This window comes from Marmota monax, unplaced genomic scaffold, assembly GCF_021218885.2.
Source record: "Marmota monax isolate L192 unplaced genomic scaffold, Marmota_monax_Labrador192_F-V1.1 WCK01_AAM20220418_F8-fsc00021, whole genome shotgun sequence".
NCBI lineage: Eukaryota > Metazoa > Chordata > Mammalia > Rodentia > Sciuridae > Marmota > Marmota monax.
In genome coordinates this window covers 22,370,369-22,441,890 of record NW_026695228.1, presented here as the reverse complement: position 1 = coordinate 22,441,890, position 71,522 = coordinate 22,370,369, and the positions used below count along the sequence as shown (strand labels likewise).

Below are 71,522 nucleotides of genomic sequence, written 5' to 3'. Positions count from 1 at the left end.
TGATGGTTTTATTTCTCTTATGTTTTGTTTTGCTTTTCAAAGAAGTCTTTTCTTATTCTTTGATCATAAAGATCATCCAGCATTTCTTTTAGTAACTATGTTTGCATCTTCCTTGGCTTGGCCATTAATTAATTTTTTAAAAAATATTTTTTAGTTGTCAATGGACCTTTATTTATTTATATGTGGCATTGAGAATAGAACCCAGTGTCTCATACATGCCAGGCGAGTGCTCCACCACTGAGCCACAGCCCTATTGAATTGGGTCTTTATTCGAATGTGTTATCATGGAGAGTCCAGGTCTGCTTTTGTCTCCATAGAAAGACAGTTTTATCAACAGCATCCTATAAACAATCCATCTTTTCCCTTTTGGAATGTGCTGTAACCTTAAGTGAAATGGATTTTATCCTGGAACATAAAAATTACATTATAGAAAAAATGAGAATAGAACTGAAAGCTCTCAACATACAGAAGAGATAAGGGTTTGAAGAGATGGAAATGCTTATTTTATCATCGTACATTTTATATCTACACAGTGCTCCATGCCCAACCCTAGTACAAAGTATTTCTTAATTCTGACCCACGGGTCTGTTTGTCCTTCACTAATCCCCCAGAGCTTTATTTCCATGGCTTTCTAGACCATCACGATATCTGGGAATGCGATTTCCTCCTCCCCTCTTCCCTCGTCATTCTCAAGGATGACTTAATTTTTTCATGATCTTTATTCTGTCATGAAAGTTTTGTAATAAACATATCATCTTTCTCAAAAAAAATTCATCTGGATTTTTTGATAGGTCTTCTTTGAATGTGTAGATTAACCTTGGGGAAGAATAGTAAAAATTTTTTTACTATTGTATTCAAAAGTCATCTAGTTTTTAAAAAACTCTTCTTCCATGTTTTCTATTCATGAGAGGTTTAATTGAGCTCCATGGAGGTCTTTTGTGTTCTGTTCTAAATTAATTCCTAGATATTTGTTGATTTTGCTGCTATTTGGAATGATACTTTTTCCACTTTTAATTTTTTTTTTTTAGAGAGAGAGAGAGAGAGAGAGAGAGAATTAATATTTATTTTTTAGTTTTCGGTGGACACAACATCTTTGTTTGTATGTGGTGCTGAGGATCAAACCCAGGCCGCACGCATGCCAGGCAAGCGCGCTACTGCTTGAGCCACATCCCCAGCCCTCCACTTTTAATTATTTGCTAAGTTTGAACTTACAAAGAAATTGCAAATAGAATACAGAAAATCCGTGTACTTCCCTCAAAACTTCTCTTCTTGGCAGCCTCATATGTAACCCTTGTAGAATCACCTGAAGGTCAACAGTGATACAATACTTTTGTGCAAACACGTCTTACTTAAATATTGCCAATTTTTCTATAATGTCAATTTTATGTTCCAGGATACAATCCATCTCACTCAGTTGTTAATCAACTTTTCATTGTCATTTAGTTCCTTTTTATTTTTTGTATTGTTTTTATCGTTTAGTTCTTAGAATTTCTTTTGATTCCTGTCATTGGGGTGAAACCCAGGCCGTCACACATGCAGGAACTATCCACCGCTGAGCTACAAACCTAACCCTAGTACAAAGTATTTGTTAATTCTCCTTCTAGGCCAAAGATGGTTGAAGAATATATTACTATGGCAACATCACACAACTCAAGTTGATATTTCTGTTCTAAACATGAGAAATTATTCATATACCTATTATTTAATTCCTTTACTGCAGAATAGTCAGAGACTCTGTCTTCCTGATACTGGTATTTGAGAGTTTATCTAGAGTTTCCTCATGTCCTAACACAAGACTTTTCATAGGGCAAAATTCCATGTTCTTAAGTAGCATCTGTTCTTTGGTGTGGTAAAAACAAATGTGTGCTTATTTGTGTGTTTATATGTACATATTATAGAATAAATATAAACATATAATTGTACATATATATTACTTATAATATCTGGAATATGAAGTAAGATACCAGTTTAATTCCAAATCAAGAGTAATTACCAAAAAGGCAAATGGATTAAACTCACCAATGAAAAGATATACCTGTAGGTTGCTATGGTTTAGAAGAATCTGCGTGTGGCCATCTAGGCCTATCCTCAGTTTCTTAAGTACTTACACCAAGCTTACACTCATAATATAGGTACATTATGAGCACAATCTTATTTAATCTTGATAACAACCCTATCCATTTGAGATTGTTATCTTCATTTTAGGGAAGAGAAGACTAAAGTCACAAACATTCAGGATCCATTTAAAGGGCCCTCATCTCTGAAGCGGGGACTCAAGCTGGTTGTGGCTGGATAGATATTCTGAGATCCTATCTTTAGGATTTAAAATAGCAGTAATAACTATTACCAGTATCACTATTCCCTGAGTTCCTGCTGGGTGTCGTGCACTTAGGATGCATTATCTTGTTTAAACTCAGCACCTTATTCCAGCCAGCTCCCTGTGTCCATCTGTTCCACATCCAGGGATCAAAAATGTAGAAGGGCCTTTGATTCTTGTATCGGTATTGAACATGCACAGATTTTCCTCTTGTCATTTTCTCTACGCAATCCAGTGTAACAATTATTTCCATAGCATGGGTGTTGTATTGAAGAGCGTGGGTGTTGTATTGCATATTCTAAGTCATCTAGAAATGATTTAAAGCTACGAGAGGAAATGCACAGGTTCACGCAGCCCTTTCATGTAAGGGACCTGGTTATTTGTGGATGTTGACATATCGGGCATCTCAGAACCAATCTTGTTAACACATGGGACAGTTGTATAACAGTCTTTTCACATCTGGACCGACAATGACTGGACAGGTGAAGGAGCACCTCAGGGGTCCTTCTAGGAAGAACTCCCAGGTGACCCAGTGCTCCAAACACTGAGGCTTCTTTTCTGTCTCCTCTGTCAAGTGTGACTGCCATGTTGCGACTTAACCATACCCTCGTGTCGGAGTTCATCCTCATCGGCTTCTCCGCCTTCCCCCACCTCCAGCTGATGTTCTTCCTGCTCTTCCTGCTCATGTACCTCTTCACGCTGCTGGGCAACCTGCTCATCATGGCCACCATCTGGAGCGAGCGCAGCCTCCACACCCCCATGTACCTCTTCCTGTGCGCCCTCTCCATCTCCGAGATCCTCTACACCTTGGCCATCATCCCCCGCATGCTGGCTGACCTGCTCTCCGCCCACCACTCCATCGCCTTTGTCGCCTGCAGCAACCAGATGTTCTTCTCCTTCACATTTGGCTTCACCCACTCCTTCCTGCTCACCATCATGGGCTATGACCGCTACGTGGCCATCTGCCACCCGCTGCGCTACAACGTGCTCATGAGTCCCCATGCCTGTGCCTGCCTGGTGGCCTGGTCCTGGGTGGGTGGCTCTGTCATGGGGCTGGTGGTGACAATGGCCATTTTCCATCTCACCTTCTGTGGACCCAACGAGGTCCAACATTTCTTCTGCCACGTCCCACCCCTGTTGAAGCTGGCCTGTGGGGAGGATGTCCCAGTGGTGGCCAAAGGTGTGGGCCTGGTGTGCATCACGGCCCTGCTGGGCTGCTTCCTCCTCATCCTCCTCTCCTACGCCTTCATCGTGGCCGCCATCTTGAGGATCTCATCAGCAGAGGGACGGCACAAGGCCTTCTCCACCTGTGCCTCCCACCTCACAGTGGTCATCGTGCACTATGGCTTTGCCTCTGTCATCTACCTCAAGCCCAAGGGACCGCAGTCCCTGGAAGGAGACACCTTGATGGGCATCACCTACACGGTCCTCACGCCCTTCCTCAGCCCCATCATCTTCAGCCTCAGGAACAAGGAGCTGAAGGTCACCATGAAGAAGACCTTGCTCAGCAAACTCCTTCCCCAGAACTCTTGAAGAGGCTGGCCCTCCACAGGGACTGCTTGTGAGCAGTTCACTCTTCCATCTCCCTCCTCTCCTCCCTTCTCCTCCTCCCCTCTCTCCTTCCTTCCTTGTTAATGGTTATGCCGGCCGTTGCTCCCAAGCTTTTCAGCATTGATCATCTAGGTTCCATCTTTTTGGCACCTTTAATGAGATATGACTCATGTACCATATAATTTATTGTTTGAAGTTTTGTGCAGTCATCAGCACAGCCAATTTTGGACATTTTCATCACCTGCAAAAGGAATCCCTGATCCCTCCAATCATTGCTCCTATTTCCCCCAGGCCCTGACAACCACTAATATAGTCTCTCTTTGGATCTCCCTCTTGTGGACATTTCATAGAGGTGGAATCATATGATGCATGTCTTCCAGTGTTTGCGTTCTTTCACTCAGCATCATGTTTTCAGGGTTCATCCATGTTGTATGATGGATCAGTGCTTCATTCCTTTTCGTGGTTGTATGCTATTCCACTGTTTGGCTAGACCACATTCTGGTTATCAGCTCAGCAATCAATAGTCATTTGCTTTCTCTCTCTCTTTTGTCTATTATGAATTATGCTGCTCTAAATAATAATGTACAAATTTTTGCATGAGCATATGTCTTCATATCTTTTGCTATATACCTAAGAGTGTAATTGATGGACCATACAGTAACTCCGTGTTTAGTCATTTGTGGAACTGCCACAGTATCTTCCAAAGAGACTGCTCGTTTTAGATCCCCACCAACAGTGTTCTGATTGCTTCACATTCTCACCAATAACTTTAATTCCTTTCTTTTTCACTGTAGTCATCCTAGTGGTATCTTATTGGTATTTAATTTGATTTTTCAGGATTGAACCCAGGACCTTTCACATACTAGGCAAGCGCTCTACCACTGAGAAACCCAACGAGTAATGAGTAATGATAGATCTTAAGAGTTTAACGTATGTGTTCTTTTACTTTAAGAGGAAAATAGAATCAGTAGTTCTATTTTGAAGATGAAGAAACTGAAGTACAAAGAGATTAAGTCAGTCGCTAAAGTCCCGGCTGTGAAGCAGAAAGGCCCGGAACTTATTCTTTGAGTTGAAGAACAGGGATCAGAAGCACCCACTTCTCAAGGGGTAGGAGGGGGAAGACCAGGGAGGAAGGAGAGTTGGATTGGAAACAAGAGATGAACTCCAGCTAACACCAAGGAAATGAGCCCAGGATGAAGAAATACGTTCTTATCACGAGGTTAGGAAGAAATACCTACTGGGTGAGAATTAGGGAGACCCCTTAAGAGTTTGGTCAAACTGAACATCATGTTTCTGTTTTGTTATTTTTTAGTAGCTGAATTGATATGGAAAAGGTCATCATGTTTAAATACAAATTGAGTATAAACTATCCAAAGTGCCTGGGATTAGAAGTATTTCAGATTTCAGAATTTTTTTTTCAGATCTTGAAATATGTGCATCTACACATTGAGATATCCTGGGGATAGAACACGGGCCTCAACATGAAATCATGTATGTTTCGTACACACCACATACACATGTCCTGAAAGGAATTACCTGCAGTGTTTTTAGTCACCTGCACTTTGGCTGTGACCCATTATGGAAGTCACACATGGAATTTTCCAGTTATGACATCATGCTCCAAAATTTTGGACTTGGGAGCATTTTTCACATTTTGGATGTTGACAGAAGTTCAACCTGTATTGAGCTGTTTGCCTAAAAAAATTCCTGATCCCTTCTAAAGCCAGGTTCTTGGGTTACATTAGAAGTCCTGGGTAGGTAAGCAGCAATCCTGGGGACACCTTTCACCTTCCCTATGAAATGTGAAGTCCCACATGGTTGCCGCACAAGAGGGAAGGTGCAGGTGAGTCCCGGGGACAGCTGGTGCTCTGCAGTGGGTCATGGTTCCGCAGACAGCTTGGAACGTCCTGGAGGATGGGTGAGAACCACACTGTGTGACTGAAAGCTGAAGGTAAAGCTGGCTCCTGATTAACCCCAGAACCAGCACTGGGGTTCCCCATGGTTTCAGAGAAAAAGCCAACTTCCTGTAGTTAGGACCAATGTTAATGCCTTCTGAAATTAAAACAAACCTTATTTTTACTCCTTTACTTAGTATTAGTTGTTATATACATTTGAAACAATCAAAAAGGTTGGACTCAGTGATTATATGTTGCTTTTTTAAAAAAAAAAGTTTTTTTAATATATTTTTAGTTGTCAATGGAACCTTATTTATTTATATGTGGTGCTTAGAATCGAACCCAGGACCTCACGCATGCCAGGCAAGTGCTCTACCACTGAGCCACAACCCCAGCCCCTATATGTTGCTTTTTATAAGTAGCAAGTTCTAGACCTCTGGGTCAGAGTGTCGTGAGGGAGACAGGGTCCTATAAGAGCAGTATGTCAAATGTTCTATTTAAATGCTGATATAATGCTTTATCGCGGGGTTTTTGAAATTCCTATTGATTTAACATATATCAAATTATCACACTGTACCCAAAAATATGTATAATTTTAAAATATCAATTTTGAATGAAAAAAGTATTGCATTAAATATTATTCATCTTTGGTTGGGGATGTAGCTCAGTGGTGGGGCACTTGCCTGGCATTTCTGAGGCCCCAGGTTCAATCCCAAAGACCTTAAAAATCATATTTACCTCGTGTGCTGAATTTTGGGTGACCCCTTCAGTTGAGTACTTGAGGTGATTGCCTCGTTGCCCTCCAAAGGGGTAAAGATCACCTGCATTTTTTTTTTCCTTTCAAAGACTGAAAAATAGAAGTCACCATTAATTTACCTGGTGACAGAAAATAGGGATAAATGGCAAAGTCTGTGTAAATACAAACAGAATCTTGGAATGATGACCCCCAACCCACGGATGCTACAGAAGTCCCACTGGCCAGTCCCCCCGCCCAGGGGGGCCCTGTCTTCATCTCCTTGCACTAATCAGCTCCTCCTGTCTGAAGTCCCCAGTGCCTGCATTCCCCACTGTGTGCCCTTCCTTGCTAATGGTCTCCTCTGTGCCACATTCACTGGTGTCCCCAAGGCAGAGCCCAGAGAGGTGATTAGGGCACAGAGCATGAAAACAGGCTGCTGCAGACTTTCAGGGACACCCTCCCTGAGCTAACTGGAGCCCTGAGTCACAGATGCCAATTTCTGGGGACCATGGCCAGCTGCAGAGAGGCCACGCTCCGCCTTCCCTTGGCCCGCTCTTCCTGAGGAGGGAATTCCAGTCCCTCCTCAGGAATACTCTCCCTCTTATTCCAACCCCAAGCTACAAAGGTGTCTGTGCCCAGCAGTCAGAGGGGTCTCCCTAAAAGGGAATTGTTAAATGGTCCTCTTTTCTTAGGAAGTGGTACAAACTCTCATGCGGCCACCCAGGACACAGGGTCATCCCCTGCTCGGTCTCCACGTGCACTCTTCAGCCCCCAGCCCTCCCGTCCCTCTGACCAGCTGTGGCTAACCAACCACACGTGGACCTCAGAGCCCTTGTACCGACCCCACCTTCTACCTGGGACACTCCTGCCTATCCCTGCACACCCCTAAGTCAGCCCTAACTGTCACTTCCTCAGGAAGCCCTTCCCGACGGCCGCTGTGTCGCTGTCTCCATCACAACTTGCTCCTGCAACTCATCAATTTCCCTCAGAACTTTTGTCCCAATTTATCGTATGCATTAATTCACCACAAGATTCTCTGACTACCCCGTGGGGGCACTGGCTCCAGGCCCTCCCACAGAGAGCAAAATCAGAGGATGCTCAAGTTCTTCACAAAACTGTGTGGCAGTGTACAGGACCTGTGCACATACACCTGTAGGCTTTAAATCCCCACTAGATGACTTAGAATACCTAATAAAATGTAAACACTATGTAAATAGTCATTGCACTGTATTATTTGGGGGAATAATGGTAAGAAAAATCTGTATGGGTTCAGTACAGATGCCACTTTTTAAGATATTTTCATCCCCCAGTTGGTTGACTTGGGGGTGTAGCATGGCATGCTGAGGGCTGGTTCTGTTTCCTTCCTATCCTTGTTTTCCCTCTCAAGTGTGAGCACTGAGATTAGGGATCTTGTCTAAGTGGTTCAGTGTTATATCCCCTGTGGTGTCCAGAAAAGTACCTGGCACACAGTAGGTGCTCTGTCAATGTTTGTTGAGTGAGTGTGTGAGGTTGGTCATCTTTGGTCCTTCGAACAGGAGCAGTTGCGGGGAGGCTATCCTGTGTGCTATAGGACACTAAGCAGCACCCCTGTCTTTGGCCTGTGAGACGGTGTGGAACATCTCCACCTCTCTCAGTTGTAACCTAAAAGGACTCAGGAACTTGCAAAAGTCCCCTGATGGGGGGTAGAATTGCCCCTGGGTGAGAACCACTGATACGTGGATAAGGGAACACCTAGCTGACACATCTTAGGCCACAACAGGCTTGCCTCTGTCAGTACTCTCAGAATTTGGTCCTGCGATGGTTAATTACATGTGTCAATTGGACTGGATCATGGGATGCCGGGATGCCTAATTAGATAATTTCTTAGTGTGTCTGTGGGGTGTTTCTGGAAGAGATTACGATTGCAACTGATACACTGAAAAGTAGATGGCCCACCCCAATCTAGAAGGGCATCACCTAATCTGTTGAGGGACTGAGTAGAACATGAAAATCAAGGTTGGATTCATGCTCCCGCCTCCTGTCTGCATGAGCAGGGACATCGATCTTCTTCTCTCTTTGGTGCTCCTGGTTCTCAGGCCTGGAGACCCAGGTTGGAATGCTCACTCTCGGGTCTCTGCTCTTGGGCATTTGAACTGCAGCACTGTTTTTCTGGTCTTCAGTGTGCAGTTTTGTTTTCGTGAGACTTTTCAACCTCTATGATTACATGAACCCATATCTTATAGTAAATATTTATCTGCCTATCAACTACCTACATCTGTCTGTCTGTATCTTATTGTTTCTGGGTCTCTGGAGAACCATGACCAATACTGCAATATTAAAACATAATATTTCTGTGAGTCATTTCACCAAGCCTCCTGGGAATAACTTAAAGGTCAGGAACCATGACAGATGCCTCCCTGTGCCCCAAAGTGAACATAGGTCTTGAGATAGAGAGGCCACTGATACTTACTAAGGTAACATTGAGAAACTGGCATTTATTGGGTCTGTATGGATGCCAGACTCTGTCAACTGCCCTACACAGAAGGTGCTATTCAGTTTTGAGAACCATCCTAAACGTGTACACATTATTGTTAAAACCCAATTTAATGATGGAAAACTGATCCTACTAGATAACAGGTGATTCACCCAGGGGCAATCTGCTTTATCACTTAAGCAGTACACATCCCTACCTGCAGGTCAGCACTTCTCAGCCTCTGAGAAAGTAAGGTGTCATCTATCTCACTTCCTGTCAGCTATTGTCTTGGAGATGAGTCCTGGGGACACTTCACAGATGCTTGGAGTCAAACAGCAAAGGCAGTTCCTGGAGAAAGGGGTTTTGGGAGAAGAAAGGTCGGTCAAGACCCTCAGGTGGAGTGGCACTCTCCCGTGGTACCCCTGCTGATGCATAGCCTTTCAGGGCTATCCCACAACCCTGCTTCACTGAGCACCAAGACGAACATGTGGTACACAAAACCTTGATACCTAACAGGACTTCAAAGAGGGAGGGGCTCTGGTGAAGTACCCGGTTGGAGTGGGTTTAATGGTTGCCTTGTGTTCCATTGTATTAACGAGCCACCATTTCTTTAATAGCCCTTTATTCGTGATTTATCTCATGTTTTCCAGTCATAAATGTCACTGCTCTGAACACCTTTTTGTTTACACAGATGTGGAACAAATCTATGAGGCACTGACATAACCAAGTGTCTGTTCTAATCAGGAGTCAAGATTTGAACCTGGATCCGTCTGCCTGAAACATGCTTTCCCATGGCTCTGGGGAGCAATGAGATTTCTTAGTAAATACATAAGCAAATATTCTGGTTTGTTCAGTGGGGTGGGGAATTAATTAGTCCACCCTAGAAATATTTGTTCAGAATTGATTGTATGTTCCAACAACCATGCTGGTTCTGGAACGAACGAGGTGATCTAATGATGAAGCTTGCAGCCCAAGGATGCACAGTGTGGTGTGAGATATCCAGAGCTCAACTCACAGCTGGTGCCCATTCATTTCCCAGGTTCCCTATTCATTAGGACATCACTGGGCTCCGGGCCAGATGGATCTTATTTATTTTAAAATCATGACTCCTGAATTCATCAAAATTTTCCTCAGTGTGCCTAGGACGTAAGCTCCAGTACAAAATGGGTCACTATTGAGCTCCTGTGCCATAAAATAAGGATGTTGGGGTATTTGATTTGGAGAATGGACAGTCTCCCTGGAATTGGGATCCACAAAACCTCCTGTAGGAAGATACTGCATAAAGCCCTGAATGGAGAGGACATGGAGTCCACAAAGACCTGCATGACGCCTGGATCATCTGGGTCATGTGAACTTGAGTGAGTCACGCAGATTTGGAGCTTTAGTTTCCCCCTTTAAAATGGAGCATGTGTGTGGTTCTGTTTGTTGCCACATGAGGCTGTGAGGATATCCTGTGCCCCAGCATGAGGTGCAACATCATCCTGCAAAGGGGGCTTCTCTGGATTCCCCATTGTAACTGAAATTGTTGCCTACTTCCTGCCACTTGATGTCATCCCAGGATTTCTTTTTACTGCTAAAGAGAGAGACAGACTAAACTTGTACTTAGAACAAACGATGTAGTCTGCTATTCAACTTAAATGCGAAAACACCTAATTTTAGCTAATTATAAATACTCTTCAGTGGGATCGACCTGTAATCCCTCTTCATGGAGAAACAGATGTGCATTAAGCCCATGTGACATGAGATAAAATAAATTTTCATCCTGCGCTCTGAACTCATTGTCCTTGTCCACCAGAGTTTCCTGCTGGCCCATGCGCTGTGTCGCCATCTAGCACAGTGGACAGTATCTCACAATGGGGCACTTTTACTTGAACCAACCACAAAGGCATTTCTGTCTATAAGTATTCAAGATTCACACCTAAAGCATCAAAGTTTCCTCAGCTGTTTCCCCTGAATCTGATTGTTGCTGTTTCTAACTCATATTGCACAGATCTGGGCAATGCTGAACTATAGGGTGTTTTTGCTCTCCTCTGTGTTACTGATGGTAGTTTTTGATACACTTAAAAATCCGAGTCACTCCTCCCTGGTGCTGCCAGGTACAAGTGGAGCTGATGTCTGCCACTTCTCATGGCATTGAAGGTTTGTGCCACTGGAAATCTTAGATGACTCTGGATTTTGGCATGTGGAAAACAGGTTAGAGGTTTGGTTCTGATCAAGTGTCCTGTGGCAGATAGAAGTAGTCAAATATCATTGTCTCTGTGTTATTACCTCACATATCCTTCTGTCCCAAATAGATACCTGATGTTGATTAACCCCTGGTGTACACACTCAGATATTTCTTGCAAAGAAACCTGAAAACATCTAAAAAGTATAGGTTAGTTCATGTTGGTGGAGCATCATCTCTAACAGTGGAATTTGGAAACCCAATTTAGTTACTCCAAGGGACTCCTCCCAGAGCATCATATTTTTTCTGGGTAGAGTTTGCTGAGCAAGGTCTTCTTCATGGTGACCTTCAGCTCCTTGTTCCTGAGGCTGAAGATGATGGGGCTGAGGAAGGGCGTGAGGACCGTGTAGGTGATGCCCATCAAGGTGTCCCCTTCCAGGGACTGCGGTCCCTTGGGCTTGAGGTAGATGACAGAGGCAAAGCCATAGTGCACGATGACCACTGTGAGGTGGGAGGCACAGGTGGAGAAGGCCTTGTGCCGTCCCTCTGCTGATGAGATCCTCAAGATGGCGGCCACGATGAAGGCGTAGGAGAGGAGGATGAGGAGGAAGCAGCCCAGCAGGGCCGTGATGCACACCAGGCCCACACCTTTGGCCACCACTGGGACATCCTCCCCACAGGCCAGCTTCAACAGGGGTGGGACGTGGCAAGCAAAGTGGTGGACCTCATTGGGTCCACAGAAGGTGAGATGGAAAATGGCCATTGTCACCACCAGCCCCATGACAGAGCCACCCACCCAGGACCAGGCCACCAGGCAGGCACAGGCACGGGGGCTCATGAGCACGTTGTAGCGCAGCGGGTGGCAGATGGCCACATAGCGGTCATAGCCCATGATGGTGAGCAGGAAGGAGTGGGTGAAGCCAAATGTGAAGGAGAAGAACATCTGGTTGCTGCAGGCGACAAAGGCGATGGAGTGGTGGGCGGAGAGCAGGTCAGCCAGCATGCGGGGGATGATGGCCAAGGTGTAGAGGATCTCGGAGATGGAGAGGGCGCACAGGAAGAGGTACATGGGGGTGTGGAGGCTGCGCTCGCCCCAGATGGTGGCCATGATGAGCAGGTTGCCCAGCAGCGTGAAGAGGTACATGAGCAGGAAGAGCAGGAAGAACATCAGCTGGAGGTGGGGGAAGGCGGAGAAGCCGATGAGGATGAACTCCGACACAGCTGAGCGATTGGCTCTCTGCATGGAGGCTGTGCCTGGGTGTAGAAGAGGAGGATGAGGAGGAAGCAGTCAGCTACAGGATGGAGGAGGGTCAGGAGCGTCCACCTTTCCTGGACCTGCCAGCAGCTGAGCTTGATAAAGAATAACAGGTGGCATTAATTTCTTTCCCACTGTTACCTCCTGTAACCAATGCTCTCCTCAGTTTAGGAGGACCTGACTTTTTTCACCCTCATCTTGAGTATCTCGAGCATGCTCTTTTGAGAAGACTGGGATGTAGAAAAGCTGTGCAAGTTCTCAAGGTCAAGCTGTTAAAATGGCCAACCCAAGACTTGCACTGAGGGGTGGCTGACTCTAAGGACTGTACCCTTCGCTATTCCTCCCTGTTGTTCCCCCCATTGAAAATGTCCCTTTCCTGTAGCCTCCAGCCATTGCTTTCCTGCCCAGCTATTTCTTTGTGATCAATCCTGTTGTCCCCACAGCTTCAGGTGCCACAAGATTTTTCCTGCCCATGGTGTCAGCTCCTGGGACCGGGTGCATCTCCAATTTAATTTAAGTCAATCAGATTCTTTCTCTGAGGTTATCCATGTGGACAATCAGAAGGACAGGTGACAGACTGAGGTTGTGAGGAAAGAGCCAGAAATAACACTGTGCTGTTTTCCAGCTCCTGTGAGGCACATCTGTGTTCTGAGACAATGCCACACAACCATCAGACAGGAGGAGGCAGGCATTAGCAGACTTGAGTTCAAATCTCTACTCCCCTGCTGCGTAATTTGAGCAAGTTTCTTCATTTCTCTGCAACTGTTTCCCTTCCCCACCTCAAAGTTTTGTTGGGTGAAATAAATGAGTTATTTGAGAGTGCCAACCCAGGAGCTGTGACATATGATAACTAGATCAATACAATAAGTGAGCAAATGTGTGTGGTTTGTGCTTAGTAAATAATCCCAATTTAATGAGATTTCAGTGTTTCTAGATGAATCACTGAACCATATTTAAATTATCTTTTTTTTTCAAATTAGACAATAAAAAGTTTAAAAAGTAAACCACTCGTCTGCTTTCTGTTTCCACGGTTGGCCCGTTCTAAACATTTCATAAAAATGTGTGACAGCGTTGTCTGATTTCTTTTGTTCAACGTGGGGTTTCAAGGTTCATCCACATTGTAGCTGCATCGTGACTTTGTTCCTTTCTGTGGCCACACGATATTCCACTATGTGAATGTACTTCACCAGCTGATGGATATTTGGATTGTTTTTTCCTTCTGGCTTTGGTGATAGTGCTGCAGAGAACATGCTGGAGGAACTTAAGGCAGATGAGGGGTTTCCAGAGACGGGGCAAGGGGGATGGTAGTAACTGCTAACGAACAGTTTTTCCTTGGGGGAGATGAAAATGTCCGGCACTAGATGGAGAAGATGAGTTGTAAAACACTGCAGAGAGCAGGTCAGCCGGAAAATGTACTTAATGCCGCTGGATCTTAAACATTACTTATATTTTAAGGGTTTTTTTTTAATTCTACATGACAGTAGAATCCATTTTGATATGATTATACATTACTTATTTTGTGATGGTTTACTTTTAAATTTTTTGTTATAATTTTTGTTGGCTAATCATAATTGTATGTGTTTATCACACATGATGTGTTTTGATATATGTATTCAATGTTACATAATCAAGCTCACGGCCACATTCATGACCTAAGTAATCTGTTCTTTTTAATGTTTAAAAATTGTGTGTGTGTGTGTGTGTGTATGTGTGTTTGCCAGGGTTTGAACCCAGGTTTCATGCTTGCTAGGCAAGCACTCTACCAGTGAGCTCCACCCTCAGCCCTTGATGATTCTTTTGTGATGACATTTAAAATTTGTTCTCTGGGGCTGGGGATGTGGCTTAAGCAGTAGCGCGCTCGCCTGGCATGCGTGCGGCCCGGGTTCGATCTTCAGCACCACATACAAACAAAGATGTTGTGTCCGCCGAAAACTAAGAAAAATAAATATTAAAACTCCCTCTTTCTCTCTCCCTCTTAAAAAAAAAGTTTAAAAAAAATAAAAATAAAATTTGTTCTCTGGGTGATTTTGAGCTGTACCATACATGATTATTGACTACAGTCACCCTGCTGTGCGATAGAGCTCAACACCCCGTCCTCCTGTCATTCTGAAGCTTTGTGCTCTTTGATCAACCTCCCTATTCCCTCTCTCTCTCCGCCTTCACCTCCAGCCTCAAAAAACAGTTAAATGGTCCATTTTTATATGTATTTTTCCACCATAAAATTTCATTGCTGTGGCTTGGGATGCAGCTCAGTGGTAGAGCTCTTGCCGCATACACCTGAGGCCCTGGATTCAATTCCCAGCACTGGAAAAAAAATCCATTTTAAAAAGGCACTTGCGTGAGTCACCTTTCCATGAGTGTTGACAAATAAGTAAATCAAATGAAGGAGAGGGAAGGTTTATTTTGGCTCATGTTTTTCAAAGTTTCAGTCCATGACCAATTGATCCCATTAATCTGGGCCTGTGGTAGCACGTCATGGCAGGAGTGTGTGGAGAAGCCCATTCACCTTATGGATGGTGTGAAGGAGACAGGGGTCCCACAGTCCCTTTGGTGGCATGCCAGAATGACCTAAAACCTCCCACTTGGCCCCAAATGCCAAGGGCTCCAGCACCTCCCAGCAGCACCAGGGACTGGGGACCAAGCCTTAACATGGCCCTCTGGGGACGTTCAAGCAGTAGTGAGTGGCTCTTCAGTTGGCTTAGGCCCTGGATCAAGCCCTGACAGGTTCATCATGAGCATCAGGAGGAACCAGTTACTTTGGAGAGTGGAGGCTGCATCCCCAAGTACTGCCACCTCCCATTTTGGGGCCTCTCTTCCTGGAACTGCTTTCTTCTTTCCCCCACTCTGAGGTCAGCATCTGCCATTGCTCCCCAGGACGGTGCCCAACAGTGCCACACAGTCCTGCCACTCTGGAATCATAGAGGGGTGAGTGGCTGGGAAATGAAATCCTCCAAGAGACCATGAATGACACCGGGAGATGTGTGCCATGCTCACAGGCCCTCTGTGGCTCCCCAGTGTCTAGGGCAGGGTTACTCACACTTGGAAATATGAGTGTTTAGGGCAAGATCATTCCGGGAGGGGCCTGTGCCTGTGGGATGTATAGCAGTGTCCCTGGTCTTGACCAGCTAGATAGCAGACTCAGATCCGATGTGACAAACAAACAATGTCTCTGTACAACACAGGTGTCCTCGTGGGGTGCCACGGTGCATGGTTGAGAACCCAGAGTGCAACTTCACCTGTTGGCACCCCCCTCCACCTCCCAGGCCCCGTCTTCCCCCTTTGCACCTGGCACATGCCTGTTTCTCTTTGAGATTCAGTTTCAGGGCTGGGCTTGTGGCTCAGTGGTAGCGTGTTCACCTAGCATGTGTGAGGCCCTGGGTTCGATCCTCAGCACCACATAAAAATAAATAAAAATAAAGGTTTTTTTTAAAATCAGTTTCAGTGTCACTTCCTTTGTCCCACACTCCTGAAAGTTTCTTCCCAAAAAACATTTAGTCACTTCTTCCAAACAAAAATTCCTACATGACTAAAACTCCTTGCTTATGACTTTGTCCTGTCATTCATCTGTCACCGCCTTGGAACCATATCTACCCTATCACTGGACTGGGGGGTCCTTAATGTCAGGGACTCTTATTTCTACAGAACTCAACAGCAATGCCCCAGTCAGAACAGCTGCCCTTGGTTGGATGCTTCCGTTGGACCAAGCATCTCTCATGTGGTCCTTAAATCTTTTCCTGTGAAGCTCCGCCCCCACCACCACCCCATTTTGCAGATGGAGAAGCTGAATCCCACAGAGGACCTGTCACTTACAGGGTGCCATGACTGTAGAACACGGGTGCCAGGATCTGAACTTAGATCTGACTGACCCCAAAGCTTGCTTTTTTCTGGCCTCTTCTTGTTGCTCATGGCTTACTGGGGGCTGTGGAGTGTCGGAGGCCATGCTCAGGTCAAGAGACTTGGGGACCACACCCCTCCCCGTGGCTACGCCCACACTCTCACTCCTCATACCTCTGAAGACCCCAAACATCCATAGAAAGAAAGAACTCTGAGAAGACGAGAGCTGCTTCCCCCTGGGGAAATGTGCAGGGCAGCTACGCCTCCCTCTGGAATGACGGAGCTCGGGATGTAGCTACAAGGGGCGCCTGCTCATTCTGAAAAAACGCACCATCATGGAGACAAAGGAAGGTCTCTGGCTGCCAGGGAATCGTGAGGTCAGAGGGAGGAACAGGAAGGGCACAGAGAATTCTTAAGGTGGTGGAACTATGCCGTAGGGCACTGTAGGGACAGATTCTTGACATTGTGTGTTTATCAAAACCCAGGGAGTTCACAACACTATGAGTGACACTGCATAGAAATGTAGATTTTAGTGAGAGGGACAAAAAAGACAAAAAACAGAAAGGGGAGGGAGAGAGAGAGAGAGAGGAAGATGAAGGAGGAAGAGAAACACGGAAGAGGACTTTCTGACACTAGGGGAACCCACAGCAAGGTCAGCTCTCTGCCCAGAGACTTGGGGACCACACTCAGCGAGGCAAGTCCTGCCCACAAGTGTCCTTACAGTGGGGTTTCCCAACTTTAGCATTAGGGACATTTAAAACAGGACTGTTCTTTTCTCGTATTATTTTTGATAGACTTATCATAATTGTAGGCATTTATGGGGTACATAAGTGATGTTTTGATTTAGCATGTCATGATTAAATCAAACCATGGCCGTATCCATTGCCTCATTTATTGTTTTTATGGTGAGCTATTTGAAACACAGTCTCTTATTTTTTATTTTATTTTATTAGTTGTAGATGGACACAATACTTTTGTTTACTTTTATGTGGTGCTGGGTTTGAACCCAGTGCCTCACATAGGCTAGGCAAGCGCTCTACCACTGAGCCCCAGCCCCAGCCCCAGCCTGACTCTTAGTTATCTGACATGGATTTGGGTTACCATTGAGGAGAGTCACCCTGCTGGGCAGCGGATCCCAAAACTTACTCCTGCAGTCTAATGGGAACTCCACCGCCCACCATCAATAATTCTGCAGTCCCTCCCTCCCAGCTGCACCCTCAGTGCCTGATAACCAGCCACCAGGCCCAGAGAGACAGATCGCTCATGATCTCCTTCATATGTGGGGATCTAAACAGTTGAACTCACAGAGGCAGAGTGGCCTGACGGCTGATCACTGGGTGGGCGCTGCCCGGGGCATTTCAGCGTTCCTGACCTTGATCTGCTGGATGCCAGTGGCATCCCCAATCAGGACAATAAGGTGTATTGTCCCACACTCTCAGATGTCCCTTGGGGGATGAAGTCACCCCCAGTTGAGAACCATGGACTGGGTCTCTCTTCCCTCAAACTCCTCTGCCTTCCCTGCTGCCCACCCTTCTTAGTGACCCTCTCCCATCTCAGCTACCTCCTCCCTCGTTTCTTATCCCAACTCTTTAGCATCCCCTCATCTGGCCCACAGACGCTTTCCTCACTGTTTGCACCCCAGGGAGCCTGGAGCTGCTCCGTTCTGAATCTCCTTGTCTCTCTTTCCTCTCTGCCTCTCCCCAGCCAATTTTTTTTCCCCAGCAAACCAAGAAGAAAGGTTAGAAGCAGACAGACATCCTAAGTGACCAAGCCGTGGTCTCCTGTCTCTGCTTCTGTTTGCTTACCCATCCAAAGAGCCTACCTCATCCAAAAAGAATCAGGTCTGCTAGGCAGTCGTCACATGTCCTGATGTCCCCTGCTCCCCTGACTTGAATTGCCTGAGTTGTACAAATGGGTGGCTTCTCCAGCAGGTGTCCTGGTCAGGTAGATGGCAGGGGAGGCAACTCACCTGGAACTCCAGAACCTTTACTTGTTTCTGCCTCACCACAGCAGCTGACCCTGGAGTTTCCCTGTTGAGAACGTGTGGAGGGTGACCTGTGAGCCTCGGCCGCTGGGCAGGGAGCTTGACAGAGCTTGACCACCTTCATTTATCCTCCCTGCTTCCCGCCCACTTTTTTCTCTCGCTGGTGTCCTTCCACCTCTGCCTCTGCGACAGGGAATGCCGAGACCCCTGGGACCCGCTCGGGGATGAGGCAACATCAGGGAATCTGTGTCCTCACTTTTCCTCCCAGGCTGAGTCAATTACCTGAACTTCTCAAGGGCTTGAGAAGAGACTAATGCTCTACAAATTTGGGATTTGGGGACCTGGCTGTTGATGTCAACAGGAGAGCAACCCCATCATTGCCCGCTGGGACTGAGGCGGCTACCTGACAGGCCCCTCCACCTTCCTCCTTCTGAATCTAGGTCTCCTGCCCAATTAGATGATTTTTAATGATTTTTCAAAATCAAAGATCATGTGTGTATTTGTTCCTTCTTCTTAAGTAACTGAAATGCTACAAGTAAGGCTAAGGGCTGCCATGCCACCATGACAGTCAGTTACATGACATCCTTTCAGACCTTCATAGGCATGTGGCACATCAACCAATGCAGACCTTTGAAGTGCTGCACATCACAGTTTTATTTTTGAGACACATTTCATATAATTAACCACTTTACAGAGTACAGTTCAATGGGGCTTAAGGCATTCACAGTATCACACAAGTACCACTTCTAGCTGGTTCCAAAACATTTTCATCATCTCTAAAGGAAACCACACAGTCGTGAGCACTCACTGCTTGCTCTCCCACCTCCCAGACCCCGGCAATCGCCGGTTTGTTTCCTGCCTCAGTGGAATTGCCCATTGAGAATACCCCATACCAATGGCATCCTAGAAGAGGTGGCGTTTTGTGCCTGATGGCTGTCTCTCATCACAGTGCTCCCAGGTTCTCCTGTGGCGTTGCGTGTATCAGCAACATCTGTCTTTTGCATGGCTCAGGGAAACCTGGTGCCTGGATCTACATTTTGTTTACCCATCCTCTGCTGATAGACACCAGGGTCCTTTCTACCTTTTGGTTATGATGAACAGTGCTGCTTCGACCATTGGTGTAGAAAGATTTGTTTGAACTCTTGAATTATTCCGGGTACATGCCCACGAGTGACATTACTGGTAATTCTATGCTAAACTTCCGGAGAGACTGTTGGGCTATTTTCCTCTGCTGTGTGTTTTGACATGAATCTGATTGTCCTTTCTGAGACTTTTGGCTTTTCCACTGAGCAACTTGGAGTTGAATTCAAACCAGGTCTCAGCCCTGGCAGTGCCCATGTGCTGGGCTGCACCATTCTTTGCAGTGCGCCCCACCCCCACTGTGCATGGCAGGATGCCCAGCAGCATCCCTTGTCTGCCCACTGGATACCAGCAGCATGTCCCCACCCCGGACATGACAGAAGTATTTCCAGATATGGCCAAATGTCCACTGAGAAGTAAAATTATCCTGGTGAGAATGTTTCTTTAGAACCACCCAATTTTCATAAAAGCAGTTTAATATTCAAGTTGATGATCATCTGTGGCCTGGGTTTAGCTGTTCCCTACTCATAGACACCTCAGTTGCTTCCAGTTTTCCACTGTTACTAGGAATAATGCGACACATCTCCTCATCTGTCTTTTATTGCTCACGGGCACTAGCTGATTCAAATACAGATTAAGGTGATAACAAGATCAGGTCCTAGGGGGCTGGGGCTGGGGCTCAGTGGTAGAGAGCCTGCCTAGCGTATGTGAGGCACTGGGTTCGATTGTCAGTACCATATATCAACAAATGAATAAAATAAAGGTCCATCAACAACTAAAATAAATAAATAAATTATATGTATAGAAATGTCCTAAATAAAAAACAGGTCCTAGGAAATGTGATTCTTCAATTTAAGAAGGATCGTAAAATTAACTCCCAACAACCCTGCTCATCTACACCCCTAGCACCTGTGTGTCACGGGATCTATTGTCCTACACCATCCCCAGTGTTTGACAGTGTGAAATTAATTTTGACAATATAGTTGCCAAATGGTCTCCAATTGTTGCTTTAATTCATATTTCCTTAATTACCAGTGGGGTTGAAAAGTCTTCTTTTTAAAAAAAAATCATTTGCTCTTCTTAGTTATACATGACAGTAGAATGTTATTTGGACATGTTATACATACATGAGTATAACTTCCCATTTTTGTGGTTGTACATGATGTGGAGTTACACTGGTCATGTATTCATACATGAACATACAAAAGTTATGTCCCATTCATCCTACTACTCTCTTTCCTATTTCCATCCCCCATCCCTTCCCTTCATTCCCCTCTAAACCAATGAATTTCCATTCTCTCCCTGTCACACATATACACCTACTTACTGTGTGTTAGCATCCATATATCAGAACATTTGGTCTTTGGTTTTTTGGGATTGGCTTATTTCACTTAGCATGATAGTCTCCAGGTGCATCCATTTACCTTCAAATGCCATAATGTCATTCTTCTTTATGGCTGAGCAATGTTCCATTGTGTATATGTACCACAGTTTCTTTATCCATTCACCTGTTGGATGGCACCTTGGTCGGTTCCATAGGTTAGCTATTATGAATTGAGCTGCTATAAATATTGATGTGGCTGTGTCACTATTGTGTGCTGATTTTGGTCTTTTGGGTATGTGCTGAGTAATGGGATAACTGGGTCAAATGGTGGCTCCATACCAAGTTTTCCGAGGCTTTCCAGAGTGGTTGCACCAACTGTAGTCCCACCAGCAATGTATGAGGGTATGTTTTGCCCCACATTCTCATCAACATTATTACTTGTATTCTTGATAATTGCCATTTTGACAGGAGTGAGATGAAATAGTGTAATTTTAATTTGTATTTCTCTAATTGCTAGAGATGTTGAACATATTTTCATATCTGAAAGTCTCCTTTAACTCATATGGATATCCTCTTTTGCAAAAACCCTGTTCAAAACATTTCTTCATTTTTCTATTAGGTTGTCTGGTTCTTATTGATTTGTAAGCATTTTCTTTTTGAGACTCTAAATACTAATTTTGTGTACCATTGTGTTGTCCTTCTGCCTCTCTGTCTTTATACTTTCCTTATCAGATATATTTCTATGGGGTTCTTCCGATACTTTTATACTACAAGTTTAGGGGCCAAAACTATAACATGGGAGATATACTGTTGCTTTTATGAGTGAATGGGGTGTTTTTTGACAATGATGAAAGAAATTTAATAAGACTCAAATATATGAAAATGTATCTCATGCTCACACATTGGAAGAATTAACATTATTAAAATATCCATACTACAGGGTCAGTGTCATCCCTACCAAAGACTTTCTTAACAGAAATGGAAGAAACAATTCTAAAATTTATATGGAACCACAAAAGACCTTGAATAGACAAAGTGATCTTGAGGGACGAGAACAAAGCTGGAGGCATCCCACTGCCTGACTTCAAACCTGGCCCCAGCAAAACGCAGACACACAACCCAGTTGAACAGAATAAACCGCCCAGAAAAATCCACACGTTCCTCGATAACTGATTTTCAACAAAGGGGATAAGGCTGCATGATGTAGAAAGCAATATCTCTTAGAAAATGGTACTGGGGAAACTGGATATCCATATGCAGAATGAAATTAGACCCCTTCCTCTCACCACACACAAAAATCAACTCATAATCCATTAAAAAGACTTAAAATATGACAATGTTCTAAAACCAGACAATATTCTAAAATTGAATGGCCTAAACTTTGACAATGTTCTAAAACCAGATGGTGGTGACATTTGTACAATATTGTGAATGTACTAAGTGTCACTGAATTGTGTACTTTAAAATGATTTTTTAAAAAAGACTTAAAATATGACTTGAAACTATTAGAGGAAGACATAGGGGAAAAGCTGCATCACACTGTTTTGGGCAATGATTTTGGGGGGCCATGACTCCAAAAGTCAACAAAAGGAAAAATAAGCAAAGGGGGTAACATTGAACTAAAATGCTCTGTAGATCAAAGGAAACAATCAACAGAAGCAACAGATAACCTCCAGAATGGGAGGAGATATTTTTATACTATACATCTGATATTAATTTCCAAAATATATAAGGAACTCAAACAACTAAATAGCAAGGAAACAAATAACCCAATAAAAAATATGCAAAAGAGTTGGCTATGTAACTCAGTGGTGGTGTGCTTGCCTAGCATGTGTGCGGCCCTGGATTCAATCCCCAGTAACACACACACACACACACACACACACATTCACACGTACAAATGACCTGAACAGACATTTCCCAAAAGAAAAAAATAACATTCAAATGAAATGCAAATCAAAACCACGATATCACCTCACACCGTTAGAATGGCTATTATCAAAGAATCAATCAGTCACTAGTGCTGTGGAGAAGGGGAACCCTTACACACTGTTGGTGAAAATGTCCAGTATTATATAGACATTATGGAGAACATAATGGATATTCTTCGAATATTAAAAACAGGACCCCTGCATGATCCAGCAATCCCACGGCTGCACGTACATCCAAAGGCCATGAAGTCGGTCTGTTGAAGAGCCACACGCTCTGTGTGCACCGCACCTTTCAGGATGGCCATGTTACAGGTCCATCTAAGTGTGCAGCAGTGAGCAGACGGGTAAGGAGAATGTGGCCCACGGACATGACGGAATACTATTCAGCCATAAAAGAAGAAAACCTTGCTATTTTATGGCAACGTGGATGAACCTGAAGGACCTCTATGAAGTGGAGCAGGCCAGACACAGAAAGACACTGCCCGATCCCTCCATCTCCCGCACATGTGGAGTTGGTCTCATCAAAGTGGACAGTGGAACAGCGGCGCCCAGAGTGTGGGCGGGTGGTTGAGGCAGGGAGGGATCAAAGGCTCCGTCATTTCAAAAGATCCAATAGATTTCAACAAATGCTTTTTAAATGGGCAGATATGGTACAAAGTAAAACAGGAACTGCCCAGGCAAGGAGGCTTGGAGGTGGCAGGCGGGGCCTGGGAGAGAAATGGGGACGACGGCCTGGCCTTTCCCTTTCCTTCCTTCCTTTCCTCCTCCCTCCTTCCCTTTCTTTCAAACCCAGGGGCCCTTTACTCAGGGAGACATAGGGAATTAAAAGTTGTGCAATTACTTTTTCTTTTCTTTCTTTTTGTATTACTAGGGGTTGAACTCAGGACATTGTGTATACCAGGCAGCCACATACCACTCAGCTGTGCCCCAAAGATATTTTAGTTAATTATTTTTCTAGTATTGGGGGTTAAACCCAATAATGGGCTCAATGGGCACTTACCCATTGGGCCACACCCACAGCCCTATTTATCTATCTATCTATTTATTTATATTTTGAGGCAGGGCCTCACCAAGTTGCTCAGGGCCTCATGTTGCTGAGGTTGGCTTTGAACTTGTGATCCTCCTACCTCAGCCTCCTGAGACGCTGGGATTACAGGTGTGTGCCACTATGCACAGCCCTAAGTACTTTTAAGTGTTGTACTGCTGTATATGAGCTAGGTATGAACATTTGATGGCAAAGGACTGAGTGGCATGTTTCCTCCTGGACAAATCGTATTTCTCAACTCGAGTTAATTTATACTGAGTAGGGATTCTTTTTTTTAACCTTGCCCCTGTCCTGTGCTTCTGAATTTGATAACTGTTGACACTGTTAAGGACAGGTGGTGTCCTTGGGCCCGTCCCATGTTTAGTATGTCAGTCACACCCCCCTTCTGCACTAAAATTAGGATGCTACTCAAAATGAAAGCTGTCTGTTGCTCATTTAATTATTTTGATAAATGACCTTGAAGCTTCCCTGCTTCGTTTGGTGTTTCCAGGGGGACATCACAGTGGCGTCTACTTTAAGAATGTGTCACTGATTAGCTGGGTGCAGCAGTGCATGCCTATAATCCCAATTTGGGAAGCTAAGGCAGGACAATCACAAACTCAAGGCCATCCTGCCAGTGCAACTTGGAGAGAGCCTGTCTCAATTTTTTCCCCATAACTATTAAAGTAGAAATACAATAAAATGCACATATTTGAAGTATGCAATTTGATCAGTTTCATCATGTATGTAAACAATATAATTAATACAAAAGCATTTCCATTACTTTTTTAAAAAATTTGAAATCATGAGGACTGGGTTTCCTGTGTGATTTAATGCATTAGAAATCATATGAAATAAGAAAAATACACCTTAAGTTTGATAAACAAATCTAATCAAGAAAAAAGCAAGAACACAAAAAATATAAATGGAAAGAGAGCTATATAAATAATCCTTCAGTTGCTAAAAATATATTAATATTACAATTGTATGTGAACATATGTGGTCTATATTACACAAGGCTCCATTGGCTAAGAAAGTGTATTCAGTCCAAGTCCACATTGTCAATTGTATTTTTTAGTTCTTTGGCTTTAGTTTTTGTTTGGAGCATCTATCCAGTGGTCACAGAAAAGTTACCCAGTATTATTGAATTGTGGTCTATTTGATTCTTGAAATTGAGAAGGGTTTGACTGATGTGTGTAGATGCTCCATTGTTTGGGGCATAAATATTTATGACTGTTATCTTATTGATGGGTAATTCCCTTAAGCAGTATGGAATATCCTTGTCCCTTCTGATTAACTTTTTAAAATTTTTTTAGTAGGGGGCTGGGGATGTGGCTCAAGCGGTATCGAGCTCGCCTAGCATGCGTGCGGCCCGGGTTCGATCCTCAGCACCACATACAAACAAAGAAGTTGTGTCCGCCGAAAACTAAAAAATATTTTTAAAAATTCTCTAAAAAAAAAAAAATTTAGTAGTAGATGAACACAATACCTTTATGTGGTGCTGAGGATCAAACCCAGTGCCCCACGCATGTGGGGCAAGCATTCTACCACTGAGCCACAACTTTAGCACCTATTTCTAGTTTTTGACTTGCATTAGTTTCTCATTTGACTATTCTTTTAGTGTAGTTCCTACAAAAACAAGCTGGTTTTCACTTTTCTCATTTCATCTTTATGGTATATTTTGGTAAGAATGTTCTGTAGTGCAGGCTTTCTAGTTTCAAATACCTTTTCTTTTGTTTATCATGGAAAGTTTTTATTTCATCTTCAAATCTGAAGCTTAATTTTGCTGGATTTGGGTTCTTGGTTGGCACCCATTTTCTTTGAGTTTGGTATGTTATTCCAGGAACTCCTAGCTTTGAGGATCTGGGTTGAGAAATCACCTGAGATCTGAATTGGTTTCCTCCTATAAGTAATCTGATAGTTTTCTCTTTCAGCTTTAAAATTCTATCCTTATTCTGTATGTTAGGCATTTCCATTATAGTGTGCCTTGGTATGGGTCTGTTTTAATTTTGTGCATTTGGGATCCTGTATGCCTCTTGTATTTGATTTTCCATTTCATTCTTTAGGTTTGGGAAATTTTCTATTATTTCATTGAAAAGATTGTGCATTCCTTTGATTTGTATCTCCACATCTTCATCTATCCTGATGAGAAAAATTTTTAAGTTCAGTCTTCTCATGTTAACCCATAGTTCTTGAAAGTTCTGTTTATATTTTAACATCTTCTCACTATGGTTGACTTTATTTTTAAGGTTATATATTTTGTCTTCATTACCTGAGGTTTTGTCTTCCAAGTGATCTCGTCTATTGGTGATGCTTTCCATTGAATGTTTAATTTGGTTTATTGATTCTTTCATTTCAAAGAGTTCTCCCCCCCCCCAATCTTCTCTGCCTCTCTCTATTGAAGTGACCTTTTACTTTCTGTATTTTCTCTGATATTCACTCCTTCCCTAACATTTCTTCCACTGTGGTGTCAATGGATTCTGTTATTGAAGTATCTTGGTTTGCTTGAGGTGATGATTTTTCATGTTGTTTGTATGTCTACCCATCTAACAATATGGATCTGAGGCAGCAGAGTTTCTATCTTGTGGACTTACAGTGTCTCTGAAGGTTTAACGTACCTCAAGGGGTAGACAAATAATTAACAACAACCAATACAAACAATATATAGCATTAAACCAAATATTTCTACTATGATGTCTACAAAGTTAATTATCATAATAAACAGAAATGATATGACCAGTTATTGCCTATAATAATAACAACCAGCTTGCAAAAGGGTTTATACTTTCAAATGGTGGACAGAGAAAACAGAAGTGATAGCTTGTGAGATTATGAGGGAGGAGAGAAGTAAAAAATTAAAGGAAGTGTGAAAGAGAATAGAGATTGGCTGCTAGCAGAAGAGAATCAAGGGAAACAGGTAGAAGAAAAAAAATATGTAAAGTAAAAAACTTTAAAAATTAAAAATAAATACAAAACAATACTAAAATATACTAATCAAGCATCCTGTTTAACAAAAAACCTAATCCGTGAAAAAAAAAAAAAAAAAAAAAAAACTGGCTTCAAAAATACTAGAAGAAAAGAAAAATTTTAAACTGTATAAATGTCCATGTACTATCAAGGTAATAATTAAACAGAGAAAAAGAATTAAAAAAAAAATTTTAAAACCTTGATGAAAATTTAAAGAATTCTTTCCATTGGAGTTCAAAATATTCTCAGCAGTTGTAGGTGGGGTTGTATGGAGTATGATGCTCCACCCTCTGTATTGCCTGAACAAAGGGCTGGGGATGTAGCTCAGTAGTACAGTGCCCTTGGATGCAACTCCCATTACTCCCCCACAACAAGAATGAGCCACTGATAAACACAATATCTTTATTATAACTTGTAGTAATTCCTTCAGATTGCGTATTTTCTGGAGTATTTTACACAAATTACTTTGCATCGAGTTCTTCATATTACTCATAAGATTGCACTACATGACAATTTTTCATTAATTGAAACTGTGTTTCAACTAATAACTTTCTTGGGTTTTATTTTTTTTCTTCACAATGACAAGGTTTGATTCAGTGTGCATCCACATGTGTGAGCCAAATGGAGACTTTTATACATAGGGTTTCTCTCCACTGTGAATTTTTTCATGTTTTCAGGGAACTGGGATCTCCAAATGCTTTACCACACTGCTTGAGTTCGTACAGGTTCGCTGCACTGTGCGTTTTTTTATGGGTTCTCAGGGCAGTGGAACAACGGAATGCTTTCCCACACTGCTCACAAACGTAGGGTCTCTCTCCAGTGTATAATCTTTCATGTATTTGAAGGGAACTGGGAAACAAGATTTTCTCACACTGCTTACACACATAGGATTTGCCCCTATGAGCTTGTTCATGTGCTATAAAATGATTCAAAATAAGGAAGGTTTTCCCACATTGCTCATATACATAAGGTTTCTCTCCATTGTGCGTTCTTACGTGGCATTTAAATGAAGAGGGATAAATGAAGGCTCTGCTGCAATGCTGTCAAAATATGGTTTCTCTTCAGTATGCATTTTTTTTCTTTTATGTCTTCTAAAGGCACTGTCAGAACTGAAGGCTTTTCCACAGTGCATACATCTATAGGGTTTCTCTCCTGTGTGAGTTCTTTTATGTCTCCGAAAGGAATCAGAACAAGCAAAGGCTCTCCCACACTGCTCACATACATGTGGTTTTTCTCCAGTGTGAACTTTGTTATGTCTCCGAAAGGAACTAGAACAAGCAAAGGCTCTCCCACACTGCTCACATACATGTGGTTTTTCTCCAGTGTGAACTTTGTTATGTCTCCGAAAGGAACTAGAAGAAGCAAAGGTTTTCCCACATTGCTCACATACATGTGGCTTTTCTCCAGTGTGCACTTTGTTATGTCTTCGGAGGGAAGCGGAATTATGGAAGGCTTTACCACACTGCTTGCATTCATAGGGTTTCTCTCCACTGTGAATGTTCTCATGTTCTTTCAGGTAACTGGCACTATAGAACGTTTTACCACACTGCTTGCATTCATAGGGTTTCTTTTCTCTCTCTCCATTGTGCGTCTTTACATGGTACTTAAAAGAAACGGAATAAACAAAGCCTTTACCACAATGCGGACATACATAGAGTTTCTCTCCAGTATGCACTCTCTTATGTTTTCGAAAGGCACTGTCAGAACGGAAGGCTTTCACACAGTGCAGACATTTATAGGGTTTCTCTTCTTCGTGAATTCTTTCATGTTTTCGAAAGGTACCAGAACAAGCAAAGGCTTTCCCACATTGCTTACATACATATGGCTTCTCTCCCCTGTGAATTCTTTCATGGTATCGAAGGGAACTCTGATCACAGAAGGCTTTACTGCATTGCTTACAAACAAAGGGTTTCTCTCCAGTGTGAATTCTTTCATGTGTGTAAAGGGAACTAGAACGAGTAAATCTTTTGCCGCAACTCTTACACACAAATGGTTTCTCTCCAGTGTGAATTCTTTCATGCTCTACAAGGATACTAGAACGAGCGAAGGTTTTCCCACATTGCTTACATTTATAGGGCTTCTCGCCAGTGTGAGTCCTTTTATGATTTCCAACAGGACTGGAACACCTAAAGGCTTCATCACATTTTTTGTCACAGGGTCTCTCTCCACTGTGAGTCCTTTCATGAGTCTGCAAACACTGAGAATAGCTGAAGGATTTCCCACACTCCTTCTGATTATATGGCCTCTCTCCATATTCCTGATGCTCACATGGTTCGTGTTCAGTGGGACCTCTCAGGGGCACCTTTAGGGATGAATGACCAATGGTCACTTCTCCACACACAGGACTTTCACATGGTGTTACTCCTGGAGGAGTTTTTTCCTTCAAAATATGCTCTGGAGTCCAGTTAAGGTTTTCCGCACACTGACTATCTCCTTTGCATTCACAGAGTCTCTCAACCACTTGACTTCTGTAAAAAATGAGAAGCACATTACTAAGGTTTTGTTTGTATTTTTAATATTTTTAGTTGTACAAGGACACAATACCTTTGTTTAGTCTTTTTATGTGGTGCTGGAGATCAAACCCAGTTGCCTCAAGCATGCTAGGCAAATACTCTACCACTGAGCCACAACCCCAGCCCCTAGGTTTTCATTATTAATAATTTACTATCCCAGTGGTGCCTCCATAATTTCTGCCATTGCAGTGGTGCACACCTGCAATCCCAGTGACTTAGGAGGCTGAGACAGGAGGATCATGAGTTCAAAGCCAGCCTCATCAAGTGCAAGACATGAAGCAACTCAGTGAGACCCTGTCTCTAAATAAAATACAAAATAGGGCTGGGAACGTGGCTCAGTGGTCAAGTGTTCCTGGGTTCAATCCTCAGTACCTCCCCCCCCCCAAATTTTTTTTTTGCTACAGAAGTGCTGGTTTTGTGCCCTGTAAGAATTTTTGAACATCAATGGATTGAACACTCAGTAGAAAGTTTCCAAAACAGCTATTACAAAGAGTTGGTATTTACATGTGGTTCTATATGGTAGGTACTTGAGTATTCCTTATATAGTGGCCAAAAGTACACTGGATTTTGATATATTTGCACAGACATAATGAGATATCTTTAATATGTCTTCTACTTTACAAAATTCATTTTTGTTTCACATATACATTATACCAAAAATCTGAAGGTAATATAAAAATTTTAATAATTTTGTGCATAAAACAATGTGTGTGTATGTATACACACACACACACACACACATATACACATATGAAAAACTGTCACTCCTAGCATTATATTGCTCCCAATGTTTCCAATAGTTAATATTTGGGGTTTGGGATTTTCTGATTATGGAGGCTATTAGCTTTCCATCCCTGTGACAAAATGTATAAGAAAAACAACTTAAAATATGAAAGATTTATTTTTGGTCCATAGTTTCAGAGGTTTCAGTTGCTAGTTGATAGGTTCCATCCCTTTGGGCTTGAGGCAGAACATCATGGTGGGGAGCGAGGTAGAGCAAAGTTGCTCCCCTAATGGTGGCTAAAACTCAAACGTGAGGAAGGGGGTCAGGCAAAGATAAAGCCTTCCAGGGCATGCTTGAAGTCTTGTAGGGCCCTACTTCCTCCAACTAGTCCATATCTCCTACAGTCCCTGCCACCTCCCAGGAATGCCATCCACTTATGAATATACGCCAGGAGCAGTAGTGCATGCCTGTCATTCCAGAGACTTGGGAGGCTGAGACAGGAGGATTATAATTTTAAGACCAGCCTCAGCAACTTAGTGAGGCCCTAAGCAACTCACCGAGACCCTGTCTCAAAGAATATTTTCAAAATAAATAAAAATAGATTCCTCCTTTTAAAAAAGTTATGCATCTATTAATTGACTGAATCACTGATAAGGTTAGGTCCTTCTTTATCTGATCACTTCCCAATGCCCCAGCTTTGAACATTGCTGCATTGTGCACAAACCTGCTACACATCAGCCTATGGGGGACATTCCAGATCCAAGTCACATCAGATGCTCAACCTGTATACAGTTGGGAGGAACACTTCTGAGATTAAATCAACTTGAAGCTGCCCTTATTTGTACCATGTGCTCATGTTTCAAAAATACCTATCATTCCAAGACTCTGCAGGAACACTGCTTTCCCTTATGAGTGCAAATTACCTTAGGTTTTTCCTGTGGCTTTTGAACTCATCTTCAACATTTAGTTCTTTCCATTTTTCTCCTAAAATGTAGACCCAGAAAAACCACTATGAATCATTCAACATTATAGAAAAATTATTAGGTTCTAGCTATATTCAAAGTATAATAGGATCATGCCTCGTGTCTTCACCCCAGTGTTCCCAAATTCACGTTCAGAATTATGCAGCAACACTGATGAACAAGGGACATTTGCTTTCCAATGACCAAGCCAGGGAATCATGCCACCTTTACCTAGAAAGGCCAGGTTCCCAGAGGTTTCCTGCATCACATCTCTGTAGAGCTGCTTTTGGGAAGGATCCAGCAGAGCCCACTCCTCCTGGGTGAAATTCATGGCCACATCCTCAAAGGTCACGGGCTCCTAAAACATCCACATATATTTCCAAGAGGAAGGGAGAGAGACATCAAAAAGTCATTTCTAGACTCACGGGGACAAAATGGTATCTACTTAGGGACATGCATGTATTCCATGCATGGCATACACAAAGCCCCTGGGTGTGGTACCTAGTGCCACCCACATCCACAAATGAGACACATCTACTGCAAGATAAAACAACATATTGAAAATAAGACATAAGGCCTTGGGGAGGGAAACAGTCAATTGAAATCTAAGTGTTGAAGACGGAGCAAACAGGCAGGGAGTTTTGCTTAGAGGACACCGATACACTCCACTGTCAATTCCTGTCATTTGAACTTCAATCAAATCTACAGACTAGTCATTTCCCAGCAATGTTCAGAGAACGCATTTTCCAAATGTACCTGGAAACAGATGCAATATTTTTCAAAGCACTAAGAAGGGACTTTGAAAAGCCCAAGGCCCTCACCACTGGATGGATGGAAAACAGTTTGCTTCAGCCTCAGTCATGAGAATGTGGGGACCTAATGAGGCCAAGAAAGGAACCTGTAACACTTTCCCTTGAAATTGCCTTAATACTTACTAAAAATTAGAGATTAAATCAACTTGAAGCTGCCCTTATTTGTACCATAAATAAGGTACTTTCTGTTTCTTAAAGAACACTGGTTAGTGAAAAATCACACAGAAAAGACTGGAAAGTGACTGAGGAATTAGGACATTGGTCACCTATGGAGACTCTAACGAATGGCCAAGGCTCTGTTATGAATCTTCAGAAGTCTCAGGATATTTATAGTGTTAGTACTACCACATCTTAATCTTACCACAGACCTTTTATTTGTTCTTTTGTCAATATACTTTATGATGAATCATTTACACAAAGAATTAAGTTTGGGAAAGAACAGAACATATCCCTATTTATGTCTGCCTTGAAAGAAGCACTGTGAGCTATGATTCGCAGACTGGGTAGCAATAAGCAGGGTAGCACAGGTCACACTGGGAGATCCCCAGTGTGCAAGCAGAGGTCAGAGTGCATGCTGGCCATCAGGCAAACAGCAGGTCAGCAAATGGAACAAGAAAACACAGACGGGGAGGTGGTCAGTGTCTGCACATCCCGCTTATGGTCTGATCATCTCCAGAGGGATGGTTCTGATGCTGACACTGAGGACAATGTGGCATAAAACAACAACAAAAAAAAACAAACAAGAAGACAGGCAAAGGTTTTACTCACTGAACTGAGGGCTCAAAGAGAGAAGGGCAGGTCTCTCAAGCAGGCAGCAATTGTCTTTGAGAGAGCAAAGCAAGAAGCCTGGCCTCAGAGATTCATGGAGGCTACAGGGAAGCTCTGGGCAGAGGTTGGGTGGTCTGAGTCTCCTGCCAGCTCCAAAGAAAGGAGCCTCAGGTTTCTGATCACCTTACCTTAGTGTGGTGCACAAAGAGAAGAAGAAATGGAGAGGGTTAAATTGTGGAGAGCGAACGAGCCCTAGTCATCGGCTGATCCTGCGGTGTTGGCAAAAGCCAGGCCTGGGAAAGGCGAGGATGTGAACAACCTGGACCCTCGGCTCTGAGGCCAACAGTTATCAAAAGTTCCAGTAGAGTGGGTTTTCTGGGTACAGCAGGATAGCCGCAAGATGGTTCTAACTCTATAACATTTTACTGCACAAAGAAGCCTCTTGATAACTCACAAGCCTGAACAATTCACAAAGCTTCTGCAGTTTCACTTCCTGGTTATGAGACCCTACATGATAAACATGCTGAGCTAGTTCCGGGTCACTCTTCCCACATTAAAAAATTCATACAGGACAGAACCCATATAGATGTGAGGACTGTGCCAAAGCTTTTATTTATAAGCCAGAGCTTGTGAAACACCAGAGAACACACAAGAGAGAACCCTATAAATGTAGGATATGTGAGAAGGCCTTTGCCCAGAGATCAAACATCACTGATCAAAAGAAAATTCACAGCTGGGTGCAGTGGCACACGCCTGTAATCCCAGGGACTCGGGGGCTGAGGCAGGAGGATTGAGAGTTCAAAGCCAGCCTTGGCAATGGCAGGGCACTAGGCAAACTCAATGAGACCCTGTCTCTAGATAAAATACAAAAAAAGGCTGGGGATGGGCCCAGTGGTTGTGTCCCTGAGTTCAATTCCCAGTACAAAAAAAAAGAAAGAAAGAAAATTCATGCCAGAGAGGGCTTATGAGTTTCAGCTGTACGGCAATAAATTCATCCAGAAGAAAAATCCCATTTCATCAATGACAACAAAATCCATATGGGAACTATAGTGACGTGGCCACATCAATGTTCACAGCAGCTCAATTCATAACAGCTAAGCTATGGAACCAACTTAGGCACCCTTCAACAGATGAATAAAGAAAATGTGGTATATATACATAATGGAATATTACTCAGCCATAAAGAAGAATGAAATGATAGTATTTGCTGGTAAAAGGATGCAACTAGAGACTACCATGGTAGGTGAAATAAGCCAATCCCAAAAAACCAAAGGCCAAATATTTTCTTTGACATGCAGATGCTAACACACAATAAGGGGAGAGAGTAGGGATGAATAGAAGTTTGCTGGATTACCCAAGGAATGAAGGGAAGGGTAGGGGAATGGGGATAAGAAAGACAGTAGAATGAACCAGATATAACTTTCCTGTGTTCATGTAAGGGGCTTCACTAAGTTGCTGAGGCTGGCTTTGAACTCGAGATCCTCCTGCCTCAGCGTTCCGAACTGCTGGGATTAGAGATATGTGCCATCGTACCTACCTCTAATCCACAGCATGTACAACCACAAGAATGGGAAGTTATACTTTGTGTATGTCAAGATACATTCTACTGTCATGTGTAACTAAAAATAACAAATTTTTAAAAATCTATATGGGAAAAACTTCTAAATGATACTAGTGATAGATGGGAGGAAGCTTTCTTTCAGAAGTCAAGACTTCACATCCATCAGAAAATTCACAGTGGAGAGAAAGCTTGTCCATGTAGAAAATCCCTCAGCTAGAAGCTGGGCCTTGGTTTACATTTAAAAATTCGATACTGGACAAAAACCTTATGAATGAATGTTCTGAATGTGGGAAAGTCTTCGCTGATAAGTCTTATCTTGTGAGACACCAGAAAAGAATTCACCACAGATAGGAACCCCTGCACTTTAAACATAAGGGAAGGCCTTCACTTATAGGGCAGCCTAAAGCCACTACACAGAAATTTGCACCAAAATGGACTATAATGTGAAGGCTATTGCTGAGGTACCGAAGACTTGTCTATTTCCTTTGAAGATTTATTTGACTTATTTATTCAGTGAGTAATTACTTTGTTGTTATTGGGGGTTTTTTTATTTGGTTCGGTTTGGTGCTGGGGATTGATCTCAGGGGCACTTTACCACTGAGCTGCAACTCCAGCTTTTTTTATTTTTTATTTTGAGACAAGTCTTGCTATATTGCTGAGGCTGGCCTCAAACTTGACATCCTCCTGCCTCAGCCTCCTCAGTAGCTGGGATTATAGGCAAGTACCACCACACCCTGTCACTCAGCACTATATTTATTAAGTGCCTTTTGGGTAACAAGGACTTTTCTAAACACTGAAGATACAGCAATAAACAGAACATGACAAAAATTAAAAAATGGTTACCCTTCATCTCCCAACTGGGGAAACAAAGAGGCAGACCCTGGATTAACTTACGACACCAGAAACACTTAACCAAGGTAGGAAACCATCCCTGATGAATTTTGCCAAAGGCAGAAAGAAAACCAGTTGGAGAGGTGAAATTTTCTGGGGGATCCTAAAAATAGCTGAGTTTCACCTACAGAAACTCAGCAGGTTCTTAGCAGATCCTAAAAATAGCTAAGTTTCACCTACAGAATCCTACCAGGTTCTCAGTGTAACAATCAAAGAAAAAAAAAAAAAAAAAACACCAGCTGATTCTGATACCAGAAGGGAAAAGGCATTGAAAATTTTAATTTTTTTCATAAGTTCTTTCTTAGGAAGAAAAAAAAATTTCCCCAAACCCTAATCAACTGAGAAATTTCTAGAACCAAAAGTTCAAAGGAAGTGAAGAACCCCATTTCAACCCCCTCTAATCTTCCTGCCTCAACACCAGAAAAGCAGGAGAATCCAGTTTGTCACAGTGATATTCACACAGCCACCTTCCAATACAATGATGAAAAAAACCACAAAGAATGTGGACAAGCAGGAACAGATAGCTCAAAAATGGGGGGAAAGTGAATGGAGAGAAACCATTTCTGAGGACCTTCAGGCACTGAACTACCAGACAAAGACTTTCAGACTGAGGTTTGCTCAAAGGAGCAGAGGGGACTGCAGCGAGGGACTAAAGGACACCAGAAGGAGGATGTGCAAATACTGCACCAACAGAGTTACAAATCAGTAATCAAAGCACAGCTTCAATGAATCATCCCTAGATGTTCAGTTATGGATCTGAGCAAACTGAGCAGAGCGTCATGAAGATAAGATGGTGGAAACTACACAGCCTGAAAAAAGGAAAGAAAACAGGACCAAGTTGAGAGACTGTGTCACCAGGAGACCTCTGTCATATGAATTGTTGAAAGAAGTTCTCTGGAAAGAAGCAAATGGTAGTAACTCTGATGACGCAAAGAAAAGTGTGTTAGTGCTCTGGAGCTGGGGCCTTCTGAGAAACTGGGCAACGAAGACCCCCCCTTCGTTGCCCACGAACACAGTCCAGCGGTATCTAAAGTGCATTTAGATTTCCTGTAAACAGATTTTGATAGTCCTGGGAAATCACTAAAAATATTTAGAAAACAAATATACTTGATGTGCTGATGGAGAAGACAACATAGAAGCAAAACGCACAGTTAAAATGAGAAGGCAGAACCTCATGGGAAATTTAAATAAAAATCTGGAACGACTAGAACAAATCAAAAACAGTTACAAAGACCACACTCATTAATATATCAATAATCACTGTAAACGTGAATCATCTGTATGCACCCGTTAAAAGAGAGTGACAGATCAGAAAACAAGACCCAACTTTCTATTCAACAAAAAAAACATTTTATATATGAAGACCCAGAGAGGGAGAGGGCAGGGGAGACATCTTAAAGGATCAAAATTATAGTTGCATAGTAAAAATAATTTCAAGAGATCGATTATATTAAAACATGATGACTGAAAGGTTATGGAAAACAATATTCCTATAAGACAGCGCCTCGAAAAACAGAGGGAGTGCGCTCAGGAGGAGGGAGTGAATTAGCCAAACATTCGCAATGGGCCTTCCCGGGTTCATCCCCAGCATCTCCACCAAAAGCAAATGTTTACCCCTTCCCTAACACAATGGGTCCTGAAGCGGGGAGGCTAATCTTGAAATGCTGGGCCCTTTCCCATTGCAGATGAGTCCTGGAAGAAGAAAAGCAAATAGTGAAGCTCTGGGTATCACTGGGTCCCAGAGGAAGGAAGGCAAGCAGCGGACCCCAAGCTGTGAGCTTTTCCCAGTGACAAGGAGTTTCAAACTTTTTATTTTTATTTATTTTTTAGTTGTAGTGGACACCATAACTTTATTTTATTTATGTGGTGCTGAGGATCGAACCCAGGGCCTCACACATGCAAGACGAGCACTCTACCACAGAGCCCCAGCCCCAGCCCCAATTTCAAACTTTTTACAACTGCCCTTCCTGCGTTAAAATTTTAACCTGCACAACTAGCTCCCTGACTGTCCAAACTGCACCTCTGCAGTCTCCATTGATATAACTCACTCTCATTGTAAACTATAAAACCCAAACGCCTTCTGTAACCAGGGGGCCATTTCCCATACCCAGAAAATGAGCCCCCCCATGCCTGAGGGGTTGACTTTGCTGCAGAGTGGAGGAAAGCTTGCTGTTCGGAGGTTTGCTTCCCGTCTCCTGCCTCCATCATTGGTGGGCCATGTGCTTACAATGAGCATAGTTAAACTGGACTCCGCTGGACATGGGGTACAAGCCCGTGATCACAGCTACTCAGGAGGCTGAGGCAGGAAGATCATAAATTTCCGGCCAGTCTGGTAACTTAGTAAGACATGTCTCAAATAAAATTTTAAAAGCAGCTGGGGTGTAACTCATTGGTAGAGGGCTTGCATAGCATGTGAAAGATTTTGAGTACTAAAAAATTAAAATGAATAAATAAATAAAAATGACAAAGTTGTACTCTGGAAAATCATGAAGGAATTAGATTTTAGGGGCTTTCATTACAAATAATGATGGGTATGAAGTTATGTATATGTTACTTCACTTTAGCCTTTCCACAATGCAAATACACTTTGAGACACATATTTTATATGGTACTCAATTTTCATGTATGATTTTAAAAAATGTAAATAAATATTTTTAAAATAAGATAACATTCAGATACTGAAATGTTTAATATAATTAATTATATTAAATAATTATATTAAATTATATTAAATAATAATTGCACAGATATACAATTAGGGCAATAATAAAAAAGTAGAAGCTATGTTAATTTGAGATGAATCAAGCTGTACCTTTAAAAAAAAGAAGAAATAAAGGGATAAAATAATGATACAGCAGTCAATTCTCCAGGAAGATGTAACAGTTCTTAATAGGTATTCCCTTAAACAAAGCATCAAGTTATGAGGCAAAAACATGTAACTGAAAGGAAAATTAATATTCAAATATATCTGGAGACTTCAACACACTTCTATTGATGACAGATTAAGAAGGCAGAAAATCAGGAATGAAATAGTTGAACTCATGAGCATCAGTTGGCAACTTCAGGTGTTTGATGTCACAGGACACTCCAACAACAGCAAAGTACACACTTCTTCCAAGATCACATGGAATATTCAGGAACCTAGACTATGTTTTGAGGTACAAAACATTTTATCAGGGCTGGGGTTGTGGCTCAGTGGTGGAGCACTTGCCTACCAAGTGTGAGGCACTGAGTTTGATCCTCAGCACCATGTAAAAATAAAATAAAGGTATTGTGTCTACCATTTAAAAATATATTTAAAAAATTTTTATCAATGTCAAAAAACTCCATCTATGTTGGTATCTGAGGGCAGAGCTAGATGAAATCAGGGAGACTCACCAGCAGTAACCATAGTCTATTTACCTGCACGTGATTCCACGGAGATCTGTATATTTTCTTAATTGCTAGGAGTTAAATTTATTTACTTATTATTATTTTTTCTTTCTTTCTTTCTTTCTTTTTTTTTTTTTTTTTTTTTTGTGGTGCTGGGATAGAACCCAGGGTCTTGCAAATGCTTAGTAAGCTCTACCCCAAGCCCCAGATGTTTATATTCTTCCTTGGTACGAAATAATCTATTTCAACAATTCTCTTTGTTTTTTCAGACCTCATTATTCTGTCCACTCAGGTTACAAATAAGAAAATCACCATTTAGCTGGGTGTAGTGGCACACACTACAGTCCTGTCTACTAGAGAGGTAGGGGGAAAATGAGATCCTCTGATGTGGGAGCCTTCGAGGACATTAAACAAGCACTCACCAGTGCACCTGGATTAGGGCTCCCTGACCTCACAAAGCCTTTCTTTGTGTATGTCCATGATCGGTCTGGAGTGGCTATGGGAGTTTTGACTCAGATGCTGGGGACATGGCACCGTCCAGTGGCCTATTTGTCCAAACAGTTGGACTCTGTAGCCCAGGGCTGGACACCTTTTTTTTACGGACCCTTGCAGCCACAGCTCTTCTGGTGTTGGAAGCTGATAAACTGGCCATGGGACAAGAACTGGTTGTCAGAGTTCCTCATTCAATTTTGACATTGTTAAAATATAAAGGACACTATTGGTTGACTAATTAAAAAATGGTCAAATATCAGGGCATGTTATGTGAAAACCCACGTATCCACGTTGAGGTCGTCAGAACTCTAAACCCAGCAACTTTGCTGCCCATTGGACCTGGAAATCCTGATCACAAATGTGTTGAGGTCATGGATGGAATGTTCTCCAGCAGACCAGACCTAACAGACCAGCCCTCGGGGACGCTGATGCAGAGTACTTCACAGATGGAAGCAGTTTTATAAAAGATGAGGTATGTTTTGCTGGATATGCAATGGTCACTCTGGACTCTACTGTCAAGGCAGAACCTCTGCCTCAGGAAACTTCAGCACAAAAAGTAAGACTTATTGCTTTGACTCAAGCACCTCAGTTGACAGCAGGAGTCTGTGTGGATATTTACATAGACTCAAAATATGCGTTCACTACCCTTCATGTTCATAGGGCCTTATGTAGGCTAATTAACTTAGGGGAGGAAAAAAAAAGGGGGGGACATGATGTATAGGCAAGAAATTCTTGGAACTTTTGGATGCACTGTGGGCTCCCAGGAAGGTTGTGATTATATATTGCCAAGGTCATCGAAAGGGAAACACTGTGGTTTTTCAGGGCAACTGGAGAGCTGACAGAGAGGCCAGGTTAGCTGTCTGCAAGAAATGGGAAGAAAATCCAGTCCCAGGTTTAAATGCTGCCCTTCTGCCTGGCCGACTAGCTAACAGAATGGGAGCCAACATACTCCCATCATGAAAGTAAGTGATTTAAGACTGAAAAAGAAAATTTTCTCCCAGGAGGAAAGTGGAGATTTTCTGATGGCCGGAATAGCCATCCTGGAGTTTCTAGCCCCAGCCTTTATCAAACAGTTCTGCAGGAAAATATGTTGGACAGACAGCACTTGAGACAGTTCTGAGTCAACATTTCTAGACCCCCAGCTCACAAGCATCACCTGGATGATCTGCAAACAATATGAGGTTTGTGCTCACAACAATTCTTGTCAGGGGCCACAGCTTTCACCAGGAATCCAAACTATAGGAGGAGCCCCTTTTGAAGAGTTGGAAGTAAACTTCACTGAACTACCATGCTCACGGGGCTATAAATAACTTTTGGTTTTTTGTGTGTTCATACTCTGACTAGGTGGAAGCCTTTCCCACCCGCACTGAAAAAGCTAAGGAGATACCAGGATGCTTCTCTGTGAAATTATTCCCAGATTTGTTGTCCCAATAATTATTGGCTCAAACAATGGGCCAGCTTTGGGGCAGAAGTGATACGATTACTGACCAAGAGTTTAAATATCAGATGAAAGTTACATACTGTCTATAGGCTGCAGAGTTCTGGTAAAGTTCAAAGGACGAACAGGACTTTAAGGCTCAATTGGGTAAGCTGTGTTAGTTCATCACATTGTGATGAACTCCTCCCTATGACACTGCTGAGGATTAGATCCACTCCCACTAGGAGGACTGGATTCTTTTCTTTTGAGATAATATATGGGAGCCCCCCCCTTATTAGGGAACTACAGGGAGACTTAAGAGAGACAAGAAAATTAACCCTAAGAAGGCAGCTTCAGGTCTTAGGGAAAACTTTACAGGTTCTCAACCAATAGGTTAGAGAAAGATTGTCAGTAAATTTGATCCAGGTGCACACTCCTTCAAGCCTGGAGATTGAGTCTGAGTGAAAAAATGAAATATTCAACCCCTGAACTTGTTTGGAAGGGCCCTTTCACTGTTATTTTATCCACCTCAACTGCAGTAAAGTTTGCAGAGATAAGTCCCTGGATTCACTACATCAGACTCACGCCTGCAGCTGCGGACTAGGAGTGCTCTCCAGATGCTGCTACACCCTTGAAGCTGACCATCCTGAAGAAAAAGGAGCACCGGAGAAGCTTGAGGATCAGAAGGACAACAGCCCTGCTCCAGTCACTCCGGAAGCTGACTGGTCTACACAGGCCGAAGCTTGAGGAGACTACGGCCCTGTTTCAGCCACACAGGAGGGACTGGCTGATCAATGCCCTATGAAAGATAAACTTCCCACCAGGACTAATGGATTCTTTCAACCTCTGAGATAGTTCTTATACTGTAATACATTGCCACCCCTTGCTTCTAGAGATATACACAGTTCTCTGGTTTTTGCTACTGGTTTGATAACAGTAACTCCTACTGACTGGACTCTGGATAACAAAATTTCACTTACATTTTTTTATCTTGCTTATATAAGCTTTCTAGGATTTGTTTGGTGTTATTAGTTTGGCTTTATTGATTCATGCTGTTTAACCTATGCTAACCAAAATGTTAGTCTATTATTTAGTTTGGTTTCCTTTGATAACCATAAGGGATTCTGCCCTTCTCCTATTCCAACCATGGAGGTCATGTGAACCATGTGTCAAGACAATCCACTATAACCAAGAGGTCGTAAAACATATATTTAGGACCTGTCCCACCAGAGGAATGTTATAGATGGATGACTGTTTGGAAAGGAAAAAGAGGTCCATTGGAAAGAGACTTGATTTAGGAGGTCACCAATCTTGGGGTGAAGGTAACTGGCCACTCTAGAGGATTATTGCCACTTATGCTCCAGATACCTGAGCACAAAATGGCAGTTGGAGTTATAGAACTCCTATTTACTTGTTAAAAAGAATTATTCACTTACAAGCTGTACTAGAAATTATTATTAATCAGACTGCCCCAGCCTTTGACCTCCTAGCCACACAACAGACCAGATGCAAGGGGCTAATTATCAAAACCACTTGGCATTAGATTACTTACTGGCTGAGGAAAAAAAATATATGTGGAGAGTTCAATAGCTCAGATTATTGCATCCAATGGATGACAATAGACAAACAGTTAAGGACATAACCAACAACACAAGAGAACTAGCACATGTCCTAGTTCATACCTAGAAGGGCATTAAAGTTTGGGTCCCAAACATGCTTTTGGGAGATGGTTTTCAACTCTTGGTAGATTTAAAAGCTTAACTGGTATAGTTGGTATTCTGCTATTAACCTAGTCATTGCTCCCATGTTTGGCTCCACTGTGCACTAAAACTATTGGGTCTACTGTAGAAGCTACTATTGAAAGGATGATAACAACTAAGGTTTTGACATTGTATAAGGCTTTAAGCCAAGATAATGGTAATGATGCTCTTAAATTTAAAGGATTAAATTATGGGGAGCATCATTAAAGGGGGGATTGAAGTGGCACCCCCTTTCTCCACAGAAAAGCCCTCTTCACCATGGCTGATTTTAGGACTGTCAGCAAAAGAGTCCAAAGTAGATAAACTTCCTATTTTCATGTCGCCCTGTTTACTTGGCCACTGGCTGAGAAGATACCAGCACTCCAGGTGCTGGACACCCCCTTACTAGTTTTTCACAAACGTATCCAGTACAGTACTTTGTAGAAATGTGCAAACAAAGCCTCTGGCCTTGAGCTGGGATTCACAGAGATGTCTACATTTCTAAGATAAGTTACAAATGGGCTCCATGGTAACAGCTGGCAGTGGGAGGAGAGAAAGGGGACAAGAAGCTCTCCCCTTCTCAGGTGTGGTCCTTGAAGGGTTAACTTGCCCAGAACAGTGAAAGAAAAAGCTGCTTTTCTGTGAACTTCTGCAGACTGTGAACTTCTGAGCCCCTCCCCTTATATGCTAGGTATAAAACACTGAAACTCCCTGAACTCAGGATTCAGGGGATTGATTGATTATGTTGGGTGCAGAGCAGGCTGAACTGTGTTGTCTGCAGGGCAGGCTGAACAGATGTTGGCTGCAAGATAGCCCACGCACTCAAACCCCCCTCTATCTGGTCCTTTATCACCTGTTTGCCTCAAGTCTGAACATTTAACCCCGCTCAAGGCTGAACACTTAACCCCCCCCCCCCGCGCCCCCCCCCCCCCCCCCTTGGGCCAACAAGGCAGCTTGCAGACCCAGAGGCCCCATTAGATTTGGGCTATAAAAACTCCCTCCTGCTAGGCCCCCCTCTCTCTTGTTGCTCTCTCTCTTGCTCTCTTTGTCTTTCTTGTGTGCGCTCTCTGTCTCTCTTGTTCTTGCTCTCTCCCTCTTCATCTCTCCTCTTCTCTCTCTCTCTCTCTCTCGCTCTCTCTCACTCACTCTCTCTCTCTCCTTCTTTCTTTTCTCTTTGTTGCACTGCTGCAATAAAGATCTTTAGGTTGCTCCGAGTGTTGTGGTCACTTTTCTTTCAGATTACAGCAAAGGCTGTACCCTCTGAACCTGGCTGCAGCCAAATAAAACTGTTTCCTGCTGTCTTCGGTGCCTTGCCTCGTTTGACCCTACAACAAGCTATAGCTGCTGAGTTGACCCAAGAGCTTAATCCTGATAAATAGTGATGATTAAGGAACTCTCACCTCTCAAGACTTTTGATTTAGCACAAAACTCTTCCCATTAGTTAGATGATTCTCCTTCCTTTTAAACTATTAAAACCAGACACACACTTCCCAAATGATTAGCTAAAACAAAATATTTATTGTAATCTCGGGAGAAGGGGGCAGGGGGAAAATTTATTTTAATCTCAAATTTATGCTCTTGACATAAGTGATTCCATTTTCTGATCTTACCCTAGGAGATACCCCACCCTTAGTGTTCCCTACCCCACCCTTAATGTTCCCTACCCCACTCTTAATGTTCCCTTCTAAGTCAAAGAGTTATCTACCATCTATGCAAGCCATCCAGAGAAAAGCCACAAACCCACCCATAACCTGCTAGACAAAACTTAAAAAGTCCCCAGGTAGACCTGAGGTGCCAACTTCTGGGCCCAGGCAAGCAATCAATACTGAAGGCTTCGCTCTTTGATCCTGGCTATAAACCACAGCCTGAAGCGTTACGGAAACTAATATTCCTGGGACAGCCCCCCCCCCAAAAAAAAAGACAGGTGGGGCTCCAGAGGAAGGAGGGAAATTAGCCCAACACTAAGCCTCTCCCAGTAAATCCTTCTCCAGGAACAATGCGCCCTGAGGGAATGAGACAGACTCTGAATTATGGGCCCTAAATTTTGGTCTTCCCCCACAGTAAAGAACAAACATCTGGGCAACAATGAATCCCAGAGGAAGAAGAAAAGCAATGGGTGGGATTTGGGACTTGAGTTTTCATCACTAGGGATCAGAGCTCCTATCTCCTCCTGAAGCCAGATTTAAAGTTAGGTAGTCAGTGTAGTTAGATAAATCGGTCTAATATCGAGTGAAATCTAAAATGGAGACCATGCGGAGAATGACTCAGGGAAAACACAGGACAACTCATGGAATGTTAATGAAGTCCCGAAAAGGCCCTAGGCCAAAGTCCACCTCAAAGAAATGTTAATGAACAGCCCCCAGCAAAAAGGTGCTGACTCAGAAGTCCTTCCTGACCAGATTACTTCTTTGGCCCACCTGTGTCCCACCCCTAGGGCCTTCCCACCTACATTCCATCACTGAAAGAACTATAAAAAGGGGAGACAACATCCCTTCCATGGATTCCACCTCTTGGGTCCCCTTCTTCCTCTGGGAGAAGTCTTTTCTGCTGTCCTTTAATAAACTTCTAATTTCTACTCTGACCTTGCCTCGGCGTGCTTCTTTGGTGTTATTCTTCAACATCGGGGAAGCAAGGACTCGTCAACCTTTTTACACCTGCCTTGCTGAGTTAAACTTTTAACCTGCACAACTAATTCCCTGACTGTCCCATCGGCATGTCAGCAGTTTCCAACGATTAAACCATCCTCATTGTACCCGATAAAATTCAATTCTAACCAGAAAGTGAGCCCCTTGGGTGCCTGAGTGATTGAGTCTGGGAATAAACACACAGCTTCGCAGAACCTATGGAGTCTGCATTGCTCATTTTGCGATTATGCTGCCTATGGTATCTGACCCTTTTCTCCCTGGGAAATTGAATAAAACTTTGCTTTGCACTTAGACTCTGTAAAATCTTTCACACCCCACAAACGGGGCACCATTTAACTAAATCTAACACTTATTAAGCAAGCTTTTTCTGAACTGTCTTTCCTCTCGGTCTGTGATCTTTGACCCACCCTCAGCCTGAGCAAGGTCACTCTAAAAGCAGGGTGACTTCAGAGGGAAACTGGATAGAGTTAGTCTAGGGTCTAAGGTTACCACCCCCTGCTCCATTCCTGTCCCACCCTGTTTCTACTCCTGTTTGCTCCTCCCTACAAAAACAGAAATTCTTGAAGAACCCAGCCTAATTCCATTTTAAGATTGGGAGTGAAAGGAAAGTGACCATGACACTCTGAGCAAGAGATCTTTATTTCGGTGGTGTCTGATCAATGAGAAAAGGAGAAAGAGAGAGAGCAGGGAAGGAGAGAAGAGAGAGAGGGAGACAGCAAAGCGAGAGAAAGGAGGTCTTACATCCCTTTTGCTGTGTGTTTAAATCTAACAGTGTCTCTGGGTCTGCAAGCTGCTCTGTTGGCATACAGGGATTGGGTCACACAGTACTTGCCAAGGGTGTCATCTTCTGCCTTCAGACAGATCAGGCAGGGGCCAGTTATGGGTTTCCTTGCACCAGACAAGTGGAGGTTGAGTGTTCAGCCTTGAGTGGGATTCGGTGTTCAGCCTTGAGGCAAACAAGCGATAAGGAACCAGATGGGTGGGGGTGCAGTGTTCAGCCCACTCTGCAGCTAACATTTATTCAGCCTGTCTTGCAGCTCACAGGGAGCCATCTCACAAGGTCATGAAAAAGTTCATTTCTGTTTTACTGTAAAATATAAGATTTCTATTTGGCCTGATTTCTATTTGGCCTTTTGATGTTTAAACTAGTTTGGAATTCCTGCCCATGCTTTGAACTCACCCTTGCCAGGCTCTCCCCGACCAAATAACAACCCTCCCTGAAAACTCAGTGGCTCCTCATTAATTCTGATGTTGGAATCTGAATTTACTCCCTACCTTGAAATGTTAAGGAGTGTAGATCATTAATCTGCTATCTGCCCTTGCATTGTGCTTGCCAGAACCCTGTTAGCTCTAAGTTCCCAAGACACCCGCCTTTGTAACTAATTGTGCTATAATAAAAACCCTGCTCTTATGCCAGACTGGCTTTTGGGTGAGGCAGCTGATCAGCCCTCTTTATTTTGGTTTAAAGTTCTTTGTCTGATCATGGAAATCCCTGCAGGTCCAGGGGTTGGGGCTTCCCCTTGTTATGGACCAGGCTATATGGGCAATGACCAAACAGACTCCATTTTACCCTGAGACTCCATATCATGTAAGAAATGCTTCTCCCATGGGAAAGTCCTGCCCCTATACCCACTAACAGTTACCTAGCATAGCATACATGGCAACACAAAATGGCAATTCTTATACAATGCAAAATTGTTCTCTCTTTGGGTCCCATGTTTCTTGGGCAATGACTGTCTAGACGTTAGCAACCATTCTCTAACTTGTACCCAACTAGGGTCATTTTGACCCACTTCCCTTCTTCTTGCTTTCTGCTACGCCAACCTGGAAAGTCCCATGGGAAATACCAATGCACCCACTGCATTGTCTCGCTAACTGCCCAGTTCAGCTTCTGTACCTGCTTGCTTACAGCTATGTCAACCCCGATGTGGGTTTTGCAGTTTTTGCCTTTAAATATCCTAAAATGCTCAGGCCGGTGACTGTGCCTGGAGCAGTCACCAGCCTAATGGCTACAAGACTCTTCAAATTTGGACAAAACTGGGACTTGGTGTGTTTTCTGAGCGACCTGCCCCACAACACCCTACGGCCATACGCCTTCCAAATAAAGTCAAGTCCCACCTCAAACAGCATTTCCTTTGTTTAAAACGAGGAGTAGAAAAAAAAAAAATCAGAGGACAGTAACAGTCATGTTAGGAAGGCTCACGGGATGTGGAACGTCCCCACGCCCATCCCCTTCGCAAACAGTTTGGCAAAGTAGGAAACGCAGGCGCCCTGGGCTGGGGGCTGGTCGTAGAGTTTGGACGAAGCTTACCTGGAACCTGTAAGATCAAAGGAAAACCAACCACCACTAAAGAGAAAGGCGGGCTGGGGACCCCCCAGGTCCAAGCTCCGCAGAGTTGCGGTCCCACGGACCCTCCCGCCGGCGCCCAGCCTGGGGAGATACGGGCGGAGCAGCCCAGAGGAGGCTCGGGGACGGCTGCAGGAACAGGCAACGCGACCCGGCGCCGCGACCCGCCTGCCCGTCCCGCAGCACCCGGCGGGCGGGGGCCCAGCGGCTCCGGCGGAGGACTCTGGCTGCTGCCACCCGGAGGCTGGGTCCCGCCACAGTCGAATTCAAGTGGAATTGCATTTTCCTCCCTTAGCACCCTCAAGGTGGTCCTGAGCTTGGGGCTCACTGGCCTCAGCCCTTTGTCCCACACCCCACCCCAGGTGACTGACCATCTCAATCTGGCCAGCACTCTCACCATCTCCTGACTCGTGCGGTGTCCAGGTGTCTTCCCTGCGGCTTCCGTCGGAAGTGGAGGTCAAGGAGCAATGGGAGGTGAACCACCAGGGGCTCAGCAATGAGCAGGGATCCCGCAGGTGGCAGCGCCAGACAGCACCACGTTTTTGCACCGCTTCTGAGCTTTAGCAGCCTCACACTGGCGCTGCTCCTTGAACTCTCCCAGCAGCCTGAAGCAGCATCTGATTGGCTATGGTACAGGGCCCGCCCCCCTGGAGCCTGAGTGACAGAAGGGATCACCTATCTGTCTCAATAATGGCAGGATTCCAGCCGGAGCACTTTACAGCCCAGATTCCCTCCCCTGGGGGACGTTTGCATTTGAGGACTTCCTCCTAGCGGTCACCTGTTTATTCCTCCTGTTAAAGGGGACCGCTAAGCCTGTTAGCATAACTGAAAGAACCAACAAGGCTTGTGTGGGAGAAAAATGCCCTTTTATTGAGGAACAGCTCTGCATATTTATAGAGCCAGGGGTGGTTTAACAGTTATGACAGTTAACCGGTTTGACAGTTGGCACAGGGTGCTTTCTGATTGGTGAGTTAGGATCATGTGAGTCAGCAGGGCTCACCATTGGAGGTCTCTTCTGGGAGGGGATGGGGAAGTTAGTCTTTGGAGTGGGTGACTCCCCAAAATAACTATGGGTTAATTTAGAAGCCAAGTCAAAGAATCCCGTTCTGCCCAGAGCCTCACCCTGCCCCACTTCCTGCAAGAGCCCACTTACATAGAAGCTGGCACCCCCACCCACCTGCACCCTAATCATAATGCTCGCAGACCTTAACCTACTTTCTGAGTACGTACAGGGGCTGCCAGTTCTGACAACTTGGTGGCAATATGTTTGCTCCTCCTGCCCCCTCCCCTTGGTGGTCCTGTTAGGGAGAGTCGCCTCAGAACCTAATTCAAACAAAAGAGAGCTTTATTTACCTGGCCAGGGACTGTCTCCCACTGATGCTCTGTGGGAGAACAGTAATTTCGTGGCTTGTGTCTTGGGAATTTAAGGATGAAAAAAACAAAACAAAACAAAACACAATCCAGGGGCTTTTCTCAGCATCATGCAAGCAAGTTACAGAAGCTTAAAAAAAAAGGCATTTAGCTTAATCGCATCTCCAGTCCCAACAAGTGTTAGACAACTGGATCCTGAGTTTTAGCTGAGCGCGGGTGATAATCTATTTTAAAGTCAGTGTAGACCCATAAATGTACTCAAACCCACGGTGTAGCTCACCAGGACCACCACTATATCCTGAGTTGATTGCATTCTGTGGGGTACAAAGTACAGCAAAACAGCTTTCATTTCAGTTTCTCAGAAACAGCTCTTGTAACAGTTTCTATAGAAGGCAGCAGAATGGAGTCTTAGCCCCTCTGTGACAGTTGTTGCTTTATAACTGTCTAATCTCACCTCACTTATCAAGATCTTATATCTGTGATCCATATTTTTTTTACTAATCTATAACCTCTAACTTACACTCTTACTGATTTTATTGATTACTTTACACCACAACAGTTCTTGAGGTTTTGAAGCTTACTCTCCACCTGCAATCGCAAAGGCTAAACGCCCCATGCATAACCTAGATTCTTTTTTTAATACTTTTTTTTTAAATATTTATTTATTTTTTTAGTTCTCGGTGGACACAACATCTTTGTTTGTATGTGGTGCTGAGGATCGAACCCGGGCCGCACGCATGACAGGCGAGCGCGCTACCGCTTGAGCCACATCCCCAGCCCCCTAGATTCTGACTTAAAGTTGACTCCAAGGAAATCTGCTGCTTTCTCTCTTCGCAGAGGCAGCCCATCAGATTCCTGACAATAAACTTGCTTCTGCTTGGCCTTGGTGTGTCCAAGGGATCAGTCCTGAGTCCAGTTTCCTTTCAGATCACTGTTAGGTCGGTGGCAGCCCCAGTGGAAAAGAAACATCAATCAGGCGCCAACAGAAAGGCCTATCAATCAGCGGGATCTCCTGACTAAGGCCTGTCAATCATCAGGACCCCCTGGCCAATCCTGGAGTTCAGCCAAGCTCCCCCCACCAACTCCAGCAGGACAAGGGACTCCAAAAACACCTTTTCCTGTCCCAAGCCCTTCCCTTCCTGCTGTAAGCAGGAGTGATATCTCAACAAAACCTCCATCGGGGGCCTTTTAAAATCTGCCTCCTTTGGTTGCTGCCTGCCTGGCCTGATCTTACAATCACAATCAGGAATTCCAGACCCAAGTGTCCCCTGGAGACACAGCAGGAACGCAGAAAGGAGAGGTGCCTGGGGCAGGCTAGGCTTCCTGCTGGATGGCTCCCTGGTGAAGAGGAAAGTGTAGGGGAAGAACCAGGAAGCAAATCGGGGAGCGAGGATGTGTGCTCAGGCACACAAAGTGTTAAGTTTTGCTGTGCTTAGCAAAACAAAGGGGTTCTGTGAGAACTATGAATTCTTTGAACTGTGTCCTTGTTGCTATCTTAAGAAGATAAGAGAAAACAATGTTCTGCCAAGTGTAAAATCTATAATGAGATATATATATGTGTGTGTGTGTGTGCTTGCCAGGAAATAACTAACTACAAGTCAGATAATAAGAAGTACGAGCACTGTGACCATGAACAAAGTTATTCTGAGAATTTTTCTCCATGCTTGAAAAGATTAAGCTGCCGAGAGGATGTGTTTCTTTTTTGCTGTATAAAAGAAGGGAAAAAATAAAGAGGTGCTCATTTCCACTGTGTGTGTGTGTGTTTGTGTGTATGTCTTTCAGCATCTCTGCTGTAACAGGAACTACAGATTGTCAGCGGGTTCTGACATGAGAGGGGGGCTCAACAGTAACAGGTTTATTTGGGACAAAACTGAAGCCAGAATTAGACAGGCAGCAGGTATAGATAGGTAAATCGAGTCAGGTCAGATCAAGGAGGACAATTTGAGTCTGAGAAGTTGGAGACTTGCCCTTAAGGGATCGAAATGCCTTCAGAGTTCTTCCTCCACCCTATCAAGATAACCTGCCCCAGCTCCAACCTGTTGCTAAGGTAACCTGTTCCAGGAATTGCCTCTCCCTACAGGGAGAAAGTTGTTAATTAATGTGTTCCATGCTGCTCCATCCTGCCCTCAGCCCTCCCCCTGTCCTCCGGCTTCTCACCTTTCAGCCATCCCACTGAGCATCTCCTGAGGTATACAGGAAGGAGAAAAATAAGGGGAAGAGAGAATAGAGGAAGCCTAGGACAATAAAAAGGCAAAACACCCCTCACTTGTTGGAATACCAGATACCAGCTATGGCCCCCTTCTCCCTCCTGGGAAAAGTCCATGTTACTTACCCCTTTCTAAATAAACCCTGCTTTATATATTTTCTTCTCTAATGTTAAACTTCAACATGTGAGGGAGCAGCACTCACCAGCAACCACCAATATCAAAAACTGTGTGTGGAGGGGTCCCAATGAGACTGAAGCCTGCCTTCTGACTCATAGCCGTTGCTAGGGAGTTGTCAGGAAAGGGTTCTTGTGATTGTCACATCATTATTTGTGATGTCACTGTTTGCATATCAAACAAGGTATTTCTCAACATTTTAGTACCCAATAACAATTCCACTGTCTGGGGTTTATTTAGGTCAGGCTGACCATGGTTGTGGGTCAGAGTACCTGTGAGATGACTATTGTTCCAAGATGGAGGATATATTCCAAAAACGGCATTGCCCACATCAAGTTCTCCCTATCAGAAGGGACACCTAAGGATTTAACTCTGGAAATTCGCCATTCCCTGGAGTCCCTCCTCAGTATGGAAACTCTCTCAGTGCCTTACTATTCACCAGAGGGACACTACCACATGGATTTACTTTAAGGTTCTTGCCCAAATAAATTGTGAAATGTGTGAACCCTTTGTCCAGGAGACTTTCATCATATAATCAGCATCTCTAGGCATGCCAAAACAAAGTCACTGTTCAGGAAAGGCGGGACAACCAGTAACCACTCCAAAAAGACTAGAATACCCCAATTACATCTGCATGAGGCTCTGCAGCTTCTCGCGGGCAACACTCCTTCTGCAAGTGTTGTGAGCAGCTTATCAGCCACCTGTGGAGGGCAGCTGCCCAGGAAGCACCAAGGGGAACTTCATTCCCCTCCCTTAGGAGGCTCAAGACGGTCCTCAGCTTGGACTGGGAAGGAGGGGGCCATGGGGGGGCCCTCCTCCCTTTGTTTCCCTGCCCCACTATTCATTCACCTGCTTCACACTAACATCGATGAGTTAAAGGAGATAAAGATGCTGCATTAAGTGAGACAAAGATGCTGAATCCAAATATTTCAATTGAAAACAACAATAAAAAATTACCTGCTGTACCTCTCTGTTTACTTGTGAATAGAGAAACTTGAGGATATTTCATGTGGCTTTAAAAATTTGCAAATGGGGCTGGGATGTGGCTCAAGTGGGAAGAGCACTGGCCTGGCATGCGCGGGGCCCTGGGTTCGATCCTTAGCACCACATAAAAATAAAACATGTTGTGTCCACCGAAAACTAAAAAAATATTTAAAAAAAATAAATAAAAATTTGCAAATAATCATTGCATCGAGAATGCAAATATTTCAGCAAATTAGTTACTTTCTATACCAGTTCACATAAGTGATCAAATGTGAACTCTTTTTTCCACTGCTTCTGCAGTCCCTAACATTCCAAGCTGATGGTCATCACCAGGGACTTTGTGACAAAATGGCCCCAGGTTGACTATCCCTCAGACACATCCTCTGAGTTGAATTATCTTTTTGAAATGTCTAAGGGGATAAGTGGTGATATTTTGGATGAGTACCAAGGACATCTTCTTCACTGCTCTTCTCTGTAACCTGTTATATCACCTGCTCATCGAAGTCACACATCAGATGTTACGAGTCATGGATTAGCCCAGAGATTGTAACCCAAGAGCTTCTGTTACTTTAATATCTCTGGAATGATAAATTGTCTTCTAAATTCTAGTGAGATATTTGGGGACCCCTAAGTAGCTTCAGGATGGCGAATGGTCAGGGCACCAGAAAGACCAAGGCATGCTTAAAGGGTAGACAAATTTTTAATTATTCTGATTTATAATTGATGGGAGCGTTGAAATATTGAACCACACCCGTGAGACCTCAGGAAGGAAAAAGAGATGAGTCATGAGTGAATCCGCAAGGGCTAATGAACTAATCCATCATGTAAAAATACCAGAAACCTACACGAGAGCCCCTAAATGTGGTGTGTGAACTTCTGGGTTGGTGGACACACAGAGGTGCTGGAAGTTTGGGACCTCCAGGTGGGACCTGGAAGGTTCCTAATTCCCTAACCCCATAGCTTGCCCTACATCTCTTCTATCTGGCTCTTCCTGGGTTGTATCCTTTATCATAAACTAGTGTAAGGGTAAAAGAAATTGAAGTTAAAGCGTAAAAGTTAAAGGGTAAAAGACCGGGTGTTGTAAAAGTTTCTAAGCTGCAAGGTCTGAGTTAAAATGTAAAGGAGGTATTGTTAGGTTTCTATGTTATCTGCAAAACCTGAAATTTCTGTAGCTGTTAAGACAATGCTTAGAACCGCCCAGTAAACATTTCCCCTGGCTGTTTGGTTGTTTAATAATTCAGGACTCTGTGTAACTGGTCACTGTAGTCCTTTAGGCCCTAAAACCAATCAGTTTAAATGTGTACCCCGTTTAGAAATGACCTATCACTCCAGCCTGACCTGTTCCAGCCAATGAATGAACTAATCATGTTTAGGAGTTGTTGTTCAATTTTACGCGCCTCATGATGATTTGTTCTGATGTATACAAAGCCCTCCGCCCTCCCCAAAAAGTGTACTTAAGCAGTGCTCAGCCCCTGCTTGGGGCTCTGGGCTGCTTTCCTTTCTTGAGTGGGCACGGAGCCCCAGCATGCTGGTTCAATAAATCCCCTTCTGCCAATTGCATGAGTGGTCACTTGGTGGTCTCTTTCTCCGACGTTTCGCGGGACCCTTACATTAGTAATACTAAGAACTTTCATGAACCCTGTGAGTCCTTTTAGCAAATTAGCAATCATGAAGGAACGGGGAGAGTGTGGGAACTTGACGCCATAGCCAATCTTGGCACAAATGTGGGTACTTTTGAATCCCCAATTTTTCACTTGCATCTGACATAAGGGTTGTCTTGGGGGACTCAGCCGTTAAACCTGTGGAGTCAATTAGTGTCAGAATCCAGTGGAATCTTAAAAATGGCTAAGAAGAACCAGAAATATGTTTACTATCATGAGTCTGAAAAATGGGTATGTTTAATTTTAATTTTTATTTTAAGTTGTAGTTGGACACAATGCCTTTATTTTATTTATTTATTTTTATGTGGTGCTGAGGATCGAACCCGGGGCCTCACACATGCTAGGCGAGTGCTTTACTGCTGAGCCACAATCCCAGCCCTAATTTTAATTTTTTATTTTAAAAAAATGTTTAATTTTTTAAGCCATTATTGTATCCCATCCCACAACACAAGCATGACTCAGCATGAGTGACATGACAAAGTACTGACATGCACATAAAACAGGTAGAAAGAGCCACCCTGGCAACAGTTTTGCCATTCTATTAACACTTTCCATAACACAGAGATCCACTTCAAGGGCTGGGGTTGTAGTGAAGTGGCACCCCCTTTCTCCACAGAAAAGCGCTCTTCACCATGGCTGATTTTAGGACTGTCAGCAAAAGAGTCTCTGTGAAACAGTCCAATGGAGATAAACTTCCTATTTTCCTGTCGCCCTGTTTACTTGGCCGCTGGCAGGGAAGATACCAGCACTCCAGGTGCTGGACACCCCCCTTACTAGTTTTTCACAAACATATCCAGTATAGTACTTTGTAGAAATGTGCAAACAAGGCCTCTGGCCTTGAGCTGGGCTTCACAGAGATGTCTACATTTTTTTTTTTTAATATTTATTTATTAGTTTTTCGGTGGACACAACATCTTTGTTTGTATGTGGTGCTGAGGATCGAACCTGGACCGCACGCATGCCAGGCAAGCACGCTACCACTTGAGCCACATCCCCAGCCCCGAGATGTCTACATTTTTAAGATAAGTTACAAATGGGCTCCATGGTAACAGCTGGCAGGGGGAGGGAAGAAAGGGGAAAAGAGGCTCTCCCCTTCTCAGGTGTGGTCCTTGAAGAGTTAACTTGCCCAGAACAGTGAAAGAAAAAGCTGCTTTTCTGTGAACTTCTGAGCCCCTCCCCTTACATACTGGGTATAAAACTCTGAAACTCCCTGAACTCGGGGTTCAAGGGATTGATTACAGCAAAAGCTGTGCCCTCTGAACCTGGCTGCAGCCAAATAAAACTGTTTCCTGCTATCTTCGGTGCCTTGCCTCATCTGTCCCTACAACAGTAGCTTAGTGGTAGAGTGCTGGCCTAGCATGCAGGAGGAACTGGGTTCGATTCTTAGCACCACATGTAAATAAGTAAAATAAAGGTCCATTGACAACTAAAAAGATTAAAAAAAAAGAATTAGCCACTGAGAAAGACAACGTAATTTTTGTTAAGTTTCTTTTTTAAAAAAAAAATGAATTTCTTTTTTTAAAAATATTTATTTATTTTTGTTGTAGTTGGATACAATACCTTTATTTTAATATGGTGCTGAGGACCGAACCCAGGACATCGAACGTGCTATGTGATCACCCTACCACTGAGCCACAACCCAAGCCCCTGTTAAGTTTCTTTCCAACTGTGGTTTCTGGAGAGCATTACATGTATAATAATTTGCATCAGGCATTTCATATTTCTTAGACTTATAGAATTATTTCACATGGGGAGTTTTCACTAGACAGTGTTTATTAACACTGAAAAAATTTTCAAATATTTCTCACATTTACAGGGTTTGGATGAGGTGTGCATTTTTTACATGTTGTAAGTTGCAGGCCAATGGATAATTTTTCCACATTTGTTTAAATTGTTTAAATGTGTTCTTCCATCACTTCAAGTTCAACTTGGAGAATGAGAGAGAAGCTTTCCCAGGCTGATAATATTGTAGGCTTTCTTTCTCTGGTCTTCTCACATGGGCCAGTAGGGTTGTGTGAAAAAAATGTCCCACATTCTATATACAGAATTTGTCCCAGTAAAAGTCTTTAATGCTTGGGTAGTACCATATTGATTTTTTTTCATGTACTTCTAACCGAAATGACTGAATACATAAGCATGTCACACTCATAAGGCTATTCTCCACTGTGAGTCCTTTCATGTTTATACAAGGAGCTGGAACGCCTGAAGGCTAGCCCACATTGCTTACATTTGTTAAGTCCATCCATCTCCACTGTTCTGTGTAAGAGCATGTGTTTTCGAAAGCTGTCGAAACAGACAAATGTTTTCCCACATTCCTGACAGTCATAAGGCTTCTTCTGCTCGCCGTGTGTTCTCATGTGACTTCGAAAGTAAGTAAGACAACTGAAGCCTTTCCCACACTGCTTACATTTATACGGCTTCTTCCCTGTGTGAGTGGTTTCATGGTTTCGAAAGGAAGCAGCGTATTTAAAGGTCTTACCACACTCTTTACATTCATAAGGTTGCTCTCCATTGTGAGTGAGTTCATGGATTCGAAGAGAACTAGGATAAAAAAAACCTTGATCGCACACCTTGCATTTGTAATTCCACTCTCCGCTGTGAGTTGCCATGTGCCTTCGAACTGAGTGGGAATAAGTGAACGTTCTGCCACACTTCTTACATTCATAGGGTTTCTCTCCAGTGTGAGTTCGTTCGTGTATTCGAAGGTGACTGGGATGTCGGAAGGTCTTATCACATAGCTTACATTTATAGGGCTTCTGTCCACTGCGAATCCTTTTATGTATGTGAAGGGAACTGGAATTCAGTAAGTTTTTCCCACACTGCTGGCGTTCATGTGTTTCCTCTCTCATGTGACTTGCTTTATGATTTCGAAGGAAACTGGGATAAGGAAATCCTTTGCCACCTGTGTGTCTTTCAGCGTGATGGGGATGAGTGAACTTTCTCCCACACTGCTCATGTTGGTAGGGTTTCTCTCTAGTGTGTATCCTTTCATGTTTTCGAAGGTAACTGGGCAGCCTAAAGGCCTTATCACACCCTTGGCATTCATAGGGTTTGTCTCTGTATTCCTGATACTCAAACGGTCTGCGTCTAGACCTCTTAAATGATGAATGACCAATGGCCACTCCTCCAGCCACGTGGCTTCCACTTGCTTTGGGTCTAGGAGTTTTCTTGGCCACAATATGATCTGGAATCTGGCTGAAGGTTTTTCCTTCTTTATGCTCACGGAGTCTCTCTGCCACTTGACTTCTATAAAATATGAGAATCACATCATTAAGGGTTTGCTTATACACAGTTTTACATCTATTAACATATTCAATGTATACTGTAAAATTTAAAAGGAAAGTATAGGCTTTATATCCAGCTCAAATTTTTCAAACTTGAACTCAATGCTCTGTAACACAGCTAGATCAGAATTATTATCAAAACAGCAATATTTGTTTTTTTTTTAAAAGAAAGAGTGAGAGACAGAGAGAGAGAGAGAGAGAGAGAGAGAGAGAGAATTTTTTTTAATATTTATTTTTTAGTTTCGGCGGACACAACATCTTTGTTTGTATGTGGTGCTGAGGATCGAAACCGGGCTGCACACATGCCAGGCGAACTCGCTACCGCTTGAGCCACATCCCCAGCCCCAAAACAGCAATATTTGTATGAAGCATTCTAATACTGTTCCAAGGTGACTTATTTTGCAAACCGTAAGAATGTATATTACATGTGAATATATATTTTTAGAGGAAAATTTCTAAGTAAACTTGAAATTAGGCTCTTAATTTTTTCCTTCACTTATTTTTTTTTTAATATTTATTTTTTAGTTTTAGATGGACACAATGTCTTTAATTTATTTTTATGTGGTGCTGAGGATCCAACTCAGTGCCTCACGCATGCCAGACGAGCACGCTACCACTTGAGTCACATCCCAAGCCCCTTCACTTGTTTTTTAAGATTTTCTGACAATCTAAGATCCTCTTCAGAGACCCTGCTATCAGGTATATATTACCTTAGATTTCTCTTTGGATTTTTGTACTGATCTTCCATGTTCTGATGTTCCCATGTTTTCCCTAAAACATACATCCAGACAAGTAATTATGGGTGATTGCAAGATTATAAATTGATTGTTATTATTGTGCTCATGGTATACCCCAGCCATGCTTGACTGATTCACCACAATGTAATCTTACCATATTTTATTTTATTTTCATTTTTTTTTCAGTTGTAGGTGGACACAATATCTTTATTTATTTATTTATATGTGGTGCTGAGGATCAAACCCATTGCATCATCCATACTAGGCGAGTGCTCTACCACTGAGCCACAACCCCAGCCTCATCTTTTTTTTTTTTTTAATTTGTTATATGTGACAGCAGAATGCACTACAATTCATATTACACATATAGACCACAATTTTTCATATCTCTGGTTGTACACAAAGTAGAGTCACAGCATTCATGTCTTCATACATGTACTTAGGGTAATGATGTCCATCTCATTCCACCACCTTTCCTCCCCCCCCCTTCCCTTTGCCCTATCTAGAGTTCATCTACTCTTACCATATTTTATTTTATTTTTTATTTTTTTTATATTAATATTTATTTTTTAGTTTTCGGCGGGCACAACATCTTTGTTTGTATGTGGTGCTGAGGATCGAACCCGGGCCGCACACATGCCAGGCAAGCGCGCTACCGCTTGAGCCACATCCCCAGCCCCTCTTACCATATTTTAAATCACTGGACAGCATCCATGATCAAGACACTCATCTTCAAATTAAAAGAATTTTTACCTACAAAGGACCAGTTCTTGAGGGTTTCCTGCATCACATCTCTGTAGAGTTTCTTCTGGGAAGACTTCAGCAAAGCCCACTCCTCCTGGGTGAAGTTCACAGCCACATCCTCAAAGGTCAGTGGGTCCTGAAACATCCCACATGTTTCCAAAAGGAAGGACAAGGCTCACAGAGTGGTGATCCGTGCTCAGTTCATAAGACAGTTACAGGCTGCATCAGACTCCACTCACCCATTCTCTGACTTCTTAACCAGACTCTTCCTCTGTGTCTGTGCATGCATTCTCCCCCAACGCGACTAAGACTGAACTATGCAGTACAGTCTCACCCAAATAGGAAGAATAGGCCTCTGGTCAGTGAGTATATGCATAACATGCAGCTTGAATCACCCCTAGTATCTCCTCACTGGAGCCCAGGTTCCCAACAAACGAACCCTTGGGACACACTCAAAATCATACACAGACCGCAGCGGTGTCCAAAAGCAGATTTATGTAAGCAGAAAAATGAATCGGCTAAGATGAAGACAAGTCAGTGGAAATTATGCAGCTGAGAAAGAGAAAAATAAGTATGAAATTAATTGTGTCTTGCAGGAATTGTTTAAAATTCTTCACTGAAAAGGAAAATGGTACAAGTTATGAACTGGGATCACCTAAAGAAAAGAATGTTAGAAAAAAGAAAAATGGGGTACCACAAAATATCTACTTTCCTTATTCTTATCTGATCATTATAATAGATGGATACTTGTGCAGAATGATAATATTGACAGTGTACTGGGTGGTTATAGGTACTGAGATATCAGGTGAATGGCAGTAATTGATTATATGGGACAGGAAGGAGGAATTGGGACCATACTCATGTGTCATGAAACAGTGGAGTGTTATTTGAAGGTGGATTTAGATTAATTGTAAAGGCATATTTCAAATTCTAGGGAAACTCCTTGAAAATTTTAGATGACATATAATAATATGCTAATACAACAAAGAAAATGGATCATATAGGGGGCTGGGGTTATAGCTAGTGGTAGAGCACTTACCTAGCACATGCGAGGCACTGGTTTCGAACCTCAGCACTACATTAAAATAAATAAAATAAAGGTATTATGTCCATCTACAACTAAAAATATTTCTTTAAAAAATAGAGTCATATAAAAAACTCAATTGAAATGAGAGGGCAGAGCTGGGCATGGTGGCACACACCTATAATCCCAGCGATTCGGGAGGCTGAGACAGGAGGGATCATAGGTTCAAAGCCAGCCTCAGCAATGGCAAGGCGCTAAGCAACTCAGTGAGACCCTGTCTCTAAATAAAATACAAACAGGGCTGGGGATGTGGCTCACTGGTTGAGTGCCTCTGAGTTCAATCTCTAGTACCCCCCATCAAAAAAATGAGAAGACAGAGAAAGAAAAGCTTTTTAAAAAAAGGACAACAAAAATATTAAAGTTGTCAATATGACAATTTGATTATGTCAATGATTCAATTTAAATGGGAATTATGTAAATACACCTATTCAAAGACAGAGTAAAGTACAGGTGGTGGCACACACCTGTAATCCCAGTGACTGGGAGGCTAAGATAGGAAGATCATGAGTTCAAAGCCAGCCTCCGCAAAAGCGAGGCACTAAACAACTCAGTGAGACCCTGTTTCTAAATAAAATATAAAATAGGGCTGAGGGTGCGGCTCAGTGGTTGATTTCCCTGATTACAATCCCTGATGGAAAGAAAGAAAGAAAGAAAGAAAGAAAGGTAAGAAGGAAGGAAGGAAGGAAGGAAGGAAGGAAGGAAGGAAGGAAGGAGGGAGGGAGGGAGGGAGGGAGGGAGGGAGGGAGATTGATTTTTTTAAGAAGACCAAAGTTCTTTTATCTATAAGAAAAAACATTCTGCAAATAAAGATACGGGAAAAGGAGAGAAGGGAGGGGAGATGTCAATAAAAGGATTCCAAATTTCAGATGTATAGGAGGCATGAACTCAAGAGATCCTTGTCCAACATGGTGACCACTGTTAATAACAATGCATTCTGCTCTGCAAAGTAACTCTGGGTTCAATTTTTTTTTTTTAAGTTGGACACAATATCTTTATTTATTTATCTTTATGTGGTGCTGTGGATCAAACCCAGGGCCTCACACATGCTAGACAAGCGCTCTACCGCTGAACCACAACCCCAGCCCATGGGGTTCAATTTTAAGTGTTATTATCACATACACTCTCACACACACACCACACACACACACACACACACACACGTATGTAAAGTAATGCATCTAGTAATTAGTTCTCTTTACCCATTCCATGATGTACACATATATAAAACATCCCCTTCTAAATTGTAGGTATATTTGACGACCAATCTCTGCAGCTCGAACCTGCCACTAAGGCACTCCTGATTTTTGGCTCTAGCGGGGATGCCCCTTTTGCCAATAAATCAGTTTCCTCCTTCTCTCTTATACTACCTTTGCATCTCTTTCCCTCTCCCCTATACTATGTTTGCGTCCTCTTCCCTCCTCCTTATACTACCTTTGCGACATGGGTAATGTGTCCTCTCTGCCGGTCGACTCTCCCCTACAATGCCTCTTGGATAACCTCAAAACCCTCTCCTTGACACCAGACATCAAACCCAAAAAATTGATCAAATATAGCACCCAGGCCTGGCCCACTTATCCCTTAGACAACCAAAGCAGATGGGTTCCTGGATCCCTCCATTCTAAGGGATCTCTACAATTACTGTGAGCACTCGAAAAAATGGGTAAAAAGCTGCTATATCAAAGCTTTCTTCTTGCTTGTGCTCTCTGCACCTCTTGCAGACCTCTGCAAATTTTTCTAGCTTGCAAACCAACTCCCCTAACCACCGATCCCCAACTTTCTCCTCCTCCGGACTCATCCACTTCTTTTGACCTTGCTGAGGAACCTCCACTCTATCACCCGGCTCAAAGAAGGTCCTCACCCTCAATCTTCTGCCCCAGCCCCTCCGCCGTCACCCCCACCTGAACAACCTGATCTCTCCCCTCCAATTACTAGATCAAACCCCCTTGCTCAGGTAGCAGGTACTGAAGGAATCCCTTCACCCACTCACTCCTCTCTTCTCCTGTCAGTACCCACACCAGGTCCCACCAGGTCCTCTTACCAGCTAACCCAAAGCTCAAATGAGCTGAGGAGAGCCCTCAGACCCCTATCCAAGATCTGGTGAAAATGGCCTTTAAAGTTGCTTTGTTATCACTGAAAACAGGTTACTAACAATTGTCCCTTACAGGCTTTTTGGGATACTCACTCCCATCTTTCCCTCTGCTCTACCTGTTCTACTGCTCAAGTTTTCCTTTCTAGGAAAATCCCAAACCCCTTTCCCATTATTCTTTCATATCTCCTTCTTCATTGTCAGATCCACAGGAGCTGCTCTCAGCCCCACCTTCCCGTCTTCCCCCTCCCTACCCGGCCCACAGAAAAGTCTTAACTGACCTTCTCCAGAATCTTCACCATGGCTGATTTTAGGACTGTCAGCAAAAGAGTCCCTACAAAAAAGTTTAATGTAGATAAACTTCCTCTTTTCGTGTTGCCCTGTTTTACTTGGACACTGGCTGGGAAAAATCAGCACTCCAAAAGCTAGACACCCCCTTACTAGTTTTTCACAAAATATGTAAACAAGGCCTCTGGCCTTGAGCTGAGCTTCACAGAGATGGCTACATTTCTAAGATAAGGAAGTTACCAACTGGGCTCCATGGGAACAGCTGGCAGGGGGAGGAGAGAAAGGGAAGCAAAAGCTCTCCCCCTCCCAGGTGTCTTTGAAGGGTTAACTTGCCCAGAACAGAGGGGAAAAAAAAAAAAACTGCTTTTTTGTGAACTTCTTCTGGCAGATTGTGAACTTCTGAGCCCCTCCCCTCACATGCTGGGTGCAAAATTCTGAAACTACCTAAACTTGGGGTTCAATGGATTAATTGATTACAACATAAGCCATGCCCTCCGAATCTGGCTGCAACAAAATAAGACTGTTTCCCTATCTTTGGTGCTATCTTAGGTGCCTTACCTTGTGTACCCCTTCAACAGTATAATTCTATACACTTAAACATTGTTTATGTTTTCATGAAATGGTAAACAGATGTGATTAATTGTGTACTGCAAATAACAAAATATCTCATTAAAATGGAATAATTTGCCTAAATTCAGAAATTTACAAGTATTGTTTCAAAATGTGAATAAAGAAGGAGTTAACAGATGGGAAAGAGAAATTAGAAGGTTCTAGGTATGGATTTAAGAGAAGGAAAATGTGTTTCTGGATAAGAGAGTCTATGTGATTAAGTAAATAAGAGGGTTTAAGCAAGTGATAAAGAAGGTCTGTGTAAGTTGATTATATATGTAAGTTTTTTGAGCAAGTAATCTTGAAGGAATTAAGCATTATACAACTATGGTTAAACAACAACTGTTATTTTACAATATTGTAATATGTTATTTCTTTAAGAGCTAAACTTGATTAATATAAAACATCAATAGGAATTGTGGTACTATCACTCTTCTTTGTATATTAAATGTGTTCATATTTTCCAGGTATATAAGTCATTAAGATAGAAACTTTAAAAAAAATTATATCAAGCTGATGTTCTCCAAAAGGTTGCATGGTAATTTTAGGCTTATAAAAATAACATATTGGAGATTTATTTATATCATTTAATGTTCTATAACTGGACCTGTCATCAATAAGATTAATATAAAGTTCTATAAACTGGGGTACAATTTAAATGTAATCATATTGTGTTAGCGAGTATTCATGTGACATCAAGCAACAATATATGTAAACTTTATAAAACGATATTTAAAAAACAAAGATCAGTTCAATACTAGAACACTTTACCTAAGATTTATAAAGAGCCCCGCCTTACCAGAGATAAGGGTCTGCCTCCCATCTTATTACATGTCAGAATGACTCCAAAGTAGGCCAGACTTCAGCTAAAGCCCATTACTCTTAATTTAAACTGAAACTGACTTTGCTGGATGTTTAAGATTAAGACTTAACAAGTTAAGTTAAAATGGCCAAGAAAACCAATATTTGGCTCTTGCCCTCTGAATCATTCTGAAATCCAGGGAACAGGGAACTTCTCTAAAGAGCTTTGCAACTCTGGGCCACATAACCTCCTGATCAGGGAGATTAATGAGACCACTGGAGAATGAAAAGCCAATCACTGCATTTGCTGTGAATAGGAGGGTCATTGGAGACAGGAGACATCCCTGATGATTCCAAGGGAAGCCACATGGTCAAGCAAGACCTGAACCCATCCTAGCGCAAATGACACTAGCAGAACTAGGAAGCTGCTCTCAAGTTCCCCTACGGCTGACTCTTAACGATAGATAGAAACAAAGTCAATTTTTACCAGCTTGATCTTAAACACCTACCAAAAACAGTTAAGCCAAAAACACAGTCATTCCTAGGAGTAATGAAGGACAAGGACAGCTAGAAAAGAGGAGACAGCAACTAGGCCAACAGGCTCCATGGGGAATGTTCAGTCAAGTATGGCCTTGGCTCCTCCCCCTCACAGGACCCCTATTAGTCCTCTTTATGTTTCTCCTAATAGGACCATGACTATTAAATTGCCTACAGAAGTTCCTTCAAGATCAGATACACAAATTCACCAGTCAGTCAATCACTACCAGCCCCTGATGCCCAAGACAGAGACCTACGACTCTTGACCAACTCCTCTGGCTCCAGAGACTCTGTGCCCATCTAAAACCCTCTCTAACCCCTTTTTCCAGTTTTCACAACCCCTCTTTCACTTCCTAGGAATGAGAACTACTCTCCAGCAGGTCCACTCTGCTTATTCTGTCTGCTCTACAGTATCTCCACAAGGAAGCATCAAACCTAAACTCCCCACACCTCAGATGAGGAGCCACCACCCAGGCAAAGACTGGTAGATCAACTTCACTCATGTGCCTAGGCACAAAAAGCTTCACTACCTACTTACTTTGGTTGATACTTTTTCAGGTTGGATAGAAGCCTCCCCTACATCCAGGGAGATTGCTAACACTGTCACCTCCATCCTCATCCAGCAGATCATTCCCAGGTTCGAACTTCCTGCCTCCATCCAGTCAGACAACAGTCTGGCCTTCATTCTCAGGTTGTTCCACTAGTCTCCAAAGGCCTCAACATCACTTGGAGGCTCCACATCTCCTACCAACCCCAATCCCTGGGTAAGGTTGAGAGGCCTAACGGCATTCTCAAGGATCATCTCACTAAACTTGCTATTGAACTCAGGCTCTTCTGGCCCAATCTCCTGCCATTGGCCCTCACCTGAATTCAGGTAGCCCCAAGAACTCCCTCAGGCCTTAGCCCCTTTGAGCTACTCTCTGGGTGCCCTTTCTTAACCAACCAAAGCATTCCAATCACTCCTCCTCCCCTTGTGTCCTACCTGCCCTATCTCACACTTCTATGCAAATTCCTAAGGGAACATGCAGACCAGTGCCTTCCTGTTCCATTCATTGCCTCAATCCCCGCACAACCACCAACCGAATTGGACCCTCTTCAACGAGGTGACTCAGTCTTACTTCAAGAACGATGGACAGGACCCCATAGAGTCAGAGTTACTACCCCAATGGTGACCAAGCTTTTGGGCCACTCCCTCTGGTACCATGTCTTCCACCTTAAAAAGGCACCTGTTCCAAATGTCCAGTCCTGGACTTCCACCATACCTACCAAACTCAAAATTTTTTGCCAACTCTCTTCTTCTTTTACTAATCATTAATCTCTCTCAAGTTTCTATCCCAACCACAGATGGTGCTTTAACATCCAAGTGACTTGGCACCAGGATGACACCACCCACTCTCAATGTATGGGTCAAGGCAATTGCCCTTCCACTGGCTGCAAGCAGGCTGTCACCCTTAACATTACTGGATTCAATCAAGCCACCTCCAATACTTCCTAGAGTCCCTACTACAGGACCAGTGGCTGATACCAAGAATCTCCTCCATCCAGGACTGGTTTGATGCCATCGATGACTTATGGCTTCAAGAAACCTTTATGGACTTTGTCCCTGCCAAAATAACTGTCTATAGCCACTGGGTGTTATTTCTAGCTGCCTTGGTATTCCCAGACCTGTCCCCGGAACATTCCTCCAATTTCCCTCCTAGGTCCCACCATTAAGCAGGAAATAGCCAGAGGATTTTACGCTGCCCCCATGTCACCTAGAAAAACAAAAAGGGAGGAATGTTAGGTGCAGGACAGGCTGAACTATGTTATCTGCAGGGCAGGCTGAACAAATGTTAGCTGCAGGATAGCCCACACACTCAAACCCCCCTCTGTCTTGTCCTTTATCACCTGTTTGTGTCAAGGCTGAACACTCAACCCCCCCCCCCAAGGCTGAACATTTAACCCCCTGCAGCTTGCAGACCCAGAGGCCCCATTAGATTTGGGCTATAAACACTCCCTCCTGCAGGGCCCCTCTCTCTCTTGCTGTCTCTCTTGCTCTTGCTCTCTCTTTCTTTTCTCCTTTGTTGCAGTGCTGCAATAAAGATCTCTTGTTTGCTCCAAGTGTTGTGGTCATTTTCCTTTCACCCTGCCCTTACCCCTGGCAACTACTGCCCACAGGCAGACCCGGACGTGCTTCCTCCCTCCAATAGACCACTGGGTGAGACCTGTCCTCTTAATTATATGAAAAAGGGACTGAAATTATGCAATCTGATTGGCTTATTAAATCCAAAGCTCAAAGAGCTTGACTGGCTCACGCCAGCATCACAGATTAGCACAAACACCCCGCCCCCCCATCAATCACCACTGCAGAGCCAATACAGAAACCTAGAAACCCCCCCAGGAGAACAGACACTGGTACCCGCCAAGGGCCCCTTTCCTGGCTTTAAATAAATCTTACTACCCCACCCCCACCCCCAGTCCCAGGATCTCATTCTTTGAATTTGCAAAGGCAAAGAACCCACCCGCCTGTACAACTCCGTCTTAAAATCGGGTCGTTCCTTCTCGTGGGCCACTACTCCCACCCTCGCCACGCACAGCAACTGCCTCACTGAGGTCGGTTTTCCTAGTTTTGGGGGAGAATTCTTCACGGATTCGAAACCCGCTTCCCAAACACCGAGAAAAATCAAGGCAATCAGGTCGGTCCGCGGAGGAAGGAGGGACGGACTCGGTTCTGCGAGCTGGGAGCCTGCGCTCGCGCCTCCCTCTCCGCGCAGTCCCCGGCCGCGCGGGGATGCGCTCTCCCAACTGCCCAGAGCGGGTCCCCCGGTCAGAGGACCGACGGGACAGGACGCCGGTCCGGCTGCCTGACGAGCGAGTGGCTTCCGCAGCAGACTCCGCGGGACTCCGCAGCTGCCGCGGGAGGCTGGGTCCCTTTCCCGGCCGCTCCCACCCACCTCTGGGGATCCCCGGCAGCGGCACTCACCATTTTCGGGCTTCTGGGAGCTCCAGGTGAGCTCGCTGAGACACACCGAGCAACAGGGCGACGGAACCCCTTGGGACCTCCCTGGGCAGAGGGAGCTTAGAGCGCCATAGACCCGGAAAGGAGCACTGGGCGGCGCCAGGGGCGCGCTCCCGACGCCCCACTCCGGGTGGGACGCCTCCCAGAGGCCAGCCTCCACTCTCTGATTGGCTGGAGACCCATGGCCCACCTCCTCAGCCTGAGGGTATGAAAAATAACAACCCCCAAGAAAAAGGGGAGTAAGACCACCAGAGACCAAGATGGATGTAAGCAGCAAAGAGGTGTTTATTGCGAGCTAGCTCGGTTCTCCCCGCACACACAGCAACTGGTGACCCTGAGAGGCCCGAGCCCAGGGTTTGCAGCAGTTTTATACACTCTTTGGGGAAGTCAGGGACTTCACATACATCATAGCATCGCTTAGCAAATCATCACAGACCGCGGGAAAATCATAAAACAACTCTAAAACATGATTAGCACATTCACTGGCGGGAACAAGTTGGGTAGGGGTGATTGGTTAATACAAGAGGGGGATTTGTTTGAACTGATTGGTTTAAGCCATGAGGGGTGTTTGTGCTGAACTACATGGTTTCCCAACACCATAAACTGCTGGGAGGGTCATCTGGCATCCCATTGTCTCATGCTGATTGGTGGCTGCTAGGGGATTGCTATGGGTCCCCACCTAGCCTGACTGAGTCAGGGTCACCTGGTGCAGCAGATCTCTCCTGTTATTTGTAGATAAACAATTTTGAAGGGTGGGAATGTGCCTAGGAGTGCTCTGTGGGTCTATCCAAGGACAAAGATGATGTCCCTTCCTTGGACAGGCTGTTCTCCGAGGTAGAGGCTGGTTTTTCAAGGTGTTTCTCAACTCAGTGAGACCCTGTCTCTAAATAAAATACAAAATAGGGCTGGGATGTGGCTCAGTGGCCAAGTGCCCCTGAGTTCAATCTCCAGTATCCCCCAAAAAGGAACTTAGATATGAAAACCAATATTCTGTGCTGGAGCATCAAGAAGAACCTGGAGACCAGGTAACTAAGCAAAAGAAGGACTGGAGGGTTTGGTTTGGTTTTTTACTATTCATTGAGGCATAATTGATACATAAAGAGCCACACATTTGTTTGTTTTGTACTGGGAATTGAATCCAGGGGTATTTTACCACTGAGCTACATCCCCAGCCCTTTTTTATTTTTCATTTTGAGATAGGGGAGCTGCACATTTAAAAATATTTTTTTAGTTGTCAATAAACCTTTATTTATTTATATGTGGTGCTAAAATGGTGAAGGCGTTCCTGCACCTGCTGTCTGAAGGGTCACTGAAAGGAAAGTGACCACAACACTCGGAGCAAACAAGAGATCTTTATTGCAGCAGTGCAACAAAGGAGAAAAGAAAGAAAGAGAAAGAGAGAGAGAGAGAGGAGAAAGAGAGAGCAAGAGCAAGAGAGACAGAGGAAGAGAGAGAGAGAGAGACAGAGCAAGAGAGCAAGAGAGAGAGGGGCCCTGCAGGAGGGAGTTTTTATAGCCCTAATCTAATGGGGCCTCTGGGTCTGCAAGCTGCCTTATTGGCACAAGGGGGGTTAAGTGTTCAGCCTTGACACAAACAGGTGATAAAGGACCAGACAGAGGGAGGTTTGAGTGTGTGGGCTATCCTGCAGCTAACATTTGTTCAGCCTGCCCTGCCGACAATATAGTTCAGTGCCGGGTTTCTGTTCTCGCGACTAAAAGGCTCTAGTTAAACTGGGCTAACTGGGCTGCGCGAAATAACCACACAAGAGACACAAATACCTTTTTCTTTGGGGTTGCTGTGATGGCTCCTAGGACCTTAAGGGTCCACAGAGAGAGAGAGAGAGAGAGAGAGAGAGAGCCGCGCACACACACACACACACACACATGCTGACCCCTTTTATTGAGGAGAAGCTATTCAAATGAGGCAAGGGGTCAGGTTTCAGGGGGCTGAGTCTATCTTCATGATGTCCACTGTCAGCAGGTTGACTGACACCTGGGTAGGCCACACCCAAGGGCACAGTAAGAGGAGGGGACACACACAAGGCACTTCCATGGAAGATTCTATCCTAAACAGGGCAAGGGGTTATATTACAAAGGAACAGGTGAGCATAGCTTCACCCATGGGGCTGTAGCAAGACACATCCATTTCTGTAACTGAGCGCCTCAGCACCCAGCTGGAGAGTGTAACTCAGTCACCCGTAAGGTTGGTCTCCCACAGTTCAGCCTGTCCTGCACCTAACAGTCACAGCGTGGGGGATGCTGCGGCAGGGCCACACCATCTAGAAACAGGAACTATTAGGAATATTAAGTGTTTTGTTTATGATCCTCATGATATGGATAACAGGGCATACATCAATCAATAATAAAAGTATAGTACGAATGTATGGCCTGAGATTGCAGGAAAAGTCCCAGAATGAGACGAAGGATGCCATTGAGACATGCCATGAGGTGCGTTTCAGTGTCTCTCAGGATACAAACAATGGTGTTATTCCTCAAGCTAAAACAACAGAAATATTTATCCCATGGTTAACAATTTACACTATCCCCCCCGCAACTCCATTCGAAAGCCACAACCTGTACAACAGCCTAGCTACAGAAAAACAATTGCTGTGCCAACAGTACAAGGACCACCGTGTAGCTTATTGCCGCAGTCTGGCTGGGCACAAATGCCGCAGTCTGGCTGGGCACACAATCACGAGCCACCACACAGCTTGTAGATTCAAACAGCAACTCTTTATTCCCGAACTCACACCAGCCGTCTACAAACACGTTCTGGGGAAATCCACGTTCTCTGCCCAAATCCACCTCCACTGGGCTTCTATCTCCAAAATATACTGTCTGAATCCCGTGAGAACTCAAGGGGAACTCAGGCAGCAGGATACGCCCTATTCCCAGGAGGAATAATCTTAAACCTTAAACCTGGAACCTAAACCGGGAACGCCCTAAACCCAATTATGTTAAACCGGGAACACCCTAATCCGCCCTGGTCCTTGAGCAAGGTCACCTACATTCAATGTCACTGCAAAATGGGGTACGCTGGCAAGGAAATTGTCATACCTACTTGGCTAATGGCTCCCAGCAGCTTATGGTATCCCCTCGAGGACAAGAGGCGAATAAAAATACATTACCCCAACCAATAGACCCTCCTTTGCCTTATGCAGAAACTTATGATGAAAATGGAAAACACTTAGTTAATATAAATGACAAATGGTTTGAAGTGTAAAGCCTGCCCTTTAGTTAAAGATTACAAAGAAATAAGAATTGGTGCTTTGACCAAGGATCAAGGAAGTTCTTTAAGAAAGCAGTTGAATAAGTCATATGAAAACAGGAAATTACCTTGGAAATTAAAAATAGAATAATGTAAAATTAGCATAGAGTTTAGAGGCACTTCAGAGTAGTAGGCTTTTAAATAATAGACTTTCACTACTTCAAGTGTGTTTTACTGGGATTTTAGTCTAGAAGTAAGAAAGCTTACCAATAATAAGTATGCTTTAAAGTTAAAGGTTAATGAAATAATTATAGGTATGCTTTTAAGTTAGAGGTGAATAACAGGTCAGGAGTGATGTAGTCTAGTTGTGTCCCCTAGCACCTAGTGATTGAGGTAAAAACCTAAAAGCTTAATCATGATTGACTAAGGTTACAGAAAAATATTTTGAACAAGGTACTCAATATCTTAGGTAATCATTGTATGTCAGAAAAGATTTTTAACTCTTGAATATTATGTAAATCAAAAAAGTTCCGGGCTTTGAAACTATCCATGAGAAAACCCCTGTAGGAATGCTGACGGTGAGAAGCTGCAGAGCACTGGGAAGGAGGAGACCCATGTGAAGATGGGCTTGGATGCTTCTGTCCTTTCTGGGGTTGTGACTCTGGTTGTCATACAGATGTTTTGTGGAAGTTGTGTTTGTTTTGGCACACCCAGAGGTGATGTGTGTGAGGAATGAGAAAAATATTCATGAGGAAAATCTCTGATGGTCACACTTAGAGAAAGACTAATTTTTTCTATTTTGAGACAGGTTCTCAGTAAGTTGCTTAAGTCCTCACTGAGTTGCTGAGGCTGACCTCGAACTTGCAATCCTCCTGCCCCAGCCTCCAGAGTCACTGGGAATAATGACCCCCACCCTCCCAAGATGTCTACATTCCAATCTCCAGAATCTTTAAGTATGTTATGCTACATGATAAAGAAGAAGTAAGGCAGCAGATGTAATTGAATTTGCTAGCTATCTGACCTTGAGTTGGGAAGATTATCTTGGATTATCCAGGCAGGCCTACTATTATAAGGACCCTTGAAGTAGAAGAAGGCGGTTAATAAGAGTCAGCAGGAGAGTGAGGTAACATGAGAAAGAATCAAGCCACTATGGACTCTTAAGTTGGAATGGAGCAGGCCACCTGTAGAAGAGGAGGAAGACAAGGAAACAGATTCTCTCCTAGATCCTTCAAAAAGGAACACAGCTAGCTGGCACCAGGGATCTAGCTAACTCAAAGCAATTTTAGACTTCTAAACTGCAGAACTGTTACATAATAGATGTGTTGTTTTAAACCCACTGTTTGTGGTAATGTGTTCAAGGACAAAGAGTTTCCACACTGAGCCTTGGGGACAGCAATGCATGGTGGGCTCCTAGAGTTTACTCCTTAGGTGTCCTTTCCTCAGTACCAGGGAGTGATCCAACATAGGGCTTGTTGGGTGCAGGACAGGCTGAACAAATGTTAGCTGCAGGATGGCCCACGCACTCAAACCTCCCTCTGTCTGGTCCTTTATCACCTGTTTGCGTCAAGGCTGAACACTCAACTCCTGCTCAGGGCGGAACACTTAACTCCCCTCGTGCCAACAAGGGCCAGATCCAGAGACCCCATTAGATTTGGGCTATAAAAACTCCCTCCTGCCGGGCCCCTCTCTCTCTCTTGCTCTCTCTCTCCCCCTTTTCTCCTCTTTTCTACTGCTGCAATAAAGATCTCTTGGTTGCTCTGAGTGTTGTGGTCACTTTCCTTTCAGGGCTACCTTCAGCACTCAGCCTGGCCCTCCAGCCGGGGAATAAGTTCAATCTTGTGAATGGGGGTTTTCCTGGTGACCACGTTTAAGCAGGCTGTTTGTACACAGAGTTGCTTTTCTTTCTTCTTGATTCTTTGTAGAATATTGCTGCCATATAGCTTATAGTTCCATTTGCTCCACGCATTGATTACCTGCATTCTCCTTTTGATGT

At 43.6% G+C, this 71,522-nt stretch overlaps 4 protein-coding genes across 5 annotated transcripts; 1 reads left to right on the top strand and 3 right to left on the bottom strand.

The window, feature by feature from the left end:
* The first annotated feature begins 2,337 nt into the window (after positions 1-2,337).
* LOC124088067 (olfactory receptor 10H1-like) lies at positions 2,338-5,605 on the top strand. Its single transcript, XM_046437418.2, has one exon. The coding sequence runs from the start codon at positions 2,903-2,905 to the stop codon at positions 3,848-3,850; it is 948 nt and encodes a 315-aa protein (XP_046293374.1). The 5' UTR covers positions 2,338-2,902; the 3' UTR covers positions 3,851-5,605.
* Positions 5,606-11,410: 5,805 nt separating this feature from the next.
* On the bottom strand, positions 11,411-12,358 carry LOC124088068 (olfactory receptor 10H1). Its single transcript, XM_046437419.1, has one exon. The coding sequence runs from the start codon at positions 12,356-12,358 to the stop codon at positions 11,411-11,413; it is 948 nt and encodes a 315-aa protein (XP_046293375.1).
* Positions 12,359-26,902: 14,544 nt separating this feature from the next.
* LOC124088066 (zinc finger protein 709) lies at positions 26,903-47,363 on the bottom strand. 2 transcript variants are annotated; one of them, XM_058576799.1, is made up of 4 exons: positions 47,129-47,363; positions 30,945-31,071; positions 30,675-30,735; positions 26,903-28,982 (listed from the first exon to the last, which is right to left on the bottom strand). In XM_058576799.1, the coding sequence occupies exons 1-4, from the start codon at positions 47,129-47,131 to the stop codon at positions 27,506-27,508; spliced, it is 1,668 nt and encodes a 555-aa protein (XP_058432782.1). In that variant the 5' UTR covers positions 47,132-47,363; the 3' UTR covers positions 26,903-27,505. The 2 variants fall into 2 exon arrangements, with proteins under 2 accessions (XP_058432782.1, XP_058432781.1); XM_058576798.1 differs by having other exon boundaries at positions 47,155-47,363.
* Positions 47,364-54,906: 7,543 nt separating this feature from the next.
* LOC124088065 (zinc finger protein 20) lies at positions 54,907-66,440 on the bottom strand. Its single transcript, XM_046437416.2, has 4 exons — positions 66,287-66,440; positions 57,929-58,055; positions 57,149-57,209; positions 54,907-56,400 (listed from the first exon to the last, which is right to left on the bottom strand). The coding sequence occupies exons 1-4, from the start codon at positions 66,287-66,289 to the stop codon at positions 55,308-55,310; spliced, it is 1,284 nt and encodes a 427-aa protein (XP_046293372.1). The 5' UTR covers positions 66,290-66,440; the 3' UTR covers positions 54,907-55,307.
* Positions 66,441-71,522: the final 5,082 nt, after the last annotated feature.

Excerpts from the sequence above, each read along its gene's own strand:
- LOC124088067 (XM_046437418.2), top strand. The coding sequence starts at position 2,903 with ATGTTGCGACTTAACCATACCCTCGTGTCGGAGTTCATCCTCATCGGC.
- LOC124088068 (XM_046437419.1), bottom strand. The coding sequence starts at position 12,358 with ATGCAGAGAGCCAATCGCTCAGCTGTGTCGGAGTTCATCCTCATCGGC.
- LOC124088066 (XM_058576799.1), bottom strand. Across the intron at positions 30,736-30,944 it reads TGGGAACCTGGCCTTTCTAG|GAGAAAAATGGAAAGAACTA; the intron begins GTAAAGGTGGCA and ends TCTACATTTTAG. Across the intron at positions 28,983-30,674 it reads AGCCACAGGAAAAACCTAAG|AAGTCAAGTGGTTGAGAGAC; the intron begins GTAATTTGCACT and ends CATTTTTTACAG.
- LOC124088065 (XM_046437416.2), bottom strand. Across the intron at positions 57,210-57,928 it reads CAAGAACTGGTCCTTTGTAG|GGAAAACATGGGAACATCAG; the intron begins GTAAAAATTCTT and ends TGTATGTTTTAG. Across the intron at positions 56,401-57,148 it reads AATCCAAAGAGAAATCTAAG|AAGTCAAGTGGCAGAGAGAC; the intron begins GTAATATATACC and ends CATATTTTATAG.